The sequence below is a fragment of the Centrocercus urophasianus genome, unplaced genomic scaffold, assembly GCF_019232065.1.
Source record: "Centrocercus urophasianus isolate 14NV4802_14NV808 unplaced genomic scaffold, USGS_Curo_1.0 seq_11, whole genome shotgun sequence".
Taxonomy (NCBI): Eukaryota; Metazoa; Chordata; class Aves; order Galliformes; family Phasianidae; genus Centrocercus; species Centrocercus urophasianus.
Genome location: NW_024884253.1, coordinates 61,053,384 through 61,124,981, shown reverse-complemented (window position 1 = coordinate 61,124,981; position 71,598 = coordinate 61,053,384). Strand labels below are relative to the sequence as shown.

Genomic DNA, 71,598 nt, shown 5'->3' with positions numbered 1-71,598 from the left:
TTGAAACAGCAATGTTGATTTTAGCAGACTTCAGTTAAGCCCATAGAAAATTTTAATACAGATTATTTGCCATGTATGCCATTATAAAGATATACAGTGAAGCAGCTGAACACATACTATAGATCTTCCAAAAATATTCAACTGCCTTGGATTAAAAACCGTAGTTCCCATTCTTCAAATTTTCTCCATGACTTTCTATACAGTTTTCATTGCATACATAAGGAAAAAGTCAGCAGGTACCCAAACATGAGCAGTTCATTCTGCATTTTTTTTGTTCACGTTCCTGTATTATTTACCATCTGTGATTGGAAGCTGATGATAGTTTGTAATGACATTTAGCTATAACTCTATTAAGACACAGTTTTCAAGCATTTGCCTCTGCACTTTGGTATTCCAGTGTGGTGTTTTATGTTATCTCCATGTCTGCGGAGCACTTTATTAAGAAAAAAAATGAACAAGGATTAAACTATGAACTTCATATCTCTCCTACTAAAGCATAACACTTGTTTTATACAGTTTTCAGGAAGAGTTATTGGCCATTTTATGGAGACAACCTTATTGGGGCTGGCACCTTGCTCCATGCTCCTGCCTAATTGTTCTTAGCTCATTCAACAACTACTTATAATTTGGATGATTCACAGTTACAAAACTTTTACAGAAAAAAATGAAAGTCATTCCAGGAAAGTAATAGTCTTACCTTCATTGCCAATCCAAAGGTGGCTCCTTCAGAGTTTAACCTTGGAAGTGAATAATTTAGGTGTGTGTTTGCCACTTGGGAAGAATAACAATTCCTATCTGGAATCACACACACAATGAGGTTTCCTGCTTGGACATTATTCAAAGGCATTGTAGATAAATTAGAGAAGGGTTTCCACAACTCACTGTTCGAAAACCCAGAAGAACCGAAGTTTGTGCTTTACTGTTGTATGTCAGTGACAGGAAGCTTTTTTTTTTCTTGTCCATTACAGGAGCCTTTATGATCCCTTTCCTGATTTTGTTGATTCTGGAGGGTATCCCCCTCCTTCATCTTGAGTTTGCCATTGGTCAAAGGCTAAGAAAAGGCACTGTGGGAGTTTGGAGTTCCATTCACCCTACCCTGAAAGGTGTTGGTAAGTCTGATGAGGATATAAAAAGCCACATAATAAAGCACTAGAACTGAGAACAAAGCTTCAGACTTTTCTTGTAGTGTGCCATATTCTGGTTGGATCAGACGGTTGCCAGAGGAACTTTTCAACCTGGACCATGACACTCTGTGATTCTGTGATCGTCACACACTTGAAAGGGATACAGACAGTTAAGATCACCGATGCAACAACTGTGTCTGTTAATCAATTACAAAAGATATTGCATGTGGAATTTTTGTAAATTCTTCAGAACCTAATTGCTCTCAGGACCTAATCATTAGCATTAACTCTCTCACAGAGAAGTCACCACAGGTTACTGGGGAGCAAGTAGACAAGGAGAGATACTAACTTGATTCCTACAGCTTTTCACAGGCTTTGCCTTCTGGCAGCCGAACATTCCATAAAAATAAGATTAGTTCACACACCTCTACCTACCTCTGTGGTGACACTGTGGAGGAGAAAGACAATCTGGGTCACATTTAGGAAAAATTCAGTTGATCTGTACACATACTTAGCTTCTCAGATTTCCTAGATATCAAAAGGCAAAACTGTGAATAGGAACTGTCCTCACTGGTGGGAGTTGATCTGCCCATAAACTTGGCTCCTAAATTCTGTTGTTTTTCAGGCATAGCAGCAATGTGTGTATCTTTCCTGGTGAGTTTATATTACAATACTATCATTGCCTGGGTAATGTGGTATTTCTTCAACTCCTTCCAAGAGCCCCTGCCTTGGAGTACCTGTCCTCTCACTGATAACAGAACAGGTATGTTCTATGAAATGTTGCATTTTGTCTCATAGCACATTTATTTGTCTGTAGCAACCAGACTAATTAGGGCTTTTTCTGTAAGACAACAGTAAGACAGGCCAATACTGTCAGGAATATTGGGCTATTTTAATATTTGTGTTCTGTAAAAATGCACACTATATAAAGATTGATATTTAATCTTTGAGGCCAGCATGGATGCTTTATATGAGACTTTGAAGCTGAAGTCACTGGAAAGATTTTGACAGATGTATTTACATTCAGAATATTCACAAAGTGCAAGTTTAGCATAAGCATTAACATTTTCCAGATTTAAATGTGGCATATGTAACTCACATATGCCAGCCTGATTGAAATACTGCTGAATAGCACTTCCATGTTTCTTACAGCAGTTATCAATGCTAATATTAAGTAGCAGAAATACAGTGAAATGGCAAAGTAATGTCATTAATGATTTGGATTTACAAAAAAAGAAGAAAAAAAAAAAAGCTAATTATATTTTGAATCTTCAATCTGTAACCAGGAGTAAAATGGATAATTTGTTCTCCATACTGATTTAAAACAGTGCTGAGAGTTTCAAAGCAATCTGTAAGTTACGAAACAGTGTCTACATATTGTAGATAGCTTTGAGCTTCTCACCTGAACAGAAATGTAAATCACTGATAAAAATGTGGGAGGAAATATAAAGGTTTTGTCCATACCAGTGAGAGATGCCAAGACAGCAGGTTTCACGTACACAATGCAAAAATCAATTTCAGTCCCTGTTTGCGCTCTCCCATTTCTTTACCAAAAGCCCTTTGATAGCTCATTGAAAAGAAAAAGAAATGAAGAAGAAAACATATGCATGATCTACATTAAATATCATTGTCTCATGATATGAGAGCAACTTTGTTGTTCACAACCAGCCCTACACAAGATTGCATGGAGCAATGGAGCAGGTTGTTCCCATGGATCAGTGAGCGGCTCTTTAGGGCTGCACTCCTCCAGCATCATGCAAGGGTAGGGCAAGGCAGAGTATTGCATGGCTCAGCGTCTTGCAGGCAGCTGGAAGTCCAGCTTAGAATCACAGGATCATAGAATATCCCAAGTTCAAAGGGATGCATAAGGATCATGGAGTTCAACTCCTGGACTCCAACTTGAGCTGACAAGTCCGTAAATTATGCCCTACAAGGCAGAAAGATGAAGTATTGCTGACTGGTGGGAGGTGAAGAGCCCTCAGGCTGCAGGAGGCTGTAGGCAGGTGCCCAGACTTTACCAGGCAAGACACAGCAGAGTGTACCTTGAAAGCCCAAAACAGTTCTTTGGCTTGTTGTTTTTTTGGTTGGTTTTGGTGTTCTTTGAGATGAAGCGTGAAAAGTGCACAACCATTATAAAGGTCCTCCTAGCTACTTTTCTTCTGCATAAAAAAATAATCCATTCAATATACATGCATGTATGCTCATAAGTCCTCTACTTATTTTCCTTGGCACAAGAGGATTCTAATTGCATTTGTAGGAAGAAACAAAAAGCACATAGAAGGAAGAATCTTTGAAAGAGCTTCAAAGAATGGTTGAATTAGCCATGGATCAATCCTCTCACTTTAACTAATAACAATGACTAGAAATGAAGAATGACTAAGAAATAACAATGACAACTGTACCCCTGTTAAATAATACTCTTTTTGAAAATTTAAAATCTGTTTAGCAATGAAAATTTTAAAATCTGTTTAGCAATGAAATCTTCCAACAACAAATTAGTTGACTTTACATAGTACAGTTTTGAACACCGGTATTTATTATTTAACCTGCAGAATGACCATAATTTTGTGGTTACAGATTACATAGAAGAATGTGCCAAGAGCTCTCCCGTGGATTATTTCTGGTACAGAGAAACATTAAACACCTCCACTTCTATTGAAGATTCAGGCACTATACAGTGGTGGCTTCTATTATGCTTAACATGCGCATGGGGCATACTGTATGTGTGCACAATCAGAGGCATTGAAACAACAGGAAAGGTACTCTATTTTGTTTTATATGAAACAGATGACTTTCATTATGCTGTTTTGAGACCTTATTCACACGGATCTGAACACAGTGTAGAAACTGCCTGTTTCTTGACTGAATGCATGTCTAAAATTTCAGGTGTCATCATAGGGTACGTTTTTTGAAGGAGAAAGCTGAATGAGATGGAAATTGATCTGATTTAACCTGATTTTATCGATGTGGACATTGGCTTGAGCAGCTCAGCTTACTTGTCCATAGAGACTCTAGAATAAGAGTCTTTAAGTATCATCACCTTAACGTTAACGTTTGCAGGATTGAGGCACTTGCCTTTTGCTGACCATTTTCTTCAAAACGTATCTGTACAAATTTACCTGGGTGTGTGCCAGTCCTTGATATCATCTGTGCAAGTAAACATTATTCTGAGACGCCCTCAGCTAAGTGCTTCGTTCTATCTAAGTGTTTTATTTACATACTCCTTGTGCAGGCCGTGTACATAACATCGACTCTTCCATACCTTGTGCTTACCATTTTTCTAATCCGTGGCTTGACACTGAAAGGATCAGTCAATGGAATCGTGTTTCTCTTCACTCCAAACGTAAGTCACTGCTTAGTCCATGCCGTATCGAAACCACGATGGAGTTCTCTCTGTAATTAACAACTGAGTGAAAACGAATCTCCTCTGGTCGTGCCTTTCTGGCTGACCCTCAGGCATCTTAAAAGCCTTGATTCCGACAGGTGAATCAGATGTAAAACATACACAGACACATGTATACTCTCTCCCCATCTCCTCCATCAAAACCTGTTATAAAAAATGGAAGGATCATTGCAGATATGCAAGGGAGCTGTTTCAAGGGAGTTTGCTTTCTTTTCCAGGGATGCCTGGCATTCTAGTTAAGGGTGAGTCTAGATTGAAAGCACAAATCACATAGCTGGGAGGAAAACCATCTAGCTGTACAAAAGAACTACTAGGATGGCTTAACTGTGCAACAGATTTTAAACAAAATTTGAAAAGATTTTCATGTTTGATGAGCAGACCTCTGAGTGGTCACTGCTAATGCAAAATAATGACCTTTCTGAAATGGGCATGGCAACTGTCAGCTATTTACTAGAAAGTCAATTGTTTATCAGTTTTCAAAATACTTGCAGAAAACCTGCAGATAGGCTTGCATTTGATGGGAAAAAAGAAAAAAAAAGTAAGTATGATGAAAGAACAGACAATTTTTACACTCTTCAAAAATGTAAGTACTGCATGTCTGACATTCTTGTTGTTTTAAATTCCTCATACTCAGCCTAACTAGAAACGTTACATAGACTGTATGTCTGATGCCCCAGGTTACTGAGCTGGCTAACCCAGTGACATGGCTGGATGCGGGTGCACAGGTGTTTTACTCTTTCTCCCTGGCCTTTGGAGGCCTCATTTCATTCTCCAGTTACAACCCTGTTCAGTAAGTATCCAGGCAAAAGCCATTTTTTACATGAATATTTAATTCTTTCAAAAGAAGCCTATCCACTTTGGCCCTACTGTTACGCAGTAATCACAAGACTGGGACACCATCCTGTCTACCAGGTAAGGCACAACTTGTCTTGCTGATCCTGCTCTCAGGAGTCGAGGTTCCAGGTCCAAGGGCTGGCTGACTTCCTAAAGAACAACAGTGTTGGTCATGTTAGAAAGCAGGGACTGGCTACCTGCCACAAGGCAGGAGCATGGCTTTGCTATTCCTCTTCACACAGCTAATGTTACATGCATTTCAAAGCAATTCACAGATGACAGCTGTAATCTTTTGATAAGGGATTAGAAGAAGTATTTAGGAATTTTTTAATTCAGATTCAATTGCTTCCTTTGTGCATGAGATGGGGCCAAGAAAGAGATGGAGTACAAACACTCTTCACCTGGGGTCTAACCCAACCAGCAAATTATGATGTAGTGCTGCATTCTGCCTCCCAAAATATTGGAGCAGCCATCAATGCTTCTTAGTGCCTGCGATCCTTTCATCATTGTCTTTTTGAAAGGCAAACTTCACGACATTCTCTGAGCCCAATATTACTGACAAATACCTCCAAATTACCACAGTTTAGTGCCAGCTTTTGTTTGCTTTTTCCTCTTGGCTGATTTTAAACCCAAATCTTTCACCTTGCAGCAGAATACTCTACTTGTGTCCTACAATAATATGTGCATGCATACATGCATATGAGGCACAAATGCAATTGGTTTGGTTGCATTTGTGTCGAGGAGGAGCCTGAGCATCTCACCTTCTCTGAAAGAAAGAAATACATTATATAAGCCTGTCTCACGATACAGTGAAAAAAATGACAGCAGAAATGGCAGAGAACTTCAACCCAGTGCCCTCAACCCCTTACATACCTTCTTGCAGTGCTATGAATCAGGAAAGATCACAAGTCTTTGCTGGCTTTCACCACCTCTCGAAGGTGATCATAAAATTAAATATGACAACATCAGATTAATCCCAATAGCCCTGCCTTGTCCAAGAGAAATACAATAACTAGAGTTTTATAGCCTTCTAATAAAACCATTAACTAATTTCATATTGATTCTCTACCTATCCTCTCAGATGAAAGTCTCTTCCTGGCTATGTGGATTTTCCATCTCAGCACAGGCAAGAGGAGAAATGTCTGCAGCAGAAAAGTCTCTACAAGGCAATTTAGCTTTCTCGGCAGAATAAATTACCTCTCCCACTTTCTCAGCCTACCATTCCCATAGTATTTCCAAAGTTTGGAGACATTTTGAGCCATCTTGCATCCAACAGTCAAACAAAACTCTTCCAAAATACTGTTGGCTACTGTATCTTCACCATACTACAGTTTACTGGAAGCTTTTGTTTGCTTTTTCCTCTTGGTTAATTTTACACCCACATCTTTCACCCTGCAGCAGAATACTCTACCTGCATCCTACAATATGTGCATGCATACATGCATGTGAGGCACAAAGAGGAGGAGACATACTTTTTTGCTCCTCCTGTTCCACTTGCCATGGAAGTTAGAAAAAAACAGAGGCAATTATTCCTTATGCACAGGGTTATTTGAGGGGGAAAAAAAAAGAAAAAAGAAAAGCATAGCTATTAGTTTGCTTAAGGCACTGAGTTTGAATTCACTAAATCTATCTTTAGCAGCTGCACTACAGTAACCTTAGAGCCCATACTGATGTACAAAAGCATCTGTAAACTACTTTTCTGTTCGTCTTGGTAGCCAGTTTTGGGGATGCATTTGAAATCCACTGTCTCTTCTCTCTGAATTGCAGCAATAACTGTGAGAAAGATGCTGTGATTATCTCTGTGATCAATGGTTTCACATCCATCTATGCAGCGACTGTCATATACTCCATCATTGGATTCAGAGCCACAGAAAGATACGACGACTGTTTCGACACGTAAGTTATTGAAAAAGCAGAGTATCCAGATGTTTGTTTGGCTGAAGCACTTCTCTTGGCGTGACCATAACGCCTCTATCATTTCTGAGTAATTACAGCTCACAAACACGTGCTTTTGGACCACCCGCTACCCCCCAAAAAAACAAATGAACCTCACAGGGAGTGATAATTGTATGAGCTACTTCATTTCCTACATAGATGTTGTATAAGCAACCACATTTTACATTATTCCTCAGCGTTTCCAAAAGTAACAGGGGAGGTCATTCTGTATTTGAATGGTGGTGGCTTTTTTCCCTGAAACACCTGAGATATAACTGCAGTTAATGTGAATATCTGCAAACATCAAGGCAGATTCAGTTCATGACACATTTTTTTCATCAGAACACACTATAATACCTACAGTTTTAGAGTGAAATGAAATAATGCTGAGAAATGGCCACATCTGGACTACAGTGTAGGCACTTAATTACTGCTAGTGAGTCTGCATGCTACACAATTACCCAGAGCTAGAGTAACTAATCTTCCCATTTTACTTCATTTAATCTTTATCAAACACAGCAAAACTGTGTAGCAACTTTGCTAAAAATTGCAGAATTCAGAATTATCTCTGTCAGCTGAGCCAGTGCATGGCATAGATGCAATATAACCTTAGTCAGTTCCACATTTACTCTGCTTGTCACAGAGGTACCTAATTTCAATGGAGAAACTGAGTCTCCTTTCTCAGATGAGCAGCCAGGTGTCACAGGTACCAGTTAGCTCTGCCATACCCAGCTGGGAAAGTCCATGATGTGTAACTGCAAGCACCTGACACAACTCCAAGAGCTTCCCAGGCTAAACGGCTAAGCACATCCATTTGCAGTGCAAAGAGGAGCAGCCAGCTGTTGAAGGGATCTCCGAAGTGTCTGATCCCTTCAGCTGTGATCTGGGTCCTGAAAGACATCACTGGGCTCATCTGGGAAAAAGAAAGAAGAATTTCACTTGTGTGAAACCACTGGACTTCCCAATTTCCTAATCTGATCCTAAGCAGCAAAAGCTTTGATTCCTTTGAAACTTCTTTATGAAAGACATTGTGCTCTTAATAACTCAAGGATGAAAATGAATTCTGAGGGTGTTACAAATAAGCACTTTCAAAATACCTGTATCTCACTTTTACAGAAATATTCTTACCTTGATAAATGCATTTGATTTGCCAGAGGGCAATGTAACCCAAGATAACTTTGAGCAAATGCAGCAGCTGTGCAACATGACTGATCCTGTCACTTTTGCAAGCCTTAATTTTGAAACCTGTGATCTGAAAAGTTTATTAAGTGAGGTAAGTTTTACACTATATCTCATACCGATACCACTTATATTGCAAAAACTGTAGTAACATTTTTACTTTTATTCAATTAGCATTTTTCATTACGAGTGTGGGTGAGTTTTTTTGGTATTGCATTTTTTTTTTCTTTAATTATATTTCTACTCACTATGGTTTGCTTGGAATGCTCTTGAGCTAAAAGTTTACTTCTGTTTATTACAAAGAATATTGTTTTGCTTTTGAAGAGAAAGGCATTTTAAAAGCAGTTCAACTCCTCTGAAAAGTCCTTTCAAATATGACCTGGTGTAGCTGCTTGCTGCTGTTTTGACATTTCTATACAGCTACTGGCTGCAGCTATGGTGGCAGCTTCTGGCACATGTGATGTACAAACAGCTTTCCCAATGGTCATAAAAGCTTCTTTTGGCTTATATCATCCTTTGATGAACAGTTCATCACTGCTGCCACTTTCCACCACAGTCTCACTTAGTGATAGTGCTTTATGGATGGCAGAACTATGCTAGGATAAAGAGGTAATCAAGGCTAAATTGGAATTATAGAATCACAGAATGGTTTGGGCTGAAAGGGACCTCAAAGTTCAACCACTGCCACGGGCAGGGCTGCCCCCCACCATTTCAGCTGCCCAGGGCCCCATCCAACCTGACCTTGAGCGCCTCCAGGGATGGGGCACCACAGCTTCTCTGCATTGGAAATGAAATCATACAGCTTTTTGTTTTTTGGTTCCATGAAATAGGACCTGTATTATAATTACAGTGAATACATGGCTGCATTTGGAGATCCTTGTGAAAAAAAAAGAAAGTATAATTATTGTTGCATGCTGTAGCATACACCAACTCCAGTGAATACAGATGTACATTTGTGATGTTAGTGAAGCTAATTTTTGAAGCTTCTGAAATCTTACACAGGGAGTTGAAGGAACTGGCTTAGCCTTTATTGTCTTCACTGAAGCTATCACCAAGATGCCTGTCTCACCTCTGTGGTCCATCCTCTTCTTCATCATGCTCTTCTGCCTGGGTTTGTCATCTATGTTTGGAAATGTAGAAGGTGTGCTTGTACCTTTACAAGATCTCAAAGTCGTACCCTCTAAATGGCCTAAGGAACTCATTACAGGTAAGTGCTTTATCAGAGACAAGTGATCTCCACCCCCCTCAATTAGCAACTGATATGCTAAAAAATGCAGTGCTACCCAAACAGATTTATGGGCAAGTTTCTCCTAAAACTGATAAAAAATTTGGGGTGTATATATACGTATATATATCGATAAGCATACACATATATATATACGCAGAAAAGTTTCAGTGAGGCTTTATTCAGTCTAAAATCGAGTACTGCCCAAAAATGGAAACAAACGGCCTTCCCTGTAGTCCTTGAGTCATAAAGCCCATAGCAGTGCCATGTGAGGAATCTTCTGGAATAGAAGATATTCTGAGCTTGAGCACTTTGTGTCAGATACCCAGAAAATGCCCTGCTTCTATTCAAGGGGATGTGCCTCAGTTCTCTACCAGTCTTGTTCTCAGTTGCCTAGCAGGCACTTTTCCTCTGGAAGCCTTCCAGAAGGTGATGTAGTTCCTCAGCAGCAGTGGCTGCCCTGCTCACCTGGACATGGCCACAATGTTCAGATACAAGCAACTCCTCAACACCCACAAGGAACCCAGAAGCCCACCACTAGTTTCACTAGTTGTTTGTTGATTCTTTGGTTACTTTTGGTTTTGTGTCTAAATGCACTGCTGTTTTGTATCGTTTTTCACAGGTATCATCTGCGCAGGGTCTTACTTGATAGCTTTCATTTTTGTCCTGAGGTCTGGCAATTACTGGCTTGCTCTATTCGACAGTTTTGCTGGCTCCATTCCTTTGCTAATAATTGCCTTCTGTGAGATGTTTTCAGTTGTCTACATTTATGGAGTAGACAGGTATGAAACACAAGTTAAACATCACTAGCCAGTAGTGTATATATTGAGTAGTTGTATAGCTGCATTCCTGCTGTAACACAGTGCACATCATTTCTGTTATAGAAGTCACTGGAATTATGCAACTGTAGTTTAGGGTGGCTTGTATGATTTAGGTTTCTAAGAAAACTCTCAACAAGAAGAAATGATGCTTTGTTAGGGATTTGGTGAGGATTTTTGTTTGTATATGAAAGATATAGACTCTTTCATTAATGCACTGGTGACAGATAATCCTCTGTAACAATCAGCTAAAATAAATACATTCCTAAAATGCTAGAAGGGAATATCAAGCATTACCAAGTGCCCTAGAGTGCATAAATGCCACTGTAACTCCTTAATGTTGTAAATATGGCAACATTTACAGTAAACCTTCATCAGAAGAACTGCATAAAATATTTCATTAGCAGAAGCAAAGCATAAGCACGCTGGCACTGAGCTAAAAGCTTAGAACACAGGTATATTCCAGGATTGTTTAAAGCAAATGCCAGATGTTACTGCCCGAAGCAGGCATCGCCATGCAGATTACAGATACTGCTTTACAACAGGATTCTAATCCAAGGCTACCAAGATATGTTCCTGTTAGACTCAAGACCTTATCAATTCCAGCAGCAAGTAATTATCCTAGCAACTTTTTAGAGACTTAGAAAGTTCAACTTCTCCATCTGCCCATTCATAATGAATACATAAGAAATAAATACATTAAAAAAAAGTGTGAAGCCTTCAGTCACTCATAGGTTCTTGCTCAAATCTGTATCAGCCCAAGCTGTGCTGCTCTTAGCGATGGGCAAAGGACCTCTGGCCCCTGTTCCCACACTGAGACTTTAATGCTGCATGAGAAGGTGAGAGTCTGCTTAGATAAATTAGCTCCCTGTCTCAGCTCCTCATCACCATGTTCCACACACACTGGTGGACTCTCCGGCCTCCAAAGCCCTGAGTCTCCCACAAGATGGGGTCCTCCTTGGCAGGAGCTGTGTAGAATGCTCCATCTGCATCCCTCAGAGCTTGGCAGGCAAGACAGAGCACTCTCCGCAGAGGGACAGAGAACATTCATTCAGGGAAAGGAAGTGGATCCAAATCTGGATCTGAAAATTCTATTCAGGAATGCTGATTAGATCCCAACCAAGCTTCTTTAGTTTTGTTGGCTAATTAGGCTTTTGTGTGTGGCTGCAGGGGACCATGTGTGCCTAGCTAGAGAAGATAAAGGAATAATAGAGGCCTCAAACTGCCAAACTAGTTTTTATTTAATAGTGTGTGCACATAGCACTGCATTATGTGTGGGGGTCATAAACAGGGTTCAGGATTGTGCTCACAATATCTGCAATACAGGGATGGACTCTTCTTGGGAGAACATATTTGTTCCATTTTCTACTGTGTGCTCAATGCTTAACCTGAATGACATATTTCTAGGTGCCCTTAATGAGCAAGTATGAAGATGAAATACTACTCAAACCAAGAAAACTGATAGAAATCCAAATTAAGCAAGCATTATCCATAGAATGTAATTTTAAAAATTATTCCAACTTGCTTCTTTGGAATACTGTGTCTTTCCTTTTAATCAATGCAGCTCTGAGATGCTTACAAAAAAACCCAACCCTGAAACAACTACCTGAAACTCCACCTACACTACCTCTTATTCTGAAACTATTTCATATATGCTTCACAGAACTCTTGAAGAAAGTACCTTTCCAAAAATAATTTTCCTACCTTACTTTCGGGAAGTATGAATTAGAAACTTATAATTACAGTAATCTCTCCCCAAATTCAGGCTGTGTGGGTCCATCTTTGGGTGTCAATGTCAGTCCTCCACTCACACAGACATCAGCAAAGCATGGGAAGCACAGTTGAGTGTCACTTGAACTCTCCTGCTTCTGGGCCTGCTTTTGATCCTTAAGCATTTTTATTGTCCTGAAGTTCCTGTTCTTGCTCCTAGGTTTAACAAGGATATTGAGTTCATGATTGGACACAAGCCCAATATATTCTGGCAGGTAACCTGGAGAGTTATCAGTCCTCTCATTATGTTAGTTATCTTCTTATTTTATTTTGTGGTGAAAGTCAATGAAGAACTGCTCTACAGTGTTTGGAATCCTGAATATGTAAGTATAAAAAACCAAAATATTTATTTAGAATTACTTGGTATCTCCTTCTTCAATGTAAGAGTCATAGTCAGTTATATTCATCTTTCATCTCAAATAGGTTTCAGATTAAAAAAAAAAAAGTTAAAATACAAAAAGCAATAATAAAAAAGTAGCACTTCAAAAAAATAAGTCCTAAATTCAGCTTTACTGAAGTGAACAAAACCCTCAACCATTAATCCAATTTTGAGTGGGGCCTCAACAGGACCACTTCAACAGATGTCTGTTGCACGGTAGGGAGCACAGAAGAGCTGGAAACATCATGAATTTTCTGTGTTGACAAAAGACCATGTCTGTGAAAGCATTTTGTATTGGTTACTGTGTCCATCTAAAAGCACAGAACAGCAACGGTGCTGGTTACTCATCACCGACAGAAGAAATTAATATTCTCCTAACCGGATTTCTTCTTTCGTCTTCTAAATATACTTGCATCATTTAAATTACAACACTAAATCACCTACTTTTCCTTTCTTCCTCTTGAAGAACAATAGGCTGTATGTGGTACCAGGACAACAGAATAAAAACAAAGATGAGGGGTTCATCATTTTCTGCAGGACTTCATCTCCTCCTTGCTTATCTGTTTTTCTCTTCTCTGGCCTTACGAAACTGGAAACTGCTCTTGAATCAGCAAATCCATGTGCCCTTGTGGCTAACTGCTGCTGCAGTACTGTTTCTCTTCTGTTAAAAAACTGAATGCACATATTTTCAGGTATTTGCTCCTCTCACTTCATATAACTTGCTTTATTCTTTCAGGAAGAATTCCCAAAACCACAGAAGATTGGATATCCTGGCTGGGTCTATGTTATTATTGTAATCATCGCTGGTGTGCCTAGTTTGATCATCCCTGTCTTTGCCATCTACAAAGCCATCAGAAATTGCTGTCAGAAGAGAAGTGATCGTACAGGCCTTATAAGCTCAATATCTGAGACGTCTGTTAATGGCAACTTAAAGAATTCAGCATAAAAGCATGTAAAAATGTGGAAGAATGCCTTGCTAAGAAAGCCAAAAGATTTTCTTTAAACAATTCAGAATCAAATTTATTGCCATAAAAGGATAACTATGTGTTGTTTCTACGTAAGCGCTTGCTTACTTAGGAATGCAAGATACAGTGAAGAAGTGATAGCTTGGATCCTGGGAGCCACATTTGCAAAACAGGCCAAATAATTTCTCCTGCTTCTGGTTTTGAAGCCAGTTTGTTTGAAACTGGCTTGGAGGACTCTGTCTGGGGATGCACTGCGCTTGGCAAGCTTTAAGTGACTCTTCCCTGTCTAAACATTCTGGTTGGGTGACCAATCTGAAGGGTAATTTATACTGACTTCTATTGCACGTTAAATTGTTTTTACTTTACATGCCACTGTGTTGCACAAAGCCACCACTATTATATCTCATTCAGAAGTTAAAAATATTTAATAAAAACATTTCTAAGAACTAGACAGATTGATTCATGCATAATTCTGGGTATTTTATTATTCTCCTGTCCAAGTTCCTAGCAGCCTCAAGTTGCACCACAGGAGGCTTATATTGGACATCAGGAAGGATCTCTTCACAGAGAAAGAGATCAGTCATCGGACAGGGCTGCCCAGGAAGGCGATGAAGTCCCTGCTCCTGGAGGTATTGGAAGATATGTGGCCATGACACTAAGGGACATGGTTTAGTGACGAGAGCCAGTAGGTCAGGCTTATGGTTGTACTTGGTGATCTTGAAGGTCTTTTCCAACCTAGATGATTGTATGATTCTCTGGTTCTATGATATCTACTCTAGAGGTTATTTTTAGACTACATCTACACTAAATAAGACAGTGAAGTACCAGGCAATATATTTATTTGCATTTCAACTTAAAAATATATATTATTTGAATATTAAAAAATATGAATATGAATATTTATGAACGATAATAATCTGAATAATAATATCTGAAGGATAATTACAGCAAGAGTGGGGTTGGTCTTCTTCTCTTCTAGTGACAGTTGACAGGATGAGGGGAAATGGCCTCAAGTTGCACCAGGGAAAGTTTAAGTTACAGCAAGGGTTGTTAAGTACTGGAATAAGCTCTCCAGGGAGGTGGTTGAGTCACCATCCCTGAATGTTTTTAAAAACTGTTTGCATGTGGTGCTCAGGGACATGATTTAGCGGAGGGTTGTTAGAGTTACGGTAGTATGGTTAGGTTGTGGTTGGACTTGATGATCTTTACGGTCTTTTCCAACCTGAACAATTCTATGATTCTATGAATATATTTTATTTAAAATCTTTCAAGTTGCTATTCTGTAATAGGAAAGGCAGTCAGATTTTCCTAATGAGCTGAGTCTGAAGAAGCTGCAGGGGGCAGGGATGGAGGTACTGCCAGGACAGCCCCAGCACAGCACTCTCTGGTCGGGAGCACAACAGTGGTGGGGGGCAGGGTGGTGGGTGCTGTAGCTGATTTCTGTGACGTGGATGTTCTATAAAGGTGTGGAGTGCAAAACAGCAAAACCCTGGTATTTTGGAAAGAGAACATTAAAGTTTTTCTCACAGGCTTTCAATTGAAGGCAAGCACTCAGCTGTTACATTCCTCAGTAACTATTTAATGAAAAATAAAAATAGTCACTTGGGATTCATTGACAGGTGGGAAGTGATTAACCTCAGGCAGTTATGGTGAAAGCAGACAAGATTTTGATGTCTGAACATATGTGGTCTTGTCTAGAGAACAGTCCCATCTTGGGTTTGCTTAGGAACAAATGTTGAAGGGATCCTCAAAGAGTCCCAGCCATAGTGTGTTGTACCTTTCAAATAATTTCTGTCAGTCACACGTACGTGTGTGGATGTTTAGAGGGAAAAGCAATATGGAGGACAGCAACCTATGCAGCAGGAGCTGTGTGGCTGCAGCTGGTCTGTGTGTCCCAATGGCAGATCTTGAGGTGGGCAAAAAGCTACTGCAAGTACAGCCATGAAAACACACCTTTACCAGGTTCTATTTGAGGTTTTGGTAGAACAGCAATAGGTAAATCCAATTAAGACTAATTTAGTAAAAAAAAAAAATAATCACTTTTTGTACTTACCAAAGATGTCTTCAGTCACTCAGCTAACAAAGAGAAAAAGTCAATGCTTCCTTAATTCACAGATCTAAAAATCTTACAATGTTAATGTCTTAATGCTGTAAAGGTCTCTTTTTAATTATATTCAGCGTCACACTTCTTTGATGGTATCTGAGAACAGAAGGAGAACAGAAAATAAAAATCTGTTTGATCCCAAGTTACCCATTAACAACATATTCCTAAGTTCCCTAACTATAGAAGGAACTGCAAAACATCAAGAGTAGCCACTCTGTCTATATAATAATAATTCCTGGTTTGGTATTTAAACTGTGGCACTTCCAATGACACATTCCTTTGCATTACATAAAAACAAAGCACCGCCTTTTTTGGAGAAACCCTTCTGTCATTCCCCATAAAACCTGCAGCAGAGACACGTTTTGAAGAATCTTCCCATTTATAAGGAAAGGGACAAGAAAGCCAAAGGTACTTCGTACTAGAAGATTTACCAATGGACATGCCACCTGAAGTCCCTAAAGAAGATGGCAGACCAAAGTGGGATAACAAGTTCCAGTATATCTTAAGTTGTATTGGATTTGCCGTCGGCTTGGGGAACGTGTGGCGGTTTCCATACTTGTGCCAGATACACGGAGGCGGTAAGGTTGAAGTGGGACTTTGCCAAAATATTAAGCCACGATTCCAATATAATTGTGCTAACTTATGATGGGCATGGAACTTACATATTTGCATCACTTTCTTTTTAGCTATTGAGTTCTCAAATTCTCATAAATATTTGGCTTGCTCTTTAGATTGGCTTTCTCTGTAGAAATACATTTTGTTTTTAAAGGATGCATTTGTTTAGGAAACAAAACCAACTTGTTGCTCAGCTCTGACGCTGCTGCTACAGTCCTGATGGGAGGAGGAAGATCACTTGCAGCTTGCTACCTTTAGGAGAAGCCAGAAGTCCTGATAAGGCTTTAGTGAGGCAGTTCCCCAAACAGTTGGCTTAGCCAGGGAAACAAAAATCACTCCTCTCCCTTCTCTGCCACCTTCAGGAGGTAACCCACAAGCCACGGCTGAGTGAAGCTAAATGGCACTTTTTGATGGCTGTGAAGCTGCCTGAAATGCTTGGCTGATTTAACTCAGGCAAGCTGATGCTGACACCTGCCTAAGCTTTTCTGTGGGCACCATTCCCATGAAGAATTGCTTTAGAAGCAGCCAATTTAGTAAATACGAACGGATAAGAAATAGTAAGCTCACTGCTTACAGCAGCTTTTGAGAGGTACCATGGTAACTTGTCTCAAGCAGAGCGACGTAGCAAATTCTTCAAGCCCAGTTTTATTTGTTATCGTTCAATTTACAAGATAAGTACAAAATTCAAAGTGAGAGAGAAACAGGCAAATGGCAGGAAAAAAAATGTTTCAATCTAATTCTATCAAGGCATCTCCATTGCTTCATGAACTACATATATTTGAATAAGCCAAGGAACCACAAACAGATGCTGCCATTAAAAGTAGGAGGTATTTTAGAAAGAAGCAGCCACATAAGGACTCTGTGAGCATCTGAATGAGTGAAATCAAGCAGGCTTTCTCAGCATAAAGCATCCTGCCATGCACAAACACTGCACGGGGAAACAGAAGGAGATACTGCTACTGATGCTAACACAACCTTTGTGCCCATTTTTCAAAATAAAAAAAAATGCAGAAGATCCTCAAGACTTATTTGAGATCTGGAAAATGCATGGTATATGGACTGAGTTAAGCATCCAGCTCATTTAACTCACCAAGCTGAAAATGAGTGAATCTATTTGCCATAGTTTACAGATGAGGACATGGAAATTATTTTGACAGCAAGGAGGTCTTTAGCAGTGAAGATGTAACAGCTGGAAGCCACTGTTGCATTAATTCAAGTAAGAAAAAAGAAGCAGCAGTAGGTAGGTGTTTCTCAGGAGACCTTATACTTTATATTATTTATATTCAAAGATGGGAAACCCAATGAAGCACTCTCAGCTGCTTACCATAACTAGGTGGCTAAAAAGCCATAGCTGTTAGCATGCTGTTTCTCTGTCAATTGAAATGACTGGAAAAAGCCTGTCACTGTAGCTAATGACACACACATAGTGAGGCAGGATACATGCTTTTAGAGGAACATCTACAATGCAGAAACAGTATGTGGCTGAAGGGGGGGTGTTCTGGAGTTGGACAAACAACCTGCAGCATCTCAGGTGGCCTGCCTGAGAGCAGGCAACTGAGCATGTCCATGAACCCAGCACATCCAGAGCAGAATTTTTGAGTCCTGGGACAGCCTGAACAGCAAAGACAAAGCAACACACATCTCTTGGAAACAGCCAGCACTTACACAGATTCTTCAGGATTTCATTTTTCCAGAACTGAATTTCAGTTTTTTTCTCCTGTAGGTGACTAAGTATTTTTTGATCCCACTCTAAACTGCTACTGTGAGTGAAAAAAAGGTACAGTCCTACAGCTCACTAAGCTCTAGGAAATGTGAACCAATGACTTGTGCTAGTGACAACTGAAAGGAAAGCTGCTTGGTGCCATGCTAAATCCTATGCTAGCATGTTTTCAAATGACTCATAAAGTTCATCTTTAATTAAGCATCTTAACCACAGGAAGCCAGGAAATAAGTCTGAGCCCCTCTATGGAAAGATAAAACCTTAAGAGAATACGTAGGATGGAGAGGGCTAAGAAGGACACTGACAACACCTGGTAAGCCAGTGGCACGTCATGCTACTGCCAACACAAGTAGCTAACAACAGCCTGGGCAGGAAGGCAGTCACAGGTTTCTCTCTGCCTTTGGTTTCAGATGCTCAGCTCAGCAGGGATTGTGCTGGGCATGGCTTTTCTACTCCACCTGTTTCTGTGGTCCAATGCTTTTAGACTCAGACAAACCCAGTCTGATCTCTCACGTGCTCATGCCCAACACTTAAGGCAACCATTTCACAGTGAAAGAGACTGAAATGAATGAGGAAGATATGAAAGGGTACAAAAGTTATGTACACCACCCAACACTCTCCTCCTGCATCCTTGCCCTACACACTGCTCCCATACCAGATAGGCCACAAGACTGAGGGCAAGGACACCTTAGAGAGCACACTGTGACCAGAAAGTCTGTTTGCTTCTGTGGGCGCTGATATATCTCACAGGCACTGGCAGGACAAAAAAGGCAGGTCCTAGAAGAGTTTTAAAGATAATAAAAATTGGGAAAAGCTACAAGGACAAAGGCTGAGTATTCTTTTTCACTTCAAGAAGTCATTTTATCAGTGAAAAAAAATGATAAAAAAGAGAGCAAGGAAGCAGAGTCTGCGACACCATCCAGAGTATTTAAGGGTGGTGAGGCACTGGAACAGGTTGCCCAGAGAGGTGGTGGATGTCCCATCCTTAGAGGCACTCAATGTCAGGCTGGAGGAGGCTCTGAGCACCCTAACCTGCTGTAGGTGTCCCAGTTCGCTGCAGGGGAATTGGTAGGAATGGTCTTTAAGGATCCTTTCCAATTCAAATTGTTCTATGATACAGATACTCTGCATTACTACAAGCAGTGGCACAAAGACAGTGATGAATAAAGCTCAGTGTATGGTCACACGGCCAGTCATTGGATTTTAACAAAGGGCTCAGAGAGCTCAGCTGATGATTATAACAATTTGCTGACAAAATTCTCTGGGATTGATAAATAATTCATCCTGGACAGCAGGTATTGGGAGAATATAAGTGATTGATGAAGACCAAAAAGAAGACAGAGCTGTTAGATTTACAAACATGCCTAATGTGGTTGCATTTTCATTCAGCCAATTTTAGACAGAGATGCGATTTGGGGTTGCACTTTTGAAAGCAAACAACTCAGATGCAAAAGCCCAGTAGATCTTCAGGTGTACTGGAGTGTACCTGAAGATGTGAACAGCAGCATGATGGTTAACCATAAGACCCAAGAGGTGGTGGCTCAGCACCTCAGCCCCAGCCACGAGCACAGCAAAACCTGGTATGGAAATGTCATAGAAGATCCAGTCTATGGCTGAATGTCTTCCGGGGTGTAGATCACATTTTCACTAATGATCCAGGTGTTTAAGAGTCAGGCAATGCACTTTTCCTCATTTCTAGATCTTTTAAAAAGCAAGAGATAAAAATAAGTGCTTGTATATTTGTTCCATGTCAGCTGTTCTCCTCAGACCTCTGAACCTTATTCATCGCACATTAGTGTTACTCAGTAACTTGGATCTAATATAATATCAGTTTTGCTGACATTTATCACCTGCTTTCGTTTACTGATTATTTGGATTTATTGCCTGAGTTAAGTTAGCTATTTACTTTTCATGACTAATGGATATGAAGGCTGTTTGCCACAGCAAGCGGAGACAAATACAAAGGTTCCCAGGCAACTGGGATTGAAAAGATGTTTCTAAATGGTCTGGTATATATTTTGTCACCTAGAACTGAGACTCAAACAGGTCATATAGGCATATATCTACATACATATGTACATGCATAGACATCTGAAAATACTTAAAAAAAAAAAAAAAAAAACCAAAAACAACCTTCAACTAACATACTGTGAAGTTGTACCTGATTACAGCTGGTATGCACTGGTCTAACCAAGGGGTAATAAAAATTATGCGCGTAGTGCCTGAGCCCAGAGAATAACTGGAAAATGCCTTTAATATAAATCGCAGTTCTTTTTAGGAAAATAAATACACCCTAGACCCCTGCTAAAAGGGCAGAATGTCCACGTGCTTCTGAGGGAATGCTTTCCAGATATTCATAACCCATGGCCTGTCTGACCTTTTGCTAAAATTTGAATGACAACTTGCAAAGAAATGCAGTTGCTTGGCTCACTGCATTCAGAAGGAAATAAAATCTGAAACAACACATAAGCCTAAAAGATATTGTATAAAAATAAATAGATAAAAAAAAAGTATATTGCAAAGGGCAGAACTTTTCACTATTTGACAGAACAATTAATTCAATGATCATCTGCTCCAGCTTTTCACTGAGGAATTGAGCAAGACACAGTAATAGTTCAGGAAATTAGGTTTGCTTCTGGGCTCAATAAATGGAAAGAATCATCTCTGTGAGGAATCACAAAACCCCAAGAAGCTCAGGTTTCTTGGGCTGTGTCCTCATGAAGAAGCAGTATGGGCCTGGAAGAGCAGGTCTGTGGAGCAAAGCAGCTGTCCTTGAGACCCTGCATCTATGCCATACACATCTGAGGGTACTATTTTTTAATTTCAGGCTTGCTTCAGCCTGAACTTGGTCCAACCAAAAGTTGATTTGTGGATGGAGTGCTTTACACACACTTCCAATAATAGAAATAATAGGGCAGCTACTACAGTGACTGTAGAGCTCTCCTCATTCTAAAGGCTCTTTGCAGTTAGCAGCAATACGAAGCATGACACGCCAGCACTCCTCATTGCTTGGGGCTTTACCATAAACAGAAACAACTTACCCATAAGCCAACTCTACTGCATTTCTGTTGTGCCTGTGCTACACATCATATACACACTGATACGTTAACTATCTGTGTTTGGATGATGAGCTCTGTTTTGTGACACACACTCTGTGGTAGGTACCAACGTGAAGCTTCATTCTACGTCTTGCATTTTCCTCTTCCTAGATCTCTGACAGCAATGTTCAAAAGATATATAAGTTCTGCCTTTTAGCATATCCTCCTCTAAGGATTAAACAGACCCTTGATCATACAACACCAGTGGGTTCTTATTCACCATTAGTATTTGCCACATTTTTATTCTATGTGTAGGAGATTTTATTGAGAAGGAGTGCAAGCTTCAAATGCTTGAGCAGACTGTGCTTTTCCTATTTTCCTTTTATCTAAAAACAAAAGCAAATAAATAACTAAGCCTGTGAGCTGAACCTCTACACTCTGAGCCACCTATTTGAATTTGGTTTGAGAAAGATTAGTTCCATGAACTACTTTTAACCCAATCTTTTGCCATCTTTTCACAATTGCAGGTATCACACTTTTTACATTGCTTTCATGAAAAACAAATATTTTTTTCCCCTCAAAGCACGACATTATGTTGCAAATACAACTGGAGATGCATACAAACCAACACAAAGTAAAAGGCCTTCTATCTGCAGAATATTCAAATGTGCTCTGCTATGAACTAGCAAACAGAGGAAAGAGAAATAACACAGGGCAGTTTGCACTCATTATTGCAGGTTATTTCCATGGAGGTATGATACAGGAGATCGGTGTCTGGTGGAATGGCTGCAAGGAAGAGCCCAGAATCCTCAGATTACTTGTTCAGGAGCCACCACCCAGAGATGGGACAGCCCAACCATTTGACTGCCAGCAAGGCAGGTGTGTTGCAGAAGTGGCTTATTCTGACAATCTCATCAGCCCTTGAACAAGAGCACAGGGCTGAGGGAGGGGAGAGGCTACAAAGCCCCTGGAAGGGCATGAGAGTTCCCTCAATATTTATACAGGATATTCAGTGACTGCCTCCAGTCTAGATTTCATCACTTCAGATAAATGAGCTGCTGTGGTTCCCACACTCCTCTAAATCTCTTGCTTTGTACCTGGGTACTTAAGAACCTCCTCCAAATAGGGGGGACTGCCAAGCAGGGCTCTCAAGCATGTCAAGTGGGGACCTCATGTCCTGAAGTCAACAGTGAGACTCCTCCAAATCTGCTTCTTGGTGTTAAAACATCTTAGGAAACCAGGTCACAGAGATGTTTGTTTCTACCTTTAGCAAATTGAGAGCAGTTCCTCACTGAAAGGGGCATCATGTATGTTTTTTTCCCCATTTATTTCTTTGTAGAAAACTAGTGAATAAGCAACTCACCTTGTCTGGGTGTTGCATATAGTTATTGCAATTATCTAGCAATGGGTAGCAAAATTATTGCAGTTTCTAGCTCGAAGTGATTTGATTTATATGCTCCACCTTTCTAAACAGTCATTACATAACAGAAGCAGCTCCAGGAAGAGCTCAAATCCATGGTAACTCCCCACTGCCTTTTTCTTGCCAAGGACTGCTGTGCTCCCTCAGCACGAGGACTCTGGTGATGGCATAATGAGGTGCAGAATTGCCATTAGAGTGATGAAAGGGCACAGAGGTGGCATAAGCTGGTAGGAGGATAGGAAGGTGTGGACATAGGATTTCTATTTTTGTTTCCCCAAAGAAAAACTATTTTGTGGGCACTGTGACTGATGGCCATGTCATAGCACTAAACTTCCATCTCTTAGGCCATTTTGACTCAAGTGGACAGGTGGGCAAAAGGGATGAGCATGCCAGTGAGATGTCACTTGGTCTCATAAAGATCAGTGTCCGTGTAAAAAACAGAGATCCAAGGCAGTGCACACCATCATCCTGCAACAGCCAGAAGCAATGCTGTCTCTCACTCAACAGAGAGAAAGATGAAAGAGGTAAATGACAAAGGATACAAACCCAGACTAAATCAGATTTCATTGCTCCCACAGCTTACAGAACAGTTTTCAGCTTGTTTCCAGTTACGCAGCACCTATAGGCTCTTGTAAAATGTCATGCAGAAACTTTTTCTCCTAGGGGCTTCCAGTGCAAAGTCTTGCTTTGCCAGTGGGAAAGGGCAACCTCTCAGCTTTGGTCTGACCATTCTGCAGAAAAGAGATCATATAGAAAGACATCAGAATGGAATGACACCTGCATTTCAAGAACTGTGGTAATTGTTAATGCTTTACAGAGGTTAGCCATTAAAACCTCTTCAGTGTTTAGAGCGCATACTTCCTGGCTTGTGTATCTGCTGCTATCCCCCTAGCAAAAGAAAGGGAAATGGTGGAAGGGGTGTGGATCCTTAGAGCTTGTGTTGTGTTCATGAGATGTCAGAGTGCTGAGGGGATGTGCCCTGCAGCATTAGTGGTCCTGGCCTTTCCTCCTTCATTACCACCAACAAAACCACCCACAGTCAGCAGCTGTTCCTGGGCAAGCATCCACATCAGCATTGCCTTTCTCAACACTTCCTACAAAGACTTTGTTACAGCCATGAAGTAGAGGAGATAACAGCAATTTGAATGAGGTGTAGAAAACTGTGTGGCTTAATTGCACTTAATTATGCTTTCAGGGGCATTCCTGATTCCATACTTCATCGCCCTTATCTTTGAAGGAATCCCACTGCTGCATCTTGAACTTGCCCTAGGACAGTGCCTGAGGAAAGGCAGCATCAATGCCTGGCACACCATCTCACCTTACCTGGGAGGACTCGGTAGGTATCTGGGCTGAAGGAACCACGGCTGGGTTCCCACTCAGCACTTATTTCCTGCAGGGCTGCACCTGACGCTCATCAGGATATCACTCCCATCAGGTGTCACTCCAGACAGATGGGAGCCTAAAATATGAACCTTTTAGCCTTTGATGTGGGTGTAGGAGATAGGAAAGCTAGGGTGTGTCTTGCTGTACGCAGGAAAATGGGATTGGTGCTGACAACTACGCGTGTGGAAGAAAAAGAGTAGGTAAGAAGTTATTGAGGGGTAAGAGGGCAACTGGGAAGAACCACAAAGCAGCAGGATGGGACCTCCAGCTAGATTCTTCTCCTACTACTTAGCAGGTCCAACTTCCCTTTGCAAAAAAACCAGCAAGCAGAATCTGTGGTGTTGATACAGAAGGAACAGAAGATAATAGTTTAGTGTGTTTCTGCACAGTATGGGATAAAACAGTGCCCTCGTGCAGCTATATTGTGCTGTGAAACTTCAGTCTCTTTTGGTCTGCTGTTAAAGTTGTGTCATGTTGTAAAATAAATAAATAAATAAATACTGAATTATATGCTATGTCAAAGCACTCAATCCTCATCTTCTAAATAAGTAGTTTAAACCTCAGACTTTTCCTGGACTAGGTAACATCCCACGTGTTTTGTAGGAACTGCGACAACTCAAAACCCAGTGTTTTAGAGATACCACCTCAGGAAGATCTAATGTCTGTCTCAATTTTTACTTTTATTTTTATGAAATGAGCAGCATTCTGTACTTGAGCTTGTCCTACCTGCCCTATTTCTATGCTGGCTGCTCAGATTCCTGGTAACCAGGAGCCAGTGGCTCAGTCTTCACCTGCTCTGAGCAAAGTGTCATTTCCATCTGGAAGCCACAGTGGATAAAAACCCTGCCTAACTTTGACCTCAAAGCAAGAAACCAAACTACAGATTTAGTGGGATCCCTTCCAGTATGAATTTTCCTAGGCTCTATCCAAATGTGAAGCCACTTTCAGAAGTGGGCTGGCCAAAAGTCAGGAGTTGGGTATGCTTCTCTATCTGAAGAGGACTCTATGGCTCAGGCAACCTGAATGTCTGAGCCCCAGCAAGCCAGAACTCTTAAAGAAGGCAGCTGTTTCTCACATTTTTCATATTAGACAACCTCAGTGAAGTCACAGAAAACTTGTTTCTGTCCCTACAGCTGAAAGTGACTCTGGCACAAGCTCAGATGTTGCCTCTTAAGTGCTTATAGAGCTGAGTGTTAAAGGCCCAAAGCTGCGGGTCCTATGTCTCCTGTTTTTGGTGCCACAGAGCCCTACTCTTAGCATTTGTCACCTACTTGCTCAGGTGGCTGCCTGCTGCCACAGAGTCTCCCAGAATGGAGAAAGGCTGAGCCCAGGGCACGAAGCAGAGGAGCACCAGCCTTCTTACAGCAGTGCTGGTGGAGCCAGGGGCTGCGCATCAGAGCCGAGGTCACAAACACACATCATCCCTTGTGAAGATCTCTGGAAGAAAAAAAAAAAAGATCTTGAGAAATTAGGAGATGGGAGATTCTAAGAGCAAGGGCTGTGACTGGTAACTTTTCCCTGGTTTTCTAAGCTGAAATCTGTCATCTGCAGGGGTTGCTTCACTGATGGCGTCGATTCTGGTGAGCTTATATTACAACACCATTCTAACCTGGGTGATGTGGTACTTCATCAACTCTTTCCAGGAACCCCTTCCATGGAGCATCTGCCCTCTAAATGAAAACAGAACAGGTAACTGCTGCTTCAGTGTCACTGCAATTGGAGCATCACAGACATTAGAGCCTGGGGAGTAGGGGGAAAAGGGAAGATTGGTTTACTTGTTTTGCTGACATGATAGTACAGGGACAATTTGAAAGAACATCCTGTGCTCTCTGACTATGGAGAAACAGTCTTTTATCAAGGCACTCATGACTGTCACCATAAACTACATATCAAGACATATGAGACTGCTGACATAACTGCAAAGCAAATTTAAGACATCTTTCAGTAACTGGTTTAAAGGAGACTTGTGTTTTCATTGGGTAGTGATACCTTGGTTATTACAAGCCAGAAAGTCTGCTACTCCTTTGATTTCAGAATAAAAAATGAGGTTTTTAAAATAAATAAAATACACAATAATTTTTGAGATGGCAGAGAAACTATTTGAAGACAATTAATTACACATTACCCATTACAAAAATACTAGTAAGACTTAAAAAAGCATATCTAAAGACTGAATAAAAGATAAAGACTGTTCTCTGTTCTTTAAAATGTCTTTTTGGCTTTTTTTGAGTAACATTTCTTTACCAAAATTGTCCTTTTTTTTTTTCATGATAAAAAAATATACTGCTAAACTTGAATGAGACTGCATGTAAAAACAGCAACCCTGCTGCTCTCCACTCCTGTAGAGCATTGTTTCCTTGTGATACAGTGAGTGGCAAAATATTACCACATTTCAACGTTTCTTCTTATGCACGCCATCCTTTTCCAGGGCTCAACAAAGAATGTTATGAAAGTACTGCAGTCAATTATTTTTGGTACAGGAAAACTTTGAACATAACACCTGACGTCACCGACAGCGGCACATTACAGTGGTGGCTTGTTTTGTGCTTAGCAGCTTGCTGGGCAATTGTGTATCTCTGCACCATTCGAGGGATTGAAACCACAGGAAAGGTAGGCGAAGGACACAGAAGTAAACAGCTCAGGGTCTTATCCTGCACTTTGGATGTCATTTTCCAGAGTTCATCAGTTTCATCAGTTTCAAGTACCACTTTAGACCCATTTCACTGTGCTCCTTGTCCAACTGAGTGGTAACAGCAGCACAGATAGCTCAGAAATAGGCTCCTCTCCTTTTCCTTTGCAAATGCTTCTTGCCCTACTAGTTCCCCCTCACTGTTCTAAGAGCATTTTTTATTTTTAAGAAATTATTACTAAATATTATTGAAGTAATTTATAATTTTTAACCATGCTCACTTGTAACTGTTTTATCTAAAAATATTAGGATGGCACAAGGCAAAAACTTAAAAAAAGATCCATTGATGTTACTCTTAATAACTTTGTCTTAATTATCACTTTCTGACTAGGCAATTTATGTAACAGCAATATTTCCTTACTTGGTCCTAACTATATTCCTTATTCATGGACTCAGTCTACCAGGAGCCACCGAAGGTCTAGTGTACCTTTTCACCCCTAATGTAAGTATTACCACTATCGTCAGAAACACTACTTTTCCTTTTTCACCCCTCAGATCTCATGCTATACATTCATTTTGAGGTTCTCTCATTTTTTTTCTCATCTTCTCAAAGGGGTAGGAGTCTTAGGTCCCTTTATACGCTGGTCATTTCAGATGGACCTCTTTACACTGTGCAAACTCAAAGTTAAATTGGACTGCCAAGTGCTTGCTGTGAGCTGTGGGTATCCTCATTGCTCTGCCTCAGTGCTAAAAACCGCTGTAAAGCGGAGAGTTGAAAAGAAGAAAGGCAGCACCCACTGATAGAGCAGCTCTGAGCTTGGCACACAATTGCAGAGCTGGGTTCAAGGCCCCAGCACCTGCCCTGTGAACACCATACCCCTCCTCTGTGGTCTCAGTGCCCACAGGCAGCCTTTGCCTTACTGAACATGTCCATCCTCTGCTTTTCTGGGGAAAAAACTGACAAAACTAGTGTGGAAAAATTCACTGATGAGTTACCTGCAATGGAGAGGTGTAAGACCATCACTGTTGCTTGACTACACAGCCCTGATTGACTGACACTGAAGGTGTTCTTAGACCTCCTAGGGATCTGGTGTCACCTCGCTTTCCCATCTGTTAAGGTCCAAAGGGAATACTGATTTCACTGAAAGGAGCACCACTCTCCTGTTCTGAAGGCATTTGTTGGCTGTCAAGGCTAGATGTGGATAAGCCACATATTCTGTAGGTAAGCTCACATATTACATTATATAATTACATACCACTCGAGTGGGGCAAGTCCAAGACCTTTTTCCCTCCCAGCAAGGATACGCAGTGGTGTGAGAGGAATGGGCTTGTACTGCTGGCAGTACTCCAGGTGCCCAAATGGCTTTGGTCATGGTTTTCAAACTGAAAAATAGAAAACCACGCAACTCCTATGCCAAACTCCTATGATAAAGAAGTGGAGAATGGGTATTTGGCCAATTCAGCTGTAAGAATAAATCAACACCAGCATCCTGAATGCCATCCAGGTGATTACAGGCTCTGAACTGTAGCAAGGAGCAGTTGGGCTCCCTCCCATGGCAAAGTAGTAATCAAGGTGGCAAATCATGCTGCAAGAGCATAAGGCCAAGGTATGTCTGTCCCTTCTTTAACTCAGCCCACCAAGCCACAGCTCAGAAATACTGGATATTTTCCTCCCTAACCCTCAGGTTATCAATGCCCTGTTCTTCCTCAAATGTAGGAATTTTAATCTCCCTTTCTTGCTCTCTCCTGTCCCTGCCCTCCAGCCTATGAAAGTAAATAAGCTGTTGGATATGTTCATACAGGTTCCTCAGAGTATCTAACCAAAAACCTCTTTAGATTTCTCTACAAAGCCTCTTTTCCTCTGCTCTCTCACTTGCTAATAATTCTTTTCTCCTTCTCTTTTTGGGATTCACACTATGTTGGCTGTTTGATCTGAATGACTTTGTTTTATTAAAAAATATTTTCCAGTGTAGAGGGGCCTGCTCTTACAGGCAGCAGAAAAAAGGATTCTATCAAGCCTTTATGGGGCTCAGCTTCCATGTTTTTCTGTGTCTGCTCAGGAGCACAAATACCTCTTTCTCCAGCCTCTTTCACATCTGAAAGAGTTTCAAGGATTGTAAATACCTGGGGTGTTCTACATCAGTGAGTGCTTACTTTCCACATTACTCCAGTGTCCACTTGTTCACATTCTGATTTGATATCTTCATCTACCCGTTTCTAGCTACAGCACATTTAGTTTTTTAAAAACCTGCATGGCAAATTACTGAAAATGCAAAATAACTTTTAGGCTCTTAATTTTGGCTTATGATCAGATAACAACCTTGTCACGATGTTCTAAAGCTGAGCAGTATTGCTCAACTTACTGCACATGCTGGATTTACAAGGGTCTTTTCTAGGAGGTCTCAGTACAGCCCCCCGAAACAAAGGTGGGCCCAACAAAATGCAGTGATGTTTGGACACACGTACATTAGTACAGTGAGTTGGTCACGACACTTTTCACTTGCCTTTCTACTGATTGTTTTTTCAAACTTTGAGGTTGATTAGCATGTTCCAGTGTCAGTGCATTGCATCTAACACCAAGCTACACTAACTCCAACCTCATATGCTGGAAGACCCTACTCAGGAAAGATGGGTTGGTAGCAACTGGATCAATCAGCACCAATCATTGGCTTGGCAGCACACAGGCCAGGCAACAACGTGAATACTTCATTTCTGTATAGCAGTCTGTTTCTGGATGTGCATAAGCTCCTGTCAGTAAGCACTTCAGCATTGGAAGGTTTGGTTAAAATCTTCCAAAGTAAATGTCCTAACAGGTCTGTTAGCCTAAGCTGAAGCATTTCAGCCAGAAATGGTTCCATGTATTTGCTCATTAAACTATGCTGTATGAAACGTAACACCTGTTTTCCTGTGGTCAAAGCACTGTCACACACACTGCCACAGCATATGTGGTTCATCCAAACTGAGGGGAATGCATTACTGTAATCCTTCAAGCTCAGAACAACTGTAGAGAAATCCAAAATACTACAACCTTTCTTTGGCACACTCTTAGTCCTACACATGACAGTGGTGTACAGGGTTAACAGCCTAGAGATGTAGACACGACACACAGAACACACAGTTCAGCCTGAATAACTGAGATGCCACATTTCTCTGTGCTCAGACTGATGTAAAACAAAGTGATGCACTCAACTGCCCAGGTATTACTTGTGGGGCAAATGATATTTAAAACACCAGCTCTTAGCAGATACTCCTGGTCCCACAAGTTGATACGGGATTGGAAAGTAGCTGACCTTGCAGACTATGAAAATAACATATTTCTTTGCCAAATGCAGGAAATATATATTCAACACATCTGTATTGTGCACGTTACTAACATTTTTGCTTTACTTTTAGACTAATTTTAATGGTAAACTTTAATCCAGTTATTTACTTAAAATTGCATACTGCTCTTCGTAACCAAAAAAAAAAAAAACCCACAGATTTTTTTTCAGTTAATTTCCTCTATGAAATCTTCTCTTCTTAAATCAAATTCCAAATTTCACTCTGTTAATTTTCCCTTTTTCCTTTTTTCCTATGCTACTTTGCATTTTTGTTTACATAGCAGTTTGAATTTAAGATGCACATTCTATTTTTTTAATGAGTATTCAATTCTTGCACTTTTAGATTTTTTGTTGTTGTTTAGTTTTTTAAAATGTGACGAAGGTTAAATATTTGTACAGTTTGAAGAAGATAACAACCTCAGACTGTAAGTTACTCACTATGTATAATAACAGGAAGAAACACGTTGAAGAAAAATGTAACGTACTGTCTCCATTGTGTGCCTATTACCTGTGCAGAAACACTTCTATTATCAGGCAGAAGAGCTGCATAATTGCATTAGTGAGTTTTAAAATGAAACAGATTTATACACATTTTTAATGTGCCTTCAGAAACATCTGCTCAAATGACATATTTTGAACTAATTTCCACTTTCAGTGTACATAGATGGCATCACAACTCACAGTTTCACACATGTGAAATAGAGCAGCCAAGGGAACAGAAAGTTTAATTCCTAAATAATGCATTCATTCCAATTATTTCAGCTGAACATCCTGAAAAATCCCCGTGTGTGGCTTGATGCAGCCACCCAGATTTTCTTCTCTCTTTCTTTGGCTTTTGGAGGGCTTATTGCGTTCTCAAGCTACAATCCATCAAAGTAAGTGGAACTGTGACCTTTACAACTTGGATAGACTCTTGCAGCACTTCATGCAATTTTCTAAAATTTTCAAAATGTGGCATACTTTTAGGGGATCTCAGCAGCTGCTGTCCTTCCAGGTTTCAGTGATCTATTTTACCATTTTAACAATTTTTTTTTTCTTATGCTCAGCAAATTTATTTTGTACAGATTAATTTTTTGCCTACCACACTAATCGTTAATGTGGAAGTCTCTTCTATATCATGGAGGGGGTGTGGAATAGATAATACTTTTTTAGCCAATTTGCTTATTTGAATTCTACTTCTAGAAATGACTGCGAAAAGGATGCTGTGACAGTAGCAGTTGTGAACAGCATAACATCCCTCTATGCTTCCATCCCAATCTTTTCTGTTCTGGGATTTAAAGCAACCACAGGCTATTGGGACTGCTTGGACAGGTGAGAAACTTCCATTCCAGTGCTATATACCATAGTTTCTGCACCTAAACAGATAATGTGTTACTTGAAAACATGCATTTCACTGAAAAAAATCCGTATGGAGAAATCTAATAGAGAAATATAGATCACCATGGCACTGAGGAAAGAATGATCACAATAGCATTTGTATGGAATAAAACATTATAGAATAATATACTGGAATTAGTGTATATAAAAACCCACAAATTAAGGATCACATATTAAGCTAGCATTAGAAATAGTAAAAATAAAACATTTTTCATTTTCCACAGGATTTGTTATTAAACACAAGTGGTGGAAATGATGTGGACGTATAAAATAAGACTTGAAATATATTTTAGAGATCTGTAAAGTACTCTGAATTTGTATCTCAAATAAGTATTAATGAATATTTTCTCCTAATCATTTACAAATGATATATATTTATTTTATATATATAAATATATTAAAAATCTGTGTATAGGAGGAAATATATATCCCTCATATATATATTTTATAGATGAATATATGTTATCTATAAAAATATGTAAAAATATAGAATATATATATCTTCATATAATTATTTTTATATATATATAAATATACATATATATATATACCTATACATATAAATACTTAGGAAAAAATTGCATACATGTATATCCTAGTATAATATTTTCTTTTATGCTATAAATAACAACACTGGAAGTAAACAATTTTCTATCAATGTTCAAATGCGTAACATTTGCACATGTTGGCTTCTCTGTCAGGAATATTATTAGTGTCATCAATGAATATGATCTTCCAGAACAAAGCATTACACGACAGAACTATACAGACTGGATCACGTTCCTGAATTCATCAAATCCAAAAAAACTCGCTGGTCTCAAACTGAAAAGCTGTGACCTTCAAGAATTTCTTGATCAGGTACCATAATTGCTTCTCACAAAATAATCCTTAAATAAATATATATATATATGCAGATAGAAGGACCAGCCACTTTGTTTAACTCACTTGTAATTTAGTTGCAATTAATATTTTTTATGAAATCATAACAATTTCAAATATCAGCACTACTGTAGGGCAGCGTGAACTCAAAGCTACCTCATACGGTATTCAAAATAGTACATAATAATCATAGGATTAGTGTTCAAAGGGACTCCTACACAGAGCATACATGACGGACACTGGATTTAGTTCTACTCCAGTTTAGAGGAATAGGCCCAAGAGAGAAAACACAGCTAGCTGAAAGATTATAGAGAAAAGGTGCTGAATGAGAGTTTCCTAAATCCCTATTTGGCAACTGAAGTATCAAAACTACATTAAAACATACACTGTTTGCCTCTGATCCCATACCTGTGCAAATACAAATTCTGATCTGTGACTGTCAATTCATACCTAATAGACCATTTAAAATTAAAACAGAGCTCTTCATTCCTACTCCCACAAACACTTCCCACAACTCATTTCCTCCAGTGCTGACTGCTACATAGCCTGCTAGACTAGCCAGCATCCTTGATTCCAGAGGACACAACATAAGAGGTGACAAAGTTAAAGCTTCACAATTTCCACTGGTTTTACACAACTTTTTGATTGTCAGATGCCATATTTTCATATACTCTGGTATAAAAATTTGTATCTCTTTTTGACCTTAAGAGGCCAGCTTCAGAAACACATTTACAAACTGTACAGCTTATTTAGGTGCAATGACCAGAAACAATCACTCTGATTATCTTGCCTAGCACAACCCCTAAAAACAATAGCATTCTCAATTATTCTTAGTTTAAGTCAAACTTGAACTAGACTGTATCTCAGAAAATAATACAAGCTGAAATTCTGATGTTGAGGTTCAGAATATGAAGATACGTGCGTGTTACAGATTCACAGAATCATAGAATAGTTTAGGTTGGAAGAGACCTTAAGTACCACTTGGCTCCAAGCTCCTGCCATGGGCAGGGTTGCCACCTGCTCAGATCAGGCTGCCCAGGGCTTCATCTGATTTTAAACACCTTCAAAGATGGGGCACCCACAGCTTCTCGGGTCTTGAGAAATTACATTTAGCCCCTTATAACATTTATTTGAATTTCTTTGTGAATTCTACAGAGCGTATCAGGATCTGGCCTGGCTTTCATCGTGTTCACTCAAGCCATTATCCTAATGCCAGGCTCACAGGCCTGGGCCATCCTGTTTTTTGTAATGTTGTTCAGCTTGGGCCTCTCTTCCATGTTTGGAAACATCGAAGGAGTCTTCACTCCTCTTCTAGAACTTCAAGTTATATCTAAATCAATACCTAAAGAGCTTCTGTCTGGTAAGGTATTTGGTTTGCTTTGTTCAAAGAAGGTGACTTCTGTATAGATGCATAATGGTCAACTGCTTAGTAAATATTGTAAAGGGATTAAGAATTTGTAATATTAACTTAATTATTGTGCAGTGCTAGTCAAGGTAGTGGATTGTATTTGCAGAAGATAAAGACATAGATGAGGTAGCACTTTGGCATATGGTATCACATTGCCCTTGCCATTGTTCTTAGCTTGCAAGAGGTCTTTCAGTCAGTGGGCGCTCATTTAATTACTGGGACTGGAGCCAAGCTTGCTCTAAGTTGTTGCAAACATCAGGAAGAGCCTCGTCTCCACTGTGGCCTTCTGACAATAAGACAGTATTAAGGTAACAAGTGACATCAGCCAGTCTGCCCTGTCTGTGCAAGAACTTGCTGTATCACATTAGCATGACTGTAAGACAGATCACTCACCCCAATTTCATTCAGAACTATAGTACTACCAATTATTTTACATTTACTGAACAGATAATGAGGAATGACTGCTTACTGTTCAAAGCTAGAGCCTCTTCCAACTGAGACACCAAATCCAGCCTTCTCTTCAGGAATTGGGCACTGAGTTGAATTTGTTCATTTTGGCTTTCTTTGCTGAAACATAAAAGCCTGCATTAGCAAAAAGAAACAGAAGAGAATAATAGGAGAGATCCTACTGGATTGGTCTAGAAAAAATTCAGCAGTTTCAAGTAATGGATTAACACCTGTCTACAGTATCATTTTAAATTAATACATGGAATATTGCTACCATGCCTTTTCTAAAGTCTTGCTGGGGCACCTAAATTAGATTCTTCTAATTCCACAACTTTTTATGTAAAAAAACCAAATCTATCTGCAACTTGATGAGGTAACCATCCATATGCATCTACTTCCACCTCGGGACATAAGGAGGTATCCTTCTCAGCTCTAGGTGCTTACCCACCACAGGTCCCAGCTGTTTATGTAGACCAATGACTGCATGAACATGAGAACAGCTAAAGCTCTCTGCATCAGTCAATAGGCAACATCCAAAGACTACCACAAGGCAAGGCACAGTGCAGAGTACTTGCTTGGAACTCTAGTAACTGAAGAATACTTGTCACAGGAATGCTTTCCTCATGCAAAAGAATGGTGTCTTTGGTCACCACAGAGGAGAAAACTGAGTTTAGGAAATGGTATCAAGTAGGTCCATATAGGGAAAGAGAATAAAAGTTACTCAAACACAAGTAAAAACAATTTAGAAAAAAACGATCTCAATTTCTGTCCTCCAGTAACAAAGGTATCTCTTTTTCTTCAGGTATAATATGTCTAGCTTCCTTCCTTTTTGCTCTGTGTTTTACACTGGGTTCAGGGAGTTACTGGATTGACATTTTTGACAGCTATGCAGGCTCAGTGCCTCTTCTAGTTATCGCTTTCTTTGAGGTGATTGGGGTTGCGTACGTCTATAAAATTAAAAGGTAAGCTGGAAACTTTTTTCTCTTAAGAGGTAAATTTTCACTCTGGTATTTGAGTCCTGATATCTGTTGGATTAGATGCTACAGAATTGCTGTGACATGTTTATTACTCACTATAGTTAGAAAACTTACTCAGGTTATGTAAACTGACATAGCCACATTCATCTTTGGGGGGGAAAAAGTTCTAGTTCCACTTTCTTAAATATTATGAACACCTACAGCAAGTAGGAAAGGTATGGAGTAGAAAAGATTCAAGGAGTTGTGTCACATTTAAAACTTACAGAAAGACTACAAAAAGAGAAAACAAAATTGTTACCCCTAAGCTCTGACATCTTTATATACATGTCTCCTCTTAAGGTTCAGTAAAGATGTGAAATGGATGACTGGACGAAAACTAAATCTCTACTGGCAAATCACATGGAGGTTTATAAGCCCTCTGCTCCTGCTAATTGTCTTTGTGGCCTTTGTTACTCTCCAAATACAGAAGACACCAACCTATGCAGCCTGGAACCCCAAATATGTATGTTCTCTAATATTTGCAATACTTAACAGAAGTGAATGTTTTTCTCTCCCACCGGATCCTTTAAAATCATTGCTGTTCACACAGTGTAGTCTGAAGTGATAAAATGCTCAGATCAAGAAGGCTCCAGTATGTACAGACATTACAAGGTTACAAATAATATAAAATGGCTTTCCTGTTATCAAAGTCTTCTTTCAGAGAAGTCTTGTGTCACCACACTCCATACCTCTCAGAGATGCACGTGATGCAGACAACTGCTAAAGTGAAATGTCTCACAGAGACTCCATATTTTCATAAGTGACTCATATGTATAGTAGAGCTTCAGAGCTGCATGACAAATACCAGGGATGGAAACATTTTCAGAGGCTCAGGGGAGACCTTATTTTCTCTTGACAATGACATGGAAGGAAGTTGTAGCAAGGTAGGGGGTCAATCTCTTCTCCCACATAACAGCAGTAGGACAAAAGCTTTACACTGTGCCAAGGGAGGTGTAGGTAATATATCAGCAACAATTTCTCCTCACAAAGAGGGGTGAGGCACTGGAACAGGCTGCCCAAGGGGCTGGCAGAATCACCATCCCTGGAGGTGTTCAAGAAACATGTAGATGTGGTATTTTATGACATTGTTAGCGGGCTTGGTGGAGAATGGGTTGATGGTTGGACTAGATGATCTTAATGATCTCTTCTAGCTTGAATGATTCTATGATTTGCCCTGAGAACTACTGATACCACTGGGACACTGATGAACGTATGACTGTGCAACTTGGACAGACAAGGAGGCAAGGAGGCAGTGGTCCAAGAACAGTGCTGGTTAATTCTGTGCCAAAGTCCTGCTGACGTTGAAAACACTCAATCTGAACGGGGGTGACTCGTGTCAGTTGCAGCTTCTTGTGTCTCTCTCAAATAGAGCCTGTGGAGGGGGTCAGAAAATCGATTCCAGCCTTACACTGCACTCAGATTGCAGTAATCCTCAAAGATTGTCATGAGCCTCTCTAGTGTGAATAGAGGCAGAGACTGGAATAAGATCTACAAAAGAAAAACTATTAAAAAAATTTACAGTTATATTTAGACTCACAAGAAGTGACGCCAGAGGATATGGCTACTGAATGCTATCATAGAGGAAAAATAAAACTTCTGCTATCTTTAAACATATATGGAAATCATAGAAATGTAAGTGCCCTAACGACTTTATTTATTTTCACTTCTGTGGTTTTTTTTGTTTATTTTTTTATTTTTTTTTTTAAATCTCCATAGGAACACTTCCCTATGAAGGAACAGAAAGTCTATCCACCTTGGGTACAGGCCATCTGTGTGCTTTTGGCTGCTCTTCCTTGTATATTTGTACCTCTGGTAGCACTCATCCATCTGATCAAACGAATGTGCAGAAGGAAGGACCCAAGCCTTGTAACACCAGAAACGTTTTCATGTCAAGAAGTTAACAGCAACTTTCCTCATTCCCCCGAAAAATAAATATTCTTTCTGTCTGTAAGTGAAGATGACAGCTTTTGTTAGACAGGATGTGTTACTCAGCTAATATGGTTAACGCAGTTCTGCTTACAGCCTACCATTAGCACTCGATAACAGTGCTGCTATGTTCCCTTTATTTTCAACCAATTTCACAACATTTGTTGCACCTGCATACTGTCCTGAATCCTACCTACCAAGAAGCACCAGTTCCACTGCCTTAATTCTATTCACACGTTACCTGCAGACAGATTTTACAAACCTTGAAAGCCTGCCAGCTATTTCAAGTGTCCTCTGTCTTTCTTCACTTATTCCAAATAAATGTGGTTCCTAAGGATAAACAACATAAAAATTAAAACCCATTTTATAACATTTTCTTTCACCAATCCCCCCACGTAGAGAGCTGGAATGAAAGCTCATGAAGGGGACTCCTTGCTTAGTCTACTTTTTGCAAATTCCTTTAATGCATTTAAATAGTAGTTATTTTATGATTATTCTATAATCTCAAGCATTACAAATAAAGCATCAGCAGTTAAAAGAACACGCACTAAGCAAAGCTGAGTAATTAATTTTGCACAAGCATCTTAGCTAGCACATTCCAGGGTTTACTGTAGTGGAAAATACTGTGAGAACAAACATTCCCAAAGATTAATCCTTACTTTCTCATATTAAACATGATAAATGACTACTGTGATAGAAATGTTTGGAAGCATCGTAGTGTGCTGCAACGTTACATGACCATGAAATACATCTTCACTTAAAAAGAAGTTACCTTCTACTCGCCTGCAGATCCTGGCCATTCTGATAGGAGACAAGGGTTCCCTTTGCAGACATACTTTTGAGCAACCAGTAGCCTCTGAAAAAAGACTGGGAAAGCATGGGAGGGTAAGGCATGACAAAGACTTAGGTGGAATAATCAATAGAGCCAAGAAAGATATAGGGATTTTGAGAATAACGAACACAGTTTTAGTATTTAGCCTTGTGATAGGCTATGTATTAATAGAGCTTTATAAGGGATAAAAGGGATTTGAACAGAAGTTGAAAAAGAACGAAACCAACTCAAACCCATCACTGACATGTTGCTTCTCTCCATGAAAACACACCAGTTTGCGTCTGATTCTCTAGCAGCGTGGAAACAGAGCTGTCTCTGATTCCTCTGCAACAGCCTGAAGGGTCACAACAATGGAGGCCTCATGGAGGCATGACCTTGACAAGACAATGACTAAGAGACACGAAGGAAGGAGACAGGCCCACTTGATGGATGAAAACAATGGTGAGGGAGAGCTGCATCTTTCACAGCACTTGTTGGCACGGGTACTGACTGCCAATGCTATTTCTGTGAGAAAGTCAACAGCAAACCACAAAGCCTAATGGAGAGAGCTATGCTGAGAGGATCCAGAAGCTCATGACAGTTTTTGCTCAGACATTAATATTGATCCACTGTCAGTGGAGCTAGACTCTCCAGGCAATCCATTTCAAATCCAAATGCCTTTCCCAACCACACCAACTCTCACTAGATGTGTCAGAAGCTTGACAACAGCTAATTCAACCTACTCACTCCCTAAGGTTACCACTGAAAGCTCAAAGCAGTACTACAAGGGCAATCTCCCTGTTAGTGAGACATGGTGTGCAGGAACAGGACATAATGATTTGCTCTAACAGAAGAGTTGGAGAGATCTGCCAATCCTCACGCGCATGGCTCTGACTCCTTCCTGCTCCTGGGCTCTATAACTTATCCCTGGATGTGCCCCTCTTGTAGTCCAAGTTACATCAATAACAGCATTGCTGCCTTTGGCTGCTCAAGACATTTCTCCTGTTGTAATACTAAAATAGAAAAGAAAATGCCAGAACATCTATTTTTTATAATACTTCTGCAAACTGCTGACTGCTTTTAGAAGGGTTCGTTGCTAAAAGTGAGCTTAGGGGCACCAGAAAATAAAATTATAGAAAAAATAGGGGAAATTATGCACATAACAGATAGCTAACTACACATCACAAATTAAATTTGAAAGGTTATGAGCTAAATTAGATTTCCATAAAGAATAGTCTCAATAAAATCTGTTCATATAAAAACTAACTACGTAAATAGAAATTTTAATTAAAGTGTACACTATACATTCATATGCTTGATTACAGATAGATGTTCATTAAAATCATATACGCAGGGGTATGTCGTCAGGCTTAAGATCTTGGCCAGAGATATGCCCATAACAAAAACTGCAGCTAAATAATATAGACACATGCTGAGAAAATAGTGAAGCTATGTATAGATTCAAAGACTTGAATCTTCTGGATGTATCTCGAGTCACTGTCATGACACAGACAGTGGAAATTTTGAACTCCTTGACTTCTGAGCTCCTCATTATAGCTCCTCTGATGCCAAAGTGCATGGATCACTGGACATATGCTTCAGTCTGCAAAAGGAGGCAAAGGAGAGAGACTTTTCCATCTCAGTAACTGAAGTTCACAACAGGGAAATGCACGAGGTTAAGTTACTCTTTAGCTGAAGTAGGCATGTAGAAAATCTGCTAAACAGCTCCTTCAGGAACACTGCCTTGCTGTTCTTGTGCATTTTGGATGTGATCTATACCAGAATTCCTGTGCTAGAACTGTAGCCTCATTTCAGTAAATTTTAGTGCTACAACCCCCCCTCTCCTATTCACAGAAAACATGGTATTTTAGGAGGACTTGTTCCCTTAAATAGCATGACTGACTTTCTCTTGAGTAGCATAACTGAAGAAGTCTTTTCCTAAGACAGAATAGAAGAGGATAAAATTCTTTGGGCAGGGCTGTAAGTAGAGCTTGAGAGTAAATCAGTATGAGACAGAGCTACAGGCATTGTGATTTTCAGCCACAACAGAATTTCTAGCCTTAAGATATGAATTTGTATAACAAACTGAAGTACCTACTAATACAAAACAAACAAAAACCCCAAACAAAAACAGAGCAAGAGCACTGCAATTGCACCAGAAATGAGGAATCTTCCAAATAATCCTAAAACAGAGAAAACCTGTAGAGGACCATACTCCTTCTGGAACACAAGCATTTCCCTATAATGCAAAATTTCATACCTACCTCAAAATGAAATTCACAGTCTGAAATCCCTTTCCAGCAGGAAGCAGTGAGGATACCTTTGAAACATGTTGATGCTTCTATTTCTTCTACAAGTTTGTGTCAAGTTTCTCCCTTCCTGCTCTGCAGAGATAGTAAAAAAACAACTTTTATCCCAACCACACTTCCTCCCCAAAGTGGCCCAAATAAAGTTTCTGACAAGTTGACTGAGATCATAGGTTGCACAATACAGTTACCGTGGCTGGCCTCGCTCTTAATCTTTCTACTTACCTTTTCCTAAACACAGAAACAATTTTAACATTTCCCCTTACCCATAGAGTCTCCTGAACTTTTCCCAGCTTTCCAGTGATTGTTGAAAACTCACAGCGTAGGTTCAGAATGTTCTTAAGCAAATTATTTTAGTATTTCCAGCCCAAAGCTACTCAATTCACCACGTTTCCTGTCACCAGTTGCCGTTCATCACACTTTCTACCAGTTAAGCAGAAAATGTTTTACCATTGTGATATATTGCACTATGTTAAAACAGTTCATTATAGAAGTAGCTTTAAGGAATATTCCTACCTTCTCTTCAATGATTTGGATCAATCATTTTAGTGCAGTAAGCCCATGCTACTGTTAAATTCATTCCTTAAACATGTTCCCAGCATTCTCTCCATCAGTCCTGAGCTGTAGCAGCAAGTTTCCAGTACAGTACAGTACAGAGTGCCATATATTCTACAATTTTCCATTTGCAAAACAAGTACTAGTTTCAGCACTGCTTTCAATGGTCTTCTTAAATAGGCTATTTTAAAAAGAAAGTGAATTCTGAGAAATATTTGCATTTGTTTACAGGTAGCCTTCAGAAACAGCAACGACTGCTTTAAACTGATAATTTAGCAAGTAAATGTAATTTTGCAAGTACATGTAAAGGCAAACATCAGTTCAGAAAATTGCATCACACTTCACATACTTTTTCCAAAAATACACCTTTAACTGAGATACTTCCTTGTTAGTTTATATGCCATTTAGTCTGCTGTGGTACAGAGTAAAAATGGACTTGTCCTGGCAATACACCTGCAAGTCAAAACATCCTGTGGAAGCGGAATAAAGAGGCAATGAAGACGAGACCCCAGTTGTTGTCAGTTTTAAGGGGGAAAAACACGCCAACCTCTTCTAGAAGGCATCATGATGAAAGACATTACAAACCTTCAGTCTATTAAACACACAAAAAAAATTAAAACAAAGTATGTTTCTTTCTCAGTACGCTTGGAAAAGTCTGCATTTAAAGGCTTTAGAAGCAAACCTATCCATAACCACTACGCTCTTGGATGAAAGCAGAGAGGTTTTCTTCTAGTCCTCACAAACCCACCTCTTTCCAATGTTTTTTAGAAACTGAATAATTCAGCACAGTTGCTGCTCCAGTTTTTTTACCACAGTTTTCCAGGACACTCTTTTGATCACCCCAAAAGTTTGCCTTGAGATGGCTGTTAGGCACAGAACAGAACCCATTCTCTCAGCATGGATTCACATCGCAGGATCCTGGCTCCTGAGATATTTTTCACTTCCCCAGCCCCTATCCTGCACAGTTCTTTCACAGCAGGTGTGCTTATCCATTCTGAGGAAATGACTAGGCTCATCCTTCTCAGGAGGTTTATCCAGAATGCAGTGATCAAGACAAAATAAACATGCATTCATTGTTACTGCTGCCCACCAGCAAGGCCTTCTTCAACATGATACACAAAATGCATTGAGCAGTGCATTAAGTAGCAAAGAATCAAAATTTATACCACCTGCACCTACACAAAATCTTATTAGTATAGCAGCAGATGAAAAGAGCAGCAGAGAGGAAGGAATGCATAGCTGAAGAAAGACTGAGTGAGGAGTAAATAGTCACAGGAAAGTAACAGCTCCCTCAGAAGTGCAGGAAGTTCTTGAAGTGCTTAAGTTTCATCCCTGATAAGATATTTTATTTATCCTAATGAAATAGCTCTACTTTATAGCATTGCAAATTCAACATGTGAGCCTAGAGAAAAAAAGACACGTGGGCAGGCTTACCAGAGCAGTCATAGAGCAAAATTCAGTCCTGTAAAACATGCCAACAAAAGGGCTAGATAGTAGTTCAGTACTATTAAGGAGCAAAAGATAAGACTAAATAAAGAACAGGAAATGCAAATATACCAAGCAAGTAACTTTTCTATTATCTAATCAATAACTGGTTCCCCTTGTTTTTGTAGTTATGAATACATCACCATTGTTTAGTACATCTCTATAAACTTGCAGAATATATTAAACATGTTGAACATACCCAGATATAGCATACAAATTTTGACTGTGTTCTCCACAGCAAAAAAATCTTTATCCCATGTATCTTGCTAGGTGCAGCCATGAAATGCACTTTCCCTGTACCTTTCAAGTGCCTTTCAAGACACTTCCAAGTTGAGTGGGATTGGGTTGAAGTTTACTATAAAATAAAGGTATTGGAGACAAGTCTGTATTATTGCAACTATGAAGACAATTTATTATAAAACTGTCTGCAGTAGAAAAAAAAAAAATAAATCAAAGAACAGTTCTTCAGAAACAATACATGGCAAAAATGTTGATCTGTTTATACAGATAACTTAAATATGTCTTCTTCAAGAAGAAAGGAATTACTGAAGGAAATCAAGCCAAGTTCACAGGTTGTACTTCAAACAGCCTTCAAACTTACAGAAAAACACAAACATGAAGATGTTAACAGAACAGCCTGTTCTTTTAAAGTTATTGTCTGGTACCTAAAAAAAAAAAAAAAAAAAAAAAAAAAAAAAAAAAAAAAAAAAAAAAACCCAACAATGAAAACCCAACAATGAAAACTTTCAAGTAAAGTTCATTCTACCAAAATTAACTACAGAGAAAATTAATCTAAAAACATTTATTTTTAAGCCTGGAAGGATCATGAAATAAACCTTCATCGCTTAGTCCAGTATAGTTTTGAAATCTTGACAAAGAGATGGTTCCGTCACTGTCTTCAGCAGTTCCATAGTATCCCTTGGTATCTTCCCAAACAGATGCAACTTATCTACAAAAAGCATCAAAAACAACATATTACTACTGCAGGTAACTAACAATTCATTCTTAGGCAAAATGCTAGTAAGTCATGAAATCAGTAGTAACTTAATCCAGTAAAAAAGCTAGAACACCTGGAACACGAGGGTAAAAAGGCTATAGGAAAACATGCTGCTCTCCTCCTGCCCTTAAACACAGCAGACAATTGCCAGTTAAAAAATCATATGTTAAAACATTAACAAGCTATGGAAAACCAAGGAGTACATTCCTCCCAGTATGTCCCTGCAATACTGCTTGTATATAAGACTTCTAAAAGTTTTTAGTAAAGTACAAGACCAATTACTTAGTAACTATATCCACCAAAAAAGTTCTGTCAAAGCAGTGTTACTCTGAAAGACCCTAATTTAAACAACTCCCAGGACACGGGACACATCCTTATCTAGCTGATTATATTTATCTATAGGAAAATGGTATTCCCAAACTGTTTTTTTTCCTCCTCTAGTTTCAGATATGGCATTAAAGAAGTCTATAATTGGAACCCACATGAGCAAAAAGAGGAAAAAGAATTTCATGGAGAAAACACCTTTCTAATTGTGGCTACAGCAGTTCTCCCAACTATGTCCCCTTGTAAGGCTACCTGAAACAATACCCTTAAGGAGAAAAGTTGTGAAGAGTTAAGATTTAAGGGCCTTGTTTAATTACCAATTTATTTTTAGCATAACATGTCAGTTTTGAAACACAGAACGTCATTGAAGTCTACGGCCAACAGAATTAAAGAGAATAAAAAGGACTTCTCCAAGATTAGAAAAAACATGTAAAAACCCAGCAACAGTGTAAGTCTGTTACCTAAACAGGGTTGGTAAAATTGTCAATGGTGCAGAAAGGCAGAAGTGCTCGATAAACATTTGTTCTGTATTTGGCAAGGAGATAGATGGTGTATTTATATCTTATCACGATAAGGAAAGACTCTTGCTCCCTTCCCAACTGGTAATAATAGGAGGGATGTTAAACAGTAACTATGCTTTAAATACTTAACTCCGAAGAATGATTTTAACTTGTACTGACAAGGCACTGATGTTGATATTTAACAGGTTTTGGAACGCTGGGGAAGACCTTCTCCCCAAAGCCCATGAGCTCAATATTGATTTCAAAGGAGAGTAACTGAAAGGCATGTGCAGGGACACAAGTGAAAAATGAAGTTTATATCAATTTCTGTCAAACAGCACGATCTCACAGGGGCAACAGTTTTTATATAGCTGATACAAGCTCCAAAATTACAACAAAAAATATAGTTGTTAAGTCAACACAGGTGCTGTTACCAGTCTTAGTTATCTCTACGCTACAGATGCTGTGCAGTACAGATATACAAAGCTAGCTTTGCTTTAGAGGAACACACCTGAATAGCAACAGCTACACATGCTATCTGATTTCCAGAAACATGACAGAACTTAAAATGCAGCATTCAAAATTAGCTCTAATACTTTAACACTGTGCTTGGATTGTCTCTACAACATGATGTACTGATTACAATAGCAATATTACTCTGGACTATATCTGATGCAGGTGAAACAAAAATGTGAGTAGAAAGCTATGTACCAATGTCTCTTCAAATGGATTTTCAGTGAATTCCTGCAGAAACTTCAGTTCTGCTCCCAACAGAAAGTGCAGAGGACATAGGGCTGTGGACATGCCTACTCACCCCTCCATTTGTTTCCTATAAATGTTCATGTGTCTTCTTTGTCACACTGTACTGACAAAAATAAGACTATGTGCATTCAGGCTTTGCCACTGGCCTCTGATACAGGAAGGAAATGCCTACTTTCAAAACCAGAACTGCTCCTTTTCCAGGGCACTATGTCTCAGCACAGGTACTAGAGGAAGCCTGTGATACATTTACAGATGAAGTATTGGTTATTCTTGAACTAGAATAAAAGAACCCAAGTAGCATCTCATTCAGAGTGCAATTACATGGTCAGTGCTGGGAGACTGTGAAGTAGTGGCTACACCTAGCCTTCACTAAGGTTGAATTCAGCAGCTCTACTAAGTACTTCAGGAAAAGCTACTAGTGTTTATTTTTAATAACTTACAATTAAAAGCTTTGTTATTTTTATGGCTGTTCCAGCTACAGAATACACTACTGGTCAAGGAGAGGGAGCTGCTCAGAGCCCATAGACATCTTTTAACAGAATGGAAGAGTCAGAGATTTGCCAGCACCACTCTGTAACAATGAGACACACAGCACAGCAAGTGCTTCTATTTCAAAATGTCCCCAGTGACTCCTTTGGGGGTAAGAGTTTACACTGTGGGACGAAATTATTTTGTTGGAGTTTATCTACATTGTTTAAAAATAGAAATCTGAGCCTTTGTATTTTATTAGATCAATATGATCAACACAATCATACTTAAGTTTTTGAACTGTACAAGCATGGTGAGTGTCAAATAATAACAGATGTGCCTTAAGAGCAAGGTTCTAGAAAATGAAATGCTGAAAAACATACCATTTTAATTTGCCTACTTAAAGTTAATTGATTTCATTAAGAACAGAAAGCTTGTTACCGTACATTTTAGAACAAAAAACTTAAAAAAAACATTAGATTGGAAGATTTTATGAAAACCATATCTAAACCGTAAAAGTAATTGAATACTTACAGACTTTAAGGGGCTTAAGTAAGCATTTGTAAATAACTTTGTGGTTGGACAGTTTGACAATGAAGGCATGGTAACAGAGCCATTCTGCTGCCTCAAAAGGGAACATGCCAGATGCATCTTTGCTACCTAAAGAAATCCCTAGAGACAGAACAAGACAACACCGAAAATTACATATATTCAGAAGTACAACTGACCCTTCACACTACTTTCTATAAAACCAGAAGGGCTACACATTCAGGACTATTTATTTATCTTAAAAAGTAAATTTAAAAAGTGCTACTTCGCTGCCACTAAACACACTATACCTGGATTTTTAGCTTTCAGGATAAAATAGCAGCTTGAAGCAGTATCAGAGATGATCCTTAGGAAGAAATACGGATTATTCCTAACTTTCTGGTTGAATGGAAGCTGAAGAACACAGGCATGGAACCTGTTAGTAAAAAACAAACAACAGCCTTTTTAATCACAAGTCATTTTCTATTTCAAGTGAAATTATGATTATGTACCTTAGGCACTACACCACACTTAAAAGCACACACTTTAGCCAAATAAACACCGTTAGCATGAGAAACCTCTGCTATATACAAATTCCTGCAGTGTCAGGCTTAAGATGTTTATTCATAACTTCTGTGGTGAAATAAGAGGTTGAAGTCATCTCCCTCAGTAAGTGAATTCTCTTCTGAATACAGCGAATATGTTGTGATGAGGGAAAGTTGAACCCACATCCTCATCAGGCTCACATCACAAACCACTGGGATAGAGAACGCACACAAGAGGCAGAGAGGAGGCGAGAGAAAAAGAAACAAAAACAAACTCAACAACAACAATCTTGTTCTTCAGGAGAACAGACCTCCAAATGATGAATTTAAGAAAAAAGCTCAACTGCCACTTCCTAAGCAGAACTCCAGCAAAATAGCAACACCTGATGTTTCCCTATTTACAAACAACTCTTATGCTCTTTCTGTGCTAAAACAATAAACAACAAGAACTCTTAATGGATTATCTCTTTATTCACAGTCACAACAAATAAGAAACCGACCTTTTTTCCTTGTTTGTCATTCAGAAGCTGACAAACAGGCTTAATAAACTCAACCAGAAAACAACATCAACACAAGTATATTGTTCTTTTGTCATTGCTAGGGTTGTGTTGAACAGAAGAATACTTTGAGTGCATGACAATCCTATGGTAGTAACATAAGCAACCACCAAAAATTATTAATAAAAAGGATTTTAGAGCCCTGAAGCAGAGTACCACTCAATTGTTATGCTATTCTTTAGACCCAGGATCTTCCTGCTTTACTCAGCACATGCAATCATGCAAAGTTTTTGGTGCAGTTTACTTTTTTCTCCCAACCTCCTTATCAACTCTGATTTCTTTCACTTCATCCTTGTTTAAAGTGCTTACTTTCTCTGCTGGTCAAGAAAAGCCCACAAGTCAATAACATTTTACCAGTTAAGAAGCAATTAAGACATTACCAGCAGCTAAGAAGTCAGAGTTAACTTGGAAAAATGAAATTCCACTTAATGCAAAGCTATACAGGTCAAAGTTCCACATGATTGTAATGAATACAAAGTTCTAAATATAATCTCAATATAACCTGCTTTTCATTGCTCCTAGAACAAAATAAACCGTTCCTCTTGGAAGTCAGCTATAAACACCCAGAGATACTGAAAATTAATTTGTCAAAGTGTCATTTAAACACACATACTAACATCATCTCTACCCTGAATCTAATATTATGCAAGAACGGTCTTAAGACACAGTTATGTGACTTTCTACTGACATTTAACAGTGTACAGTATGTATGTAACAGTTTATGGTACATATTTTACTAAGCAATAGCTGCTGTGTGTCAAGACAGTGTCATGGAACATTCACAATTACTGCAAGAGGCAGTCACCTACCTGTAAGCCTGAAGTAAAAATATCTTGTAGATGTTAATTAAAACTGTTTTAAGGCTGTTGATCTGGAACAGAACCACAAGAATATTTTTGTCTTACCATATCATTTGTATGAGTTCAACAGAAAAGATTTAGAGACGTAGAGAAAAAGAACAACTTATGCTATACTTCCATTATTTTCTATTATGTACCTAAACAACAATGGGCTCAGAACAGAAGGCGAAGGCTCAGCTCTGGAAGCTACTGTGACCTCACCCACATTTAGTCGACGCCAAGATTTCAAAGTTAAGTTTATAACCTTTCCAAATCATCTCTTCTGTTAGTCCTCGCTGTTTATTACTAACGATTTTTTTTTTTAATTACCTTTTTAATTTTTTTTTTTTTTTTTAATTTTTTTTACAAACATTCATTTCCATAATCTCACCTTTAAGTCAAGAAATAAAGGATGGCATTTCAGTTTGAGGACTGCAGTCAATTTGCATTTCATGTTTTTTCCAGCTATTCTACTTGAATTGAAGGAAAGACTCGATCTGATAGAAGTAAAAGCATAACTAGAATGAAAAATAATAATAATAATCAGACTCCATGGGCTAATAGACTGAATTAAATTCTGTGAAATAAAGCTCATTTAACTTCTCATCTTAGAGAAACTGCCTCCAAATCAATAAGCCAAGTACAAAAATACGACCGTAACAAAATTCAAAACTAGAAACAAACAGAACATAGTGGCATTAAGGCTATCACCTAGGGAATTACTTCAGAACCTTAGAACAGAATAATTTCCAGTTATTTTAAACACCACCATCACTGCCACCAACAACCTTTAAACTGACTTCAGCAATAACCAAGTTATATTCTGTGATCCAAGCAAGCAGGAGCTAAGCTTACCTTGGCTCAGCAACCTTAGCATTGCAATTACTGAAATCAATCTTACATAAAAGCAAGGAGATCACCCCATAACAGTTTCTCTGTTTAGTGCCTCCCAAACCACGAGCACCAATGTCATCAGCAATATAAACTGTTTCTTCTGTTGTTAAACAAACAAACAACAAAAAAAACAAAAGTCACACATTCCTTCTCCTTATCTCATATTAATTGACCAAACTTTTCTCTTTTGGAAGACAGTTGAAGAACCATTCTGGCAGTGCAAAACCTCCTTCTAAGTTCTCACCTGAATGTATTCATGGGCTGTTTACAGACAAAGCTACGATATTATCCTTCAGCTTAAAGTTATTTTCTGTTAACCTTTGACAAATGTCTAATGCCATCTCTAAGAGTCCTTTTAATGTGCCTATAAAGCTTTTCAGCAAGATACATCCTGAGTTTTATGGTGCTTTAGTCAGACTGCTCCACGTGTACACCATGATGCTGGTTTAAAGGCAGGTTACTTCTACCCTGTGTTAACATCTGAAATACATCAGAGGAAACCTAAAGAACTACTAGTCCCTCTAGTGTGCAGAAAGTGAATTCCAACCTGTATTCCTACAATACTACTTGCTGAAAGCAAGAATAATAAACGTATTTATACTAACTGTGAAAGAAGTTAAACCAAGGTGATCAAATAGTTTCTGAAAAAGCATGTAGTCACCATGTGGTACATGGGATAAAATGTATGTGCATTCCATCAGGGTGTAATGAAGAAAGCATCAGAAAAAAAAAAAGTATAAAGAGCTGTATAAGAAACAGAATTGTAAAGTGTATCTTGAAGTTAATTCAACTATACTACTTACAAGATACTCTCTTGTTTTTAACACTGTGTGTAGCATACTGTAAAGCTGATGCTGGAATATACAACCATTTACCTGGAGTAATCACAATAAACCTCAAGCGTCTGCATATCCAGTAATAAACCACACCACGAGATCAAACGACAATCTGGCAGCTGTTTGAACTTAGAACATCCCGGGATATCATCAACAGGAAAATTCACCACTGTCTTCTTGGCATTTATTAAAAATCCATACTCAGGAATACCTGCTGCTATAGTCCTAAAGCAGATAAAAACGGTTACCCACAAGAAAAGCAGAAAAAAACCCCACAAAAAACACCACCATGCTGTATGATGCATATTAGGTTGGCATAAAAGAGCAAACCCAATAATAAAGAGAAACAGCTCTTAAGGTTAATGAACACAACTAGAAATACACAAAACTGAAGTCAATGCAGGTAAATAAATAAAAAGCTTAGTGGAGAAGAAAAGCTTTTACAGGTCAGTGCCAAAACAGGTATTAGTGTTTTAAATACTTGAGACCAGCTGCACAAACCAAACTCACAGAAATCACTAGAAAAAGATGGATGCAGAATTATTGTTTCGAAAGTTCATGAAAACAAGGATAATCTAGATAACAGGAAATCCATTTATCTGATGAAAAAATCTTGAACTTTCTTCAACAAGTATGTCTTTACTGCAGTAGGCCTGCTGATTACCTACCACAGAATTAGTACACATTGGGTCAGCAATACCATCTCATGGACAAGCAGCAGTTTGATTTGGTGATTTATTCAAGTGCAGGCTACATGCTTTAAAAGGAGAGAGGAAGAAGTAGACTCTTATTTTTGGGAAGTAATAGTCAAAACATTGTCTCCTCAGAATGAATTTCTCGTGTCCCTCACTTCTAACAGTATGTTAGGAAAACTGCCACTGCTTCCTTTGTTGCAGAGAGCTCACAGGACCTGTAAGTAGATGCAGAAAGAGGATCTTCCACAGAAGAGGCTACCTGTGTTCAGAAAACCGACACAGCTTGTGAAGAAGCTAATGCACAACTTGCAAGTAGGAGAATATCTGCAATACTAATGTGAGTGATACTATATTGGAAGCTATTACAGGGATTAATGGCTTGGAGGCATCCCCAGCCTACAGGTTCAACTTATTTCCAGAAACACAAATTCACACATATCTAGAAATTTCCTTTTGTTCTGAAACAGAACTGAGGACTAATGAAATCTTTGAAATACACCATTTCACTGCTTAGGACTACTAGTGCTTCAAACTGTACTTAAATGACTTCCCCATCACCTGGTAGGGTCACAACAGAGCTGTACCTTTCTGACTATGAAACACATGATACAACTGACTGCACTGCAGATGTTAAGATTTCCTTCAAGACCTCTCTAATGGATCCTTTAACAGAAGAGCTTTGACATCAGAACAGGTCTTCTTGGATACTGTGTGTTGAGATCCACAGTAATCAATAATCTCTAACAGGGCTTAACCTTTTTTTTAAGGTAGATTTGCAGCATTCTAAGGAATTAGTTTGAAAACTTCTGTACAAGTTGCATGCTGCCACGCTATCAGCATCTTCAAATATTCTCCCCAGAATATTAATGATTAGAAAATTGTTAGCAATATAGCAATACAGTTGCATTCTTCCCCCAGGGATAGCAAGTAGCAGCAGGTCTGCTCAGTAAAAACCATTTCAACTAGAACACCTTTTGAAAATATGAGGGAGAACAGTCATAAAACTGTTAGCTTCCTTGACTTGGTCTACATTACTCGTTCCTGCCAGAAGTATTAAGTTCAGGAGGTAGGTCCAGAATTTAAACCAAAGGAGAAAATGATCTCTGATCATTTGAGCTTTTTAGTTTACAGTCAAGAACGTAGCTGTTAAGATGTTCCTTGGTACAGGCTACCAGCAAGGCCTCCAAAGTATGCCTTGGTTATTAATCCATAAAATCAAATGCATCTACGTGTACACAGAAGTATAAAGGAGATCAAAGTAAATGACCTATAGGTGCTAATGCTTATTATTATAAAGAATATTTTCAAAATCATACCTTAGAAAAGTTTTTGCCTGCATTAGATGTGGTGTAACCAGCAAAAAGTCATCAATAAGTCGTATTAGGACTCTGTAATCAAGAATAAAAAGAGGAGATGCTTTACTTTCTATAACACTGTCTTCATTTAACATGTAGTAATTTTTGAAGCTGCAACTTGGATGTAAAACAGACACTGTGTTCAGTTTTGGACACCTCCATACAGAAAGGAGACTGAGGTGCTGGAGCAGGTCCAAAGAAGGGCAACAAGGCTTGTGAATGCCTTGGAGAATATGCCCTACGAGGAGGGACTGAAGGAACTGGGGCTGTTTATACTGGGGAAGTGGAGGCTGAGGTGAGACCTTACTGCTTTCTTCCAATTCTTGAAAGGTGCTTACAGCAAGTACAGGGTTGGTCTCTTCTCAGTGGTGACAGGACGAGCAGAAATGGCCTCAAATTGTGCCATGGGAGGTTTAGGTTGGACATCAGGAAAGCCTCCTTTACAGAAAGGGTTGTTAAGCACTGGAATAGGCTCCTCAGGAAGGTGGTTGAGTCACCATCCCTGAATGTGATTAAAAACTGTTTGGATGTGGTGCTCAGGGACATGATTTAGAGGAGGGTTGTTAGAGTTAGGGTAGTATGGTTAGGTTGTGGTTGGACTTGACGATCTTTACGGTCTTTTCCAACCTGAGCAATTCCATCATTCTATGAAAAGTCTACCATTATAAAGGCTGAAATTTTCTTTTAAATACAATACATGTCCCAAACTTGCTCACATTTTTCCAATAAATCCTGCTAAGAAACGGATCATAGAAAGGAAACTCTGGAGATGATCTTTTCCAGTCTCCTTTTTAAAGTGGGACTATGCCATCACACGATCAGAACTGATATATTTTCATCTATTCAATAGCCAATTGGTTGGTTTTGGGTTTTTTTGCAGTTTTTTTGCAGTTTTTTTTTTTTTTTTTTTTTCCACTGTTGCTGTTTGTTTTTTGGGAGAGGGAGATGTTATGTTTAAAGGCCAAATGAAACTATCAAAATCATTCAACGGACACCTATGTAATATTCTAAAAACTACAACATATACAGCTGCTACATAGAATCCTTTATGTGCACTCTTCTGAATCTTGGTTTCTTAAGTTCAGCATGTATAAAGAGGGTCCTTTAGAAGCAAAAAAGTAGCTTTGCAGAATCCCACCATCACAGTACACAAATGCTTATCAAAAAGAACTATTACTTGCTTAGGAAGACATATAACATTCTGAGGCTTTCCATTATCCAGAGAGTCTCCCAAGAAGAGGCACCAGACTGGTGCACTTACCCAGAGTACTTTTACACACTTCCTTTATCTTGTTTTGGACAGAATTCACAGGAATGGAGAGAGAACATGAACCAGCTTCAGAGGACTCACCAATACCTAGCTCATGCCTGCAAATCTGAGATTCACCTGGCTATCCATTCACAGGGACATAAAAAGGATGCTGTATTTCTTACTGTTAATGAAAAAGCAGTTTTCACCATACAAACTTTCAGCAAAGCTCCTAAGAACCAAGCACATGAACGGCATGGAAGATGTTAGAAGACCAGTGTGGACCAGCATGTTTTTAAAGCATCCCTAAATACTGTGCTTTTTGTAAGAAGTCATCCACACTCACATTTAGGACAACTCCTCCTCTATTTTTTTTCACAATCATATGAAAAATAAGACAATTCCATCTAAAACAGTTACAGTGACACTAAATCTAAGTTCACCATGCTTCTGCTGGAGAACTGAAAAATCTTGAAATTCAAAATTAAACTTAAAAGAAAACATACACACACTATACAGTACCATAACAGAGTACATAACAAAAAGCACCCAAATCTTCCTACCCATCCTTCTGGATTCCACAAAGTAATTTGTTTTCCATGTCTCCATAGCATAAGCTGCAAAGTAAGGTTGACAAAATGGAGCCCTGTGGGATTCCAGAGCACTGTATATAGTACCTAGAAAAGAATAAAAGAAAAGAAACATCAAAACACACAACAAGGCTCCAGTAGTCACTAAACATATGCTTAAGAACATCAAGTATAACACGTAAGTTTCAGTAATGAACAACTGAAAGCCTGCTAGTTAACCTTACCTCAGTTTTTCTTTCCTCTAAGAGTCTAGACATGACTCCAAAAAAATCTTTATCCCCACTACTGAATTTAAAATGCACTAAAACACATCCTCCTTTGTTATTAAGAAACTCTAGTAGACAACTGCCATTGAATGAATGGTATTTATAGTTGGAATCAATCCACAATGCTTTTTCCTTTACAAAAGAACCTCCAGAGTCACATTTCATCTAAACGTTGTAATTGTTAGTCTTGCATTGCTTTACAAGTGCTCTTCTACAAGAAACGTAAAGTTCACGACTCATCTTTCAAATGATACATTTACTTTTTAATTATGATCCAAATAATTTCCAGCAAGTACTCACTAAAAATTCATACACTGAAGCTCATAATGTTCATCTACAATAAGAATTGAATTCAGGCAGATTCTGAAATTGAGAACTTCTAAGTTTTCGCATAAGAAGCAAACATCCACATTAAATCCAAATACAAAATTCACCACTATCAAATCCTGTTTTCTTAAAGCATTTGTTTCAGACAAGCTAGAGTAGAAGTGTTTAACAATACGAAGTACTTTAAATCAGGCCACTTGATGTGCATATTATAGAATCATAGAACAGCTATGATATTCTTCAGTTATGATGGCACAGCACGATATGGTCAAGCCATATATTTCCTTGTTTGTTTTGTTGTTGCTGTTGTTTGTTTTTAAACAAATAAATACTACTCTTTACTTTCAGGGAAATTCTTGATGAATGCCTGTTAAGGAACACAATATTGTCTTCTACAATCCAGTTTTGTTTTTGTTTTTTTTTTAATACAACCTCTACTATAAGCTGCAGTTATTTCCGCACTTAACTGTTTTAATGCTAGAAAAGCCTACAGACACTTTTCCATTTGCCTCTATTTTCCCCTCTCTCTGTACAATGAGTTTAACTACCGTAAAATAAAGTTAGCCTCTCAACAGCAAGAACTTAGTCACTCTAACAGACTTCACTCTAAATTCAGAAATAAAGGTCGTATTTGTAAGTGGTTTCTACACTTGGTACACGTTTGCCACCTAGAGGCAAAAGCTAAACAGCAGATCAGCATTTCTAGCAATGCAAGAAATTTTCATTTCATCCTCTTCCGTAACAGCAGATTCCTAATTTGGGGGTTGTCAGTCATTTTAATTCTTAATGATACTGTTTTATATTTTTATTGCAACTTGCCAAAGAGCAAGGCTATGCAGAAAAAGTTTTATTTTGTACTACAGACTGACAAGGCTTAAGCACTATTGCTCGGACATCCCCTTGCTTCTGTGGTCATCTCCAAGGATTTCAACATTTTTTCAAACAAGATCTGAAGCTCTAAATGAAGGTTATGTATCTACAGAATGATGCAGTCTGTGCATGATCAGCATCACCCGCATGGGAAAGAAACTTCTAAAACTCAATTATTTAAATGTAAATGGATCCAAACAGTTCAGCTTTTTTATAAGGCATAAGTTAAATTTCAAAACAGATTTCAAATTAACATGAAATAAAATTCTTTAAAAGATATCCAGCAGAAATGCTCTGAGCCAATAAAGGCAGAGAAAAACAAACATAAACCAACCAAATAAACAACAAAAAAATCCACACTTCACAAATGTATTTGATTTTATTTTTTACCTGTGCCCAATCTCCAGGATGTTATTATGTAACATTTGAAGAAAGAAAGTAAACAGGGTGGAACTGTTCTCATTAAAAGTTAAGCACTAGAAATGGGACAAAACAAAACCAAAATTGTACTTTAGAAATGTGCTGAAACTAAAAGATAAAGTATAAGTTGAAAATACATGTATTAGCTTACCTGAAGAATTAGACTGTAACAGTTTAGTAAAAAATCTCTAAGGTAAGAAACAAAGCAAACATCTAAATTTAAAATATGAATATGCACTCTAAAAAGCAACTGTCAGCCAACAAATGAGCAAAGTTGGTTGGGTTTTTTGTTTGTTTGTGTTGTTTTTTTTAGGTCTTTCTTCAGGAAAAAAAATCGTTTTGATTAGTGTTTGGAAAATTGTATATTATATTAACAAATATAAAAAGCTTTTAAATATTATACTGGCTTACCACCATTTATGATACCTCCCCTCTTTTGGTCATGTTCTACCCTTTTTAACTCTTATGTTCTTTATTATTCCGCAAGTACAGACAACACTCTCTTACCAGTTCTGCTACAAATTGCATCTCTTTCCCCATGTTACCAGTGACTCGATGCACGAGAGCCTATGCAATTACATTAAGTCTTTTGTGTTAAAAATGTATAATAGAAATTTCATTTGGAGCAGTGGAAGATACCTGCGTGGTCATCTGTGGCTCATGATTTTGTATGCTGTTAGCATGGAACACCGTTTCGCCAAGCCATAGAACGTCTTTGGAAACTGACTGGGCGCATCACCTACCTCTACACTTTGTCACACATCTTTTACTGCGCAAGTCTTAATAACAAACATTATTTAGAATTAATACTGTTCTCTGAAGCATGTGAGTTAAGCAACAGAAAGGAGCCTGCTTCTTGTAATAGCACTAGCTGGAGCAAATATAAAAGTCATGTAATTTTCATCCATTCCCTAACTTAGAAAGCAAGGTATCTCTTCAAACAGTAACAACAACGGAGTTTTTCCTGTTTTGTAATGCACTAAGAAGGAAAGTTTATTCTTAGCAACTTTGGCATGAGATCATTAAAATAAGCTGATTTTTTTCCAAGTCATTTCTCTATTAAGTGAAGTTTGCTATTCAAAATGCTGTATCTATTTCCCATGTTACTTAGCTTAGAATACACTTTTCACATCCTTAGTTGTGTGCATTTTGGACATAGACCATGACAAAATGCTTATTTATTTCACTGGAAAGCTGTTACAATACATAATGGAATTCATTAGGAAAGAAAAAAAAAAAAAAAGAACATGGTGGTTCAAATGAAAGTTTAAGACACCAACGAGAAAATCTGGGAGAAGTCTAGAATTACGCATCGCCAGAGTTCCTGCCTGAGGCACTAAATCCCCTGAAAGCCTGCTAGAAACACCAGATAAGAGATGCCAAAAATCTATCTAAAGAAGGTGCTGAGTAACCAGAACACAAGTGGTGTCACCATATAATACATACATTCATCTAAAAATAAACAAAAAAAAAAAAACACACACAAAACCCAGGAATCTTCATTTACTTAATGTAGCTTTCTCTTTCAGTTTAGGAGAACCCTCCTAATTTGGGGAGAAATTACTCAAACTAAAAGAGGAGAGATTTAGACTGGATATAAGAAAGAAATTTATTTCACAATAAGCAAGGTGAGGCACTGGAACAGGTTGCCCAAAGATGTGGTGGATGCCCCATCCCTGGAGACACTCAATGTCAGGCTGGACAGAGCTCTGGGCACCTGAATCTGCTGAAAAGGTGTTCCTTTTCTTGTAGGGAATTTAGACTACATGACCCTTAAGTGTTTCTTCCAACTCAAATGATTCTAAGATAATATTTACCTGTTCAACTACTATTGCATTTCGTAATGAAGTTCGCTCTTGAAGTTTGGACACAAACTGCTTCATGTCTGGAATAAAATCCTCGAAAGTAGAAACCTGTATATTTAATATATATTAAAAAAAAAAAAAAGACAACAGCAACAGAATACTCAGTAGCAGATGAAATTTATTCCGTGAAAGGGCATGTTTTACTGCGTTATTTTAAACCAAATAAGTCTGGTACTGTTAAAATGAAATTCCACCCTCACCCATCTCCATTTACCTTTACCCTTACTAACACCGAAGAGTAAGGAACAGCTTTGTTCCCTCCAGGAAATTTCCAACACTATCAAAATAAAGGTTTTCTCAAGTAATTACCTAATTCACATTCAGAAACACAAACAAACAAAACAAAGCTACAAATATATTTCTTGGCCAGAAATATAGTAACAGTAGTAATTAAAAGAAATGAGTCATACGTGTCTCTTATAGAGCTTCCTGGCTTTTCCAGTTGGGGTAATCATAATTACAGCATACCACCTTATTCCATACACGGTTTGGCTCTCAGGTTTCAAGACCTGTGAGATTACTTCCACTAGTTTCTTGTGAGGAATAGTATCAAAAGCTCTGGACACATCACCCTGAAACAGAAAAAATATCTTCCATCATGTTCTATATCTTATGTTTAAATATCTTTCATATTCAACAATATCACCATAAATACTGTGACAGTATGGGGCAAAAATAACCATTGTAGTATATAGCCACAATTGAAGCATCACATAGGAATGAAATTACAACATTAATTATTCAAAATTGTGACAAGCAAATTCATTTCTTATCTGAAGATTCTTTCCTCAGTCATCAATGAGTTTTCCCTTGCAGGGGACAACAGAACTCAGTTTTAGTACAATGTCTGTTACTAGCAGAAAATGGTACAGCAGTCCCTACATTCATCTGTACTGTGTAGCACTTCTTTTCATGATTAGATACCAATGGACACAAAAGGTAGCACTGAAGTTTATTGCTGAAATTTTTATATGATTATTATTTTAAGAAACTTTCTCCTCTATATTTAGTTCTGACCATGACATCTTAGACTTTTGGAAAAATGTAAACCTAGAAGTTTTGCTTTTTCTAAATCTTATACTATGATCTTAACTGTGCTTTTATTTGTCATAGTCACAATTCAAGGCCTTCTGAAGAAGCAAAAACTTGTAAAGAACTGTATCAGTGACATGATCCTTTGTCCTTAAAGATAAGACAATAACTGAAAACAATTTTGGGACATGACAACTGATGTACAAGAGCATGAGGTAGGAGCCCCGCTATATTATATAGAAGCTGTATAATTCTATATGAATCACTCCAACATAATAGCAATAGCCTGCTAGCTATTACTTAACACAAGAGTTAAGTAAATGCTCCTTCAAAAAAAAGAAAAAAAAGAAAAGAGATTTTACAATAACTCAATTATTTAAAGTGGTAGAATAGATTTGTTGGACACGCTTTATACTTCATGTATTTATTCTCAAGAAACATCCGTATTATGGAGATAGAGGAGACTTATTTACTGAAGAGATACTGAGTTTATCTAGAAGCACATAGGATTTTTTTTTTCTGTTTTTAACTTAGGAAAATGACTCTAAGAGCCTATTCAAGTTTGTATGTTTGTCCCATCATTATACCCAAGTAAATGTAACTGCAGAAGCACAGCATGTGTCTAGCAGCAAGAGCTGTTGCATGACAGAGAAATTAATAAAAATATCAAAGTAAAAGAAGCAATACTTCAGGAAAAGCAAACAAACAAACCAGTCTAATGCACAAAACCCAACTATGACAAAGAAGTAGTTATGCACACAGACCAGAGCTATAGAAGATTTGCAGTAGCTGTCTTTGAAAAGTTAGTCTGAACGCAGGATTAGAATAGGCATACCTTTACAAAGTAGAAATGAGGCATTTCACCACCTGATTCAAAAACTTTTGTAACAAAATCCTTCCATTTCCTGTAGATATCATCTCTCCCGAATACTGAAGAGCCAATGATGCTGGTGTTTACAGTTCGTTCATAATTTAACACACTAAATAGATTTTTTAGCTGAGTGTTATAGCGCTGTATCTATAGAGACCAAAGAGAAACATCCTAAGGCGTTGAAACATACTAAATGCAATACTGAATGTTATACTAAATGTTTCTCATTTAGATGAGCTATGAGAGGAAATCTGTGTATTTGCTGTACTACTTTGATCAAATACAGTTTTCAGAAAGAACGAATATAGCAGCAGTGACTTCCTGGAAGTGACAAAACAGTCTCAAAGACACCAGTGTGGTGAAACAGTTATGGACATAAATAAATAGACCAGGATAAATAAAATGATCACCAGCTGTAAGGTAGGAAGAAATAACAACGTGTGCTTGAGACTTTAAGTTAAACCCAGCTGCATCGCTTCATGAACCTCTACAGATAATTTATGCAAAGATTCACTCCACTTCAGCAAAGATTTAACTCTCTTAGTTATGGGAATAGTGGAGTACAGCAGCGTGGCAGTGAAGTCCTGTAGGTCAATCAGCTCTGTCAACACAGATCTGGCTACAAGAGTTTGGAAAAGGCAAGCCATAGTATTAAAGGAAGTAAACAAACTGCACATGCGGCATGCTCATGAATCTGTTTAGAACTCTGGAGAATTCCTCCAAATATGCATAAATAAATTCTAAAAGGTTTCTTACTCTAAATGGCAGCATTCTGATCAAGCCATGCACGCAATAAAATTGCCAAGTATGAAGCATACCAAATTCATCTGAGAACATTATTTTTGCCCTGAAAAAATCAATTCCAGGTTGCAGTGAAAAACTGACAAAACTAAAGCACACCAAAACCACTTGTACTGCAGTCACTGACTACAAACAACATGATCCAACTTTACTGTTTTTCATTAGGTAAATAGTTTGTTAATTCACTGGCTGATCCTGCAAAATATTTTTGACTACAAAAAATTAACTGCTGAATTGACTGCTGAAAATTAAGACACATTCTTGAATTAGTGCAGTGGTTTCTTTTCTGGTACATGCCAAGTTCCTATGAAAAGCAGTCAAAAGGGTAGAGATGTAGCTCAAAGATAAATAGAAGCAGCAGATCAAAGCAGTTATCAGTAGAGAAGTTCCTCCCTTCCTTCTTAATGATTGTGTCCCCGGATGGCTGCCTTAAGAACTTCTCACAAAGCTGATGGCCATCTGGGTGTTAGCACTGGGGTCAATAAAAGAAGCTTTAGCATTCAAACCTCAGTTTGAACTAGGCCTGTGAGACATCCAGCAGCAGTATTCACAGCAGTAACTTCCTGTAATGCTGGCAGGAATTCTCTCCTGTCCCTCAGTTTTCCAGAACAAGTCTAATCTACAGTGCTATCAGTATTTTTGCAAAACCTAAGGGTTTGCTGGAATCTCTGCAGAATGCAAAAAAAGATTATACACTCTCAAGCCAATCAGTTAATTAATTAAGTTAATTAATCAGGCTTCCCATTATGTTTGCGTATCCATGTATGTATCTATGTATTTACACACAGATATGTTGAAGTTCAAACAAAAAGAAGGTTGAAAAGCAAATACATAAAACCTCTATTAAAAGAAAAAAGAAAAGCATAATCTACACTGTTTGAGGACAAACTCACAGAACTGGATTAATTTCACTACAGTTTTGGCAGCAAAGGTTAAGAGCTGCCCAAGAGCTGGAAGTCAATTTGCTGGGTACTTGAGAGATTTTCTTCTGGCAATTCATCTGGATGCATTCCACTGCTGAGCTGCAAGAACTGACAAAGTCTACCACTGCAGTTTCAGACTAGCCTTAAAATTCCAAACCCTGGAACGCTGTCAGACACAGAAAGAATCTGAAGATGGTCTTCTTCCTACAATTTAAATACCTGGAGGAAACTGCAGAGCAGAGACATGCTGGAATATAAAACAGGTTGAAAAACTGGAACAGACCAAAGGATAGCAGGCAATGAAAGAAAGAAACTGAGCAGCCACGCAAGCTGGGGAAGGAAAGAAGGGAGGGAAAAGAAAAAAAAACAAATATTACTTCCATTAGGTTGTAAGCCCCAAATTCTTGAACAAGATAATTGTTTTGGATGACGTTTTCTGCATCTGTCTGCTATCACAGAAGAGAGGTAACACTATCATTACCTTTCATGGATTTATAAAATCATTAGCATTGCTTTATGATGCTCTCCTATTTTTTCACAGATGAGGTCTTTTCATGACAGTTGCTGTTCTTGGCTGCTTATCAGCACTCATGAACAGGAGTCTACAGTTCCCACTTTCTAGCATGTATCTTGTCTCTCAGCTTCAGGGCTACGCAGCAAGCTGAAGCCACTTGGCCAGCAACCATAGTTGACTTTCAATCTTCATCTTCTGGGGTCATCCTTTATCCCAATTTGTTATGGGAGCAACAGAACCTTTTAAAGTACTGCAGCTATTTTTGGATTAACTGTGGGCATACTCTGACAGTATGATAGCCACAGAAAGATTAGATGAAAGTAACACTTCAGAACAGCTTTTCCTTCATGTTCTTTAAATGCAGAACGGGATTACTCACTGAACCATCAGCATTAAGAAGCTGTTGAACTCTCACCCATTTGGAGAGCTTTTCATCTATGGAACTCGGCCTTAAGGAAAAAGAATCAATTTAGTCATGGGAGATAGTGAAAATGTGCTTCCACTATATCTTGCAGTTAACTCGCTTGTTAAATGGATTATTGTATGCACTCTGTGTTAAGCCTTTGTTCCCATGCAGTAGTAATTCCCATCTTAATTTCTATTTCCTTACTATGCTTGATCCAGCCTCCTCAATCCTTTTAGGCCTTCCACTGCAACATATATGGTTCACCATTATTTGGCCTGCTAACTTGGCAAGATCCCCTGGGCTGACCTGGCACAACAGCCAACCAGTCCAACGATGCACTCAATCAGTACTCAGGTGAATCCCAGCAGGAGAGATTCATCTGTCCCTAATTCTCTGGTGTGCCAAACAAATACAGCATTAGCTCTGAACACTGAGCACTTAGTGTCTGACTCTTCTGTTCCTACCCCTATGGACAGCTGTGTCCATCACAGTCAGACTCAGTAAGCAAGGCTGAGGGAAACTGACAGAAAGAGGAGAGAAGGCAAACACGCTTACCCGACAGCCTGTGCTATTTTGTTAGACTAATATCATTAAGACAGGCTTACAAGCAGAAGTATGTAGCTCTGGAACTACAGGCTAATGATGAGTACTGGGAAGGGAGAAGTTAAGCTAAGTTGCAAAGAGTAGGAGCATTCAGTCCTTCTGATTTTAATGTTTCAGTTCACCAGTTTAAAACCAGTTAAGTGAGCGAAGTTTTTTAGTTAACATGAAACAGCTGCCTCCATCAGACCGACATAAAACAATAAGGAAAATAAAAACCTTCTTTTCTCTGCTTTCCTTGCTGAGTTTCTGTCCTTCAACAACACGGCTTAGTCTTACTACAGGTCTTAAACCATTGATTTTAGGAATGAACCGGAGCCTTGATGCAATAGGAAAATACTTTTTTTGATGGATCACTTCCATCTCCTCTGAAGATAAAGCACGCAGATGTACTTTGGCAAAATGGTTTCTAAAATATAAATACATATTGAATGTAAGCAACAGGAAATGCAGTAAGTTAGAATATTTCACTCTTAATGTAACTGAACCCAGGTATTTTACTAAAGAGATAATTACAAATACTAATCTCTACAGAACCTGGTATGAAATCTGAATTTCAGAATAATTCCACATATCAATGTATACCATTGACAACATGATACATTAATAAAAGAGCATATATGACGTAAACTAATGTAATGAAAAAGATCTAAATTAACACAAAAATTTAATCACAGACTAGCCAAGTATATTTGAACATTATGATTTCTTTTTTTAAAATTCAATATCTTTCATGGTTTCAGAATCTTGGAAGATATAAACAAAGGATAGGATTTTCTGAAAACTGTATGAAGACAGGCCCAGGGAAGGACATACACAGTGTAACAGGCTGTTGTATTTCCAACATTTAGAGCAGAATCACACAGAATCACAGAATGGCCTGGGCTGGAAGGATCTTAAATCTTAATAGGTAGCAGCTACCACATTAAAAGTTACAACAGAGAAAACAAAAGGACAATTAAGCATTCAGTAGCATAATTCAAAATAATCAGGTTGATGAGCAGCAGTCAGCTAAAGTAAATAGAAAATAATAAAGAATGGAAGGCTCTTAAATGACAGTCTGGGAAGCATGCTTCCCCCACACAGGCACCACCTCAGGATTTACAATTCAGTGTAGCTCAGCCCAAATTAATACTAACCCATGCAATAAGGTAGGGAAAGGAAGCGGCACCAAGACCTCGCTTTTACTTAAGATGGTGAAGGTGCGCTACCTGCAACATAAAGGAGCTGGGTCACTGTACTACACTGCCTATGTTGTTCAGAAGGAAAAAAAAAAGACTGTTGTTCATTCTTCCCTGGGAAGTAAAATGAGACAGTTCAAACCCCTGAAGAACAAGGGCTGCAAATCTAAATTTGGATTTTGTTATCCCAAACAAACCATCAAGCTGGTTTAGCAAAAGGAAACCATGGTATAACATAAGGCAGTGGATGGATGGAAGACCAGGTCAGCACGCTCTAGGAGATCTCTGAAAAGTCAAGCAAGCAGACAAGACTCAAAAATATTTCTCTTGTGTATACCAGCACAATTCAATAAGTCACTGACCCAGTTGTTCCAACTGTGACAGCCTGAGTGATACAATGCATGCCTGGGCCACAGGTTCAGCGTTTTGAGGATTTATATTCAAGACTGGAATTAAATTTTCAAAATTCAGCTGACGAGGCAGATCATGTTTTCATAGCTAGAGATCACTGCTATTTATTATGACTTCTTTCCTAAACTTACAGAACATAACATGGATACTGTATGCATTAGCTAGAATACCAAGATAAAATGAAGAACTCCAGTTCATCAGAAACAACCAAGTAATCAAATCTACATTGCTCTGAAGTTCACATTTCTGGCACTGGATGGGAGAAAAAAAAAAAACCAACAAGACACAACAACAAAAACTACCAACACACCAATTTTAAAACATGACTTCTTCTAAAAGCAGAGATAAAGACACCCTGTCAGCATATCTTCATCATTACTCCCTGCCCAGTTGTGGAATTCAATGTCATTTTGCCTGAAGCAACACTCACTGCTTATTTCATGGCAGTACTGCTGATTTTGAACATGCACTAATCTAGTGGCCTTTGAACCATCCTCATTCATATTCACAGTGCTGTCACACAGTGGACCTAGTAGGAATCTGAGTACAAGGTCTGCCAATCACTCCCTGTGAAAACAGATGCTGTCACTGCGACAAGGTATACATCATTAAAAAAAAAAAAAAAAAAAAAAAAAAGGCTCTGCATTACATGGGCCAGGTAACTTGAAGCAGCAGTATCATGAAATACTGATTTCTTTCCTTCAAAAAGAAAAAAAAAAACAAAACTGTTTTTCAGTTGGGGGTATGCAGTTTGGTTTAACTTCAAAAATTTACAGAAAGTTGCTTGCATGCAAAATGTCTACCAAACTTGATCAAGAATCTGAGAAAACAAAACAAAGTCCCCTGTCAGATCTGATACCCGTATCCTTGAGCTGGATTCTGCACAGGAAGATTTACTCACATGTACAGTAGTACAAGATAGGGATTTTCTCCGTAAGGACAATTCATGGAAAACTTACGAATAAAGCCCTGCTCTGTTCAGCTCAGACAGTTTCATCCATTTTCTCTTCCTCAAAGTCTACATCAGGGACTACACTGGCTGTAAACACTTTCTTGTGAGCCAGCTCATAGCAATCAACAAGAGCAGCTTCATCTGGAGAGGAGGAAGAACCAGGGCAACCACCAAACAACCATCAGGGCAGCAATAGAGGCCACCTGATACTGTTCACCCAGGGAAGGCAGAGGCAGCTCAATATACTGAATACGTTGCCTGAGAAAGAGGGGATGGTGCCCTGAGAGCCTAGAAATGCCAACCCCAAACAGCTGTTCCTCAGCATCTCTAAATCCCCATTTCCCTCTTCCAACATGAAATGGGCATCTTGCCATATGCATGAATGCAGTAAACTGGATTAGGAAGAGACCTCACATTACATAGCACACTCCAAAAAGCAGAGTGCTGAATACCCTTGTGAGTGAAACAGTGCACTGAAGGTCCATATAGCCCTATACATGTTCCATAGCCAACAGCAAACATCCTGTCCTTACAGCATGCAGTTGGCTGTAAAATACACAACAGTACTTTTCTGAGGTGCTGCTCCACCTGACAGCAATCTGCATTTCAGGACCATCCTGAAGCAAAAGATGAAAACACTTGGAGAACAGATAGGAAGAAACAGGATCAGCACAGATTAGGATCCTTTGTGCTTCCTTTGTGCTCAGAGCTTTATTTGAGAAATTGGTGGCAGGGAAGAAATGACTAAAACCAAAGCCACCTGCTTTCTTTTAATCATACACCCCATTAAAAACAGCATTATATCTATTATGTAAAATCCAGACTTGATACTTTATGCATACACTCTAAAAATACGTTAGCCTTTGAAGTACATTAGAACTACACAAAACACTCATCAAACACTGACACAGCTTGAAGACAAGACAAAGTATACCAATAGTTGAAAACTATTTTGCTACTACTGTTTAAAATGCTGATTCTAGGCTGCAGCTGCAAACAGGATCAGGGCCCCATTAAGTGCTAACACACATAGAAGAGAGCTGCACAGGAGAAACACCAGTGGTATCATCAGGGAACACGGAGGGCACAAGAGAATTTAAAAAAAAAAAAAAAAAAAAAAAAAGAAAGAAGAAATCACATAGAAATTTGGAAATCAACAGAAATCCAGAAATTCAAAACAATTTTTTTTGAATTGAAGCAGTTAAAGAAATTTCTGGCACTGTGAATCACTGATCATTAAAAGGTTTAAAAATGTGACCTATCAAACCAAAATCCTCCTCATAATGGGTATTACTGCAAAGGCTTCTGTTCTCCTATCAAAGAAATAAAAATTTGAATAGGCTCTCCCACATCAAATATATACAAACTTACAAGCCATACACATCACTACTACAGGTTGACTTCCTCTTGGAAAATTAAGCACACAAAAGGCAGATAAAGGGGCAATAGATGAAAGCAGAATTATAACTTCACATAACAAAACGTGAGACTTCCACATGTTTCAGTCATGTTTGATTAGTTATGTTACCTAATTCCAATGTTCTGTAATTTGCCCCAGATAAACTTTCGGTAGTAGAAAAGCATGTTTTTCTGGAACATGGTCTCGGTGATATAGAAAAATGATTTGAGCAACTCGATAACATAGGAATCCATCAGCCAGTATAGGAATTTTGCCAAAATTTCTTCACGGTAACAATGTTCATAGGCAGGAACAGAATGATTACCTTCAATAAATAATTCAAATGTAGTTAATGTAGTCATAGCAAAGGTCAACTTTCCGTATTAGTAAAAAACAGGAACAAACTATACAGAACAACCCATATATACAATCCCTTCTTAGCACGAGGCCAGTAAAAAGAGAAAAAAAACAAACAAATAATCCCACAGATGCAGCTCAAAATTTTCATTGGTATTAATTATAAATCATTGCAACTTTCCAATAATATGTTTCTAATTAAAGTAGAATTTAGCAAAATACAGCTGGATTATTTAAAGATACTCTACAAAAATGTTTGTTAGATTAGCTGCTCAGCACAAATCACAGCTGCTGCACAAACTTTGACACAAAGAGATGAAGTTTTAAACTGAAACTTATCAGATGGAAATCAGTTGCTTAGTTCTATACCCCGCCTGGGTTGTGTGCTCTCTGCGGCAGAGACACTTTCATGTCCAAAAAAAACAATACTGCCAAAAAGACATAAAAGGATTCACTTCAATAGAAGCTAGAGAACATCACTGAAAAATGCAGCAGCTGTGAGAAGATTCTTTAAATGAAGAATCGTAATACGCAGGCCACCAGATACACAGATTAAATCAGCACATTACATAGCTGTTCTGGAACAAGATGATTAGTTTTTGACATTTTGAGATCACATGTCAATTTCCTGAATTGTAGTCATGATTTACAAGAAACCACTGCTACTTCTTTTGGGGAGAAAAACACCTACAGTGCAGCAAAGCAATTAAATGCAAGTTTAAACTTCAGGCACAAGGGATTAGTTACAGAGAAAATGAAATTAAGTTGACAAGTTGCTTTTCCTGGATTCAGGCTATTATTCTTTTCAGAAGTAAGACATTACAAGTGATTATGAACCAAATGTGTTTTTACAATAAAAACCCTTTGAAATATTTAATCATTCAATAATTTTAAAACTGTGGTTTTGAGCCAAAGTTTTTAAATGATTAATCAATATATTTACTAGAATTAACAGCTTCTTATGGAAGTGTACCTCAAATACCAGACCACCCACTTTCCTCCTATACTTCAGGGAACCTGCAGTAATTTCAGAACCCTACTGCACCTTTTAAGAAGGAATGCCATTTTCAACTCACATTACTGTAGGATCCAAGCATATTACTAGTTAAGAACACTGCAAGCATGTTGGTTATAGTACATTCCACATTCTGTAGGTGGAGAATGGAATCACAGAACAATTACAACATGTGAGATTCTACAGCAGTTAACCACAGAACCACAGGTTCAGCCTAGAACGATGCCCAAGGGTAATGTCTTTAGAGAGGCTACTTCAGATTAGTAAGATTTGCCTCTCTTCACCTGAGAAGATCACTGACAGGAGGGATTCCCAGAGAATTCAGAGCTGTCCTACTCATACCACTGGGATGATCTTTGCACCGCCACTCACCCAGCCCCAAATCCTGCTCAGTAAAGATCATACATTCCCAAAGAAGAGCTCCAGAAAGGTAATGGATGGAGGGCAGCTTCTGCACTGCACAGATCCCTTACTCTTGTCTTTTTCACAGGGTAGACGTGAGAGGGAAAAATCCCATGGAATGACTGCATACATGTGTCCTGTTTTGGCTTTAGCTCTTTCTGGTGTTTTATGGCAACTGAAAAGACCACACTTACTCCTTAAGTGCTTTGGTCACAGATATTGGCAATCTGGGGAGCAAGAGCAGAAGGGAATGTGTTTTGTTGGAAGGCCTGCGTCCTGAATTCACGTTTCTGCATAAAACCTTAATCCCATTAAACACAAAAGGTGTCAATAAAGATGCACAGAGGAAGAGAGATCTGAGAACTCTCCCCAACATCGATTACAACCACTACCACGTCTTCCTCTCTCAACTCCTGTTGTTACCAATAAACCACCAACTCCAAACCCATATTGAGTGCCCTTCCGTCCCCTCCTTAAGCCTGACCGCCACCCATCTGACGCCGTTGGTTTTGCAATACAAGTACCTTTGGCCAGACGAAGCCATACGCAGTCATTCACTCTCATCTTCCACATCAGCTGCTGCAATGAAAGCTTAGCATACTTCCCCATAGAAATGAATGCTTTCACGTTTTTAAAGAACCGGCATTTGTTATGGCTTGAACCCCACAGCTCGGCAGGAATCACCCGCTCCAGGCAATCCCTCACAAAGCCATACACCTGCCAGTGGCTGCTGTGCTGCCTGAGCAGCTCCCTGAGGAGCGGATCACTCCCCTCTGCAAGGTGCTGCTCCTCTCTCTCCATCTGCCCACACATTGGCATTGAGGGAGGAGTGTGGAAGCTGTTCGGTGCAGTACCCTCAGTGGACTCTTCCCCATGTTCTGTGTGCTTGTGAACCTTTGCTTCCCCAGGCAGAGCTGCCTGCAAGGTCAGCTCCGTTTTTTTCAAACATGCTTCAGAAAGCAAAACAGGGCAATTTTTTCTCAAGAAAACTAAGTAAGGGCACTTCTCGTGGTTTTTTAACAGCTTCTGAAATATCTCTCTCATTTGCCAGTAGCGTTTGGGCAACCTCTTCTTTCTCCACTTTTGCTGTGTTAGGCTTTTGTTCTGCTTTTCCTTTAATGGGTTTTGGCTCAAGAATATAGTTTCTATAAGCCGCCTTCCACCTGCCTGACAACCCTGCAGGCGGCTCAGTATGAATGATTTAGGAAAATATTCTTGGTAACTACGGGAATACAGAAGAAATTTCTTCTCAAAGTACACTGCAGAGCGCAAGAATGTATTTGGTAACTGCTTTGCCAAATGAGCTGGGGGATTTTCCTGCTTTCTGTCCCCCGAAGAATCACCTTCCATTGGTTCAGTTTGTACAGAATTCAACCCCGGTTTATGGGTTGGATTTATATGCCTCTCTATACCCCTTCTATTGGGTTTACGGGTTGGGTTTATATACATCTCTATGCCCCTTCTATTGGATTCTGCTCGTTTTTCTGCACCGGTCTTTGTGTGTTTGTTACCCTGAACTCCTCTCGGAAAAGAGCTTTTGTCTGCCACAGGCCTCTTCCCAGGGTGAGATCTGTGAACTACAGAAGGACCAGACATCTCACTGTTACTTCTTTCAGAAACGTAACGTTCTTTAATAAGACCTACAGCACGTGGTGCTACATGCCAAACTCCGTGCCTCTGGGAGCTACTTTGATTTACATCAGGAACGATACTACAAGGCTGCTCCTCCATCTCTTTCTCCATTACTTTCACTCTCTTAGCTGCGATTTCAACCTGTTCTCTGTCACACTTCCTTTTCAAAGATGGTGTTCTAGCTGGCAAACATAAACTGGAGCAGCTCTGTTTTTCCAGACGTGCAGTAACTGTGCTGATCCGCATGCCTGCTTGAAAGTTCACTTCTGCAGAAGACTGGTAACCAGACCTTGGGCTTTGTATCCTATGGCTCCTTCTTTTTCTCCTGCTGGAGACACGACCTTGACGTCTCGGCCTGCACTTCCACCACTGTGACTTGGAGAGATAGTGCCTGTGAAACACAAGCCTTTTTCGCACATAGTCAAGCAAGCTATTATGTTTAAACCTTGAATACCGTCGTCTAACAAACCCTGGGGACGGCCCTATGTTACGCGAAATAAGTTCATAAATTGGTTGCCCGCAGACCTGATAACAGTTACTTGGGGGAACCAACATGAAGAGTGCACAGTGCTCCAGCAGGTACATCATCACGTCGTCCCCTATCCTGCTCAGCAGTATCTCCCAGAGGCCACTGATGCGAATCGTTTCTGTTACAGTATTGGGCAGATAGTTGTATATGCATGAAGATGGCAAAATCCTGAAGTGACAACTGTTTTCATCCAGCAAGGAGTATCCATATGCAAGAATGTTCTTCTTTTTCTTTTCACACAGTCTCTGAACGATTCTTGTGATGACTTCGCTCTGACTGGATAACTGAACAAAGACAAAAAGAGGGAGAATTGATTTTTTAAATCAATTCCACAAATAACACGTGGCCTAAAGAAGCAGACACGCCAGCTACACCCAGGCCTAGACTTCAGCCTTACATTATGCCTTTACAAAGCCGTATAACCATTCACAAGTGCTATGCCAGACTTTCACAAGTGCTATGCCACACTTGCGTGCGCACCGCAAGATGTTTACATTCAGCAACCTGAGCCGCCTGCCTTACGGAAGCCCGTTCGGTGCTGCCCTTTTGATCCTGCTCCTCATGCCCAGGAAGCGCCCTATGCCTCTCCTCCCCACCCCGACTCCCAGCTCAGGGCCTCCAGGTCACTGTGCCCCAGAAGGCGCTGACGCAGGCCGCGCCACCGGAGGAGAACTCAGTGTTTCTCGAGGCCTCCATTTCCTTTTGCTTAAAATAAAGGAGTTTTAACAAACTTAAAAGCCGCTCGGTAAGCTCGCACAGCTCGTTTCGCGCGGCGTAGCTCTGCTTTCCCCCACCCCTCTCACAGGGGAAGGTGGTACTTCCCTCACAGTCGCTCTAACGAGCCACGCTGGCTCGTCGGAGCAGACGAGCCCCCGAACCCCAGACATGCAAATCTTTGAGCCCACCGCCGCCCGGACGCCTTCAGCGCACCGCCAGCCCTCTCTAGGGACGGGACCGGGGGTGGTGCAGACGGGGCCGCGGGCGGAGGGGCGGCCACGAGGGGAGAGGCGCACGCAAGCACGCACGCGGGGCACCAAGAGCCCCGCAGCCCTAGCGCTGCCTCCGGGGCCGACCCCGTGCGCGGGGCACCGTCCGGCCGCTCTCCCTCCTGCCTACCTGCTGGAAGCAGATGGGCCGGCGGATGGTGCGAGCCCCGCGGGGGACGCACACCACACACTGCGACACGAAGGTCCGGTAGCACTGCGCGTCGTCGCCGCGCAGCACCTCGACCTCCCTGGTGCCAGCTTCCCGCAGCCGCCGGACGAAGGCCTCCAGCGGCGTGGCCTCGGCGTAGCAACCCCGCAGCGCGCCCAGCACCGCAGCGAAGGGCTCCGGCCGCGCCACGTTGCGGAGCCGCCGCACGCCGACCCCAGGATCGGCCCCGCGCTCCATCTCCGCGTGCAGCGGGGCTCCACGCGGCGGAGGTGAGGCGAGGCGGGGCGCGGCTGGGCGGGGCGCGGCTGGGCGGGGCAGGGAGGGCAGGCCGGTGTCCAGCTGCGGTGCGACTGGCGTGCCACGGGCTGCTGCCGCCTCACGTTGCGCCAGGGGAGGCTCAAGTTGGATTTAGGAACAATTTCTTCTCGGAAAGAGCGGTGAGGCACTGACGCAGGCTGCC

The 71,598-nt window shown here is 39.4% G+C and overlaps 3 protein-coding genes and 2 long non-coding RNA genes across 6 annotated transcripts in view; 2 read left to right on the top strand and 3 right to left on the bottom strand.

Annotated features, from left to right (window-relative positions):
• SLC6A19 (solute carrier family 6 member 19) overlaps window positions 1–14,083 on the top strand; it is a 20,275-nt gene extending 6,192 nt beyond the window's left edge. The window contains exons 2-12 of the mRNA XM_042839916.1: window positions 969–1,109; window positions 1,750–1,887; window positions 3,702–3,883; window positions 4,357–4,467; window positions 5,205–5,317; window positions 7,129–7,257; window positions 8,413–8,569; window positions 9,478–9,682; window positions 10,323–10,482; window positions 12,449–12,611; window positions 13,404–14,083. Coding sequence (XP_042695850.1) covers window positions 969–1,109; window positions 1,750–1,887; window positions 3,702–3,883; window positions 4,357–4,467; window positions 5,205–5,317; window positions 7,129–7,257; window positions 8,413–8,569; window positions 9,478–9,682; window positions 10,323–10,482; window positions 12,449–12,611; window positions 13,404–13,613 — 1,709 coding nt within the window. The 3' untranslated portion in view covers window positions 13,614–14,083. The remainder of the gene's footprint in view (window positions 1–968; window positions 1,110–1,749; window positions 1,888–3,701; window positions 3,884–4,356; window positions 4,468–5,204; window positions 5,318–7,128; window positions 7,258–8,412; window positions 8,570–9,477; window positions 9,683–10,322; window positions 10,483–12,448; window positions 12,612–13,403) is intronic.
• A 987-nt stretch (window positions 14,084–15,070) lies between these two features.
• On the top strand, window positions 15,071–37,582 carry LOC122154997 (sodium-dependent neutral amino acid transporter B(0)AT3-like). The gene is made up of 12 exons (XM_042808660.1): window positions 15,071–16,314; window positions 23,725–23,865; window positions 25,464–25,601; window positions 26,341–26,522; window positions 26,933–27,043; window positions 30,624–30,736; window positions 31,044–31,172; window positions 31,940–32,096; window positions 33,273–33,477; window positions 34,775–34,934; window positions 35,289–35,451; window positions 36,705–37,582. The coding sequence occupies exons 1-12, from the start codon at window positions 16,170–16,172 to the stop codon at window positions 36,918–36,920; spliced, it is 1,860 nt and encodes a 619-aa protein (XP_042664594.1). The 5' UTR covers window positions 15,071–16,169; the 3' UTR covers window positions 36,921–37,582.
• On the bottom strand, window positions 16,962–34,521 carry LOC122154999. Of its 2 annotated transcripts, none has more exons than XR_006167083.1 (4): window positions 33,995–34,521; window positions 25,184–25,349; window positions 23,076–23,260; window positions 16,962–19,772 (listed from the first exon to the last, which is right to left on the bottom strand). It is a non-coding gene; the product is annotated as an uncharacterized LOC122154999 (long non-coding RNA). The 2 variants fall into 2 exon arrangements; XR_006167084.1 differs by having other exon boundaries at window positions 23,113–23,260.
• On the bottom strand, window positions 36,420–42,727 carry LOC122154998. The gene is made up of 4 exons (XR_006167082.1): window positions 39,990–42,727; window positions 37,687–37,781; window positions 37,177–37,244; window positions 36,420–36,933 (listed from the first exon to the last, which is right to left on the bottom strand). It is a non-coding gene; the product is annotated as an uncharacterized LOC122154998 (long non-coding RNA).
• A 104-nt stretch (window positions 42,728–42,831) lies between these two features.
• TERT (telomerase reverse transcriptase) lies at window positions 42,832–71,375 on the bottom strand. The gene is made up of 16 exons (XM_042809031.1): window positions 71,100–71,375; window positions 68,347–70,267; window positions 66,178–66,373; window positions 62,325–62,514; window positions 58,826–59,008; window positions 57,369–57,530; window positions 56,911–57,006; window positions 55,064–55,149; window positions 53,184–53,297; window positions 51,333–51,404; window positions 49,361–49,546; window positions 47,983–48,109; window positions 47,562–47,623; window positions 45,962–46,086; window positions 45,657–45,794; window positions 42,832–43,020 (listed from the first exon to the last, which is right to left on the bottom strand). The coding sequence occupies exons 1-16, from the start codon at window positions 71,373–71,375 to the stop codon at window positions 42,917–42,919; spliced, it is 4,038 nt and encodes a 1,345-aa protein (XP_042664965.1). The 3' UTR covers window positions 42,832–42,916.
• Window positions 71,376–71,598: the final 223 nt, after the last annotated feature.

Bases quoted from the DNA above. Each gene is read 5' to 3' on its own strand.
- LOC122154997 (XM_042808660.1), top strand. From the start codon at position 16,170: ATGGACATGCCACCTGAAGTCCCTAAAGAAGATGGCAGACCAAAGTGG. The intron at 25,602-26,340 runs GTAACTGCTGCT...ATCCTTTTCCAG, and splicing joins TCTAAATGAAAACAGAACAG to GGCTCAACAAAGAATGTTAT. The intron at 30,737-31,043 runs GTAAGTGGAACT...TTCTACTTCTAG, and splicing joins TCAAGCTACAATCCATCAAA to AAATGACTGCGAAAAGGATG.
- TERT (XM_042809031.1), bottom strand. From the start codon at position 71,375: ATGGAGCGCGGGGCCGATCCTGGGGTCGGCGTGCGGCGGCTCCGCAAC. The intron at 70,268-71,099 runs GTAGGCAGGAGG...GTCTTTGTTCAG, and splicing joins GGCCCATCTGCTTCCAGCAG to TTATCCAGTCAGAGCGAAGT. The intron at 49,547-51,332 runs GTATGATTTTGA...TATCTGCTTTAG, and splicing joins CAGGCAAAAACTTTTCTAAG to GACTATAGCAGCAGGTATTC.